This window comes from Pongo pygmaeus, chromosome 7 (genome assembly GCF_028885625.2).
Source record: "Pongo pygmaeus isolate AG05252 chromosome 7, NHGRI_mPonPyg2-v2.0_pri, whole genome shotgun sequence".
Taxonomy (NCBI): Eukaryota; Metazoa; Chordata; class Mammalia; order Primates; family Hominidae; genus Pongo; species Pongo pygmaeus.
Window position 1 is genome coordinate 291,231 of NC_072380.2, and position 72,089 is coordinate 363,319.

At 41.7% G+C, this 72,089-nt stretch overlaps 1 protein-coding gene across 3 annotated transcripts; it reads right to left on the reverse strand.

Moving 5' to 3' along the window:
- Window positions 1-239: 239 nt before the first annotated feature.
- On the reverse strand, window positions 240-54,188 carry TDRP (testis development related protein). Of its 3 annotated transcripts, none has more exons than XM_054498018.2 (4): window positions 54,013-54,188; window positions 53,050-53,248; window positions 4,959-5,062; window positions 240-3,229 (listed from the first exon to the last, which is right to left on the reverse strand). In XM_054498018.2, exons 2-4 carry the CDS (start codon window positions 53,158-53,160, stop codon window positions 2,884-2,886), a joined length of 561 nt encoding a protein of 186 aa, XP_054353993.1. In that variant the 5' UTR covers window positions 53,161-53,248; window positions 54,013-54,188; the 3' UTR covers window positions 240-2,883. The 3 variants fall into 3 exon arrangements, with proteins under 3 accessions (XP_054353993.1, XP_054353995.1, XP_054353994.1); XM_054498020.2 differs by lacking the exons at window positions 53,050-53,248; window positions 54,013-54,188 and adding exons at window positions 38,603-40,772; window positions 52,520-52,710; XM_054498019.2 differs by lacking the exons at window positions 53,050-53,248; window positions 54,013-54,188 and adding exons at window positions 38,603-40,772; window positions 46,482-48,688.
- Between the last annotated feature and the right edge of the window lie 17,901 nt (window positions 54,189-72,089).

Sequence of the window (72,089 nt, forward strand, 5' to 3'; positions counted from 1 at the left end):
AGGACTTGTTTCTAAGAGATGGTCATCTTTTTTAAAGATACATAAAAATGAATTGTTGCTACTATGTTCACGTTTCTCCACTTGAAAATGAAGAAGTAAAAGCTTAAGGACAGAACTCATGAAATAAAGAACCAAAAACAGCAGCCGGGGTGCCCCGCCACACTGTTGCCCTCCAGAGTGGAGGGCCCTGCACCAAGGATTCAGTCACACACAGGCCATTCAAATACGCAAAAGACACATCTTGAAAACCAAGGTTGAAGTTGTTCATTTATTCGTGAAAAGTCTACATGTGTTGACTGCATTCTAAAATGAGGTTAAATAGGAAAGGTGCCATTAGCTCTGAGTGATTAAAAGCCATCATAAGCAGATGCCAATAATCATGCAAACCAATAAGGAAAGAGCTTAGAAACAGTATTTTTATTTTTAAAAAACCTCAACATTAAGGAGGAACCCTTCTCTGAAGCCCATCACTTTCCTATTAAAAAATAAAAAAAGTACAGTAGAAGGAGCACAGGACAACTCTCTTCACACAGGGAAACTGTGTGTTTACACAATTCAAACACCCAGAATCAAAACCACATTCTCCTATTAACTTGTGAAGATAATAAATTTGCTTTGATAAGTTCTTTCAAGAAAAGATAATTTTTCTCCCAAAGCACACCAATAAATATTTATATTAAAAACCACAGTTAATTTAATCAGGCACAGAAGAAAAAATCATTTTTACATTAGTCTTTGTAGATAAGAAAAATTTGATTTACAGTGCATATTCCAATCCCAATCTGGGTTTGTCCTCAAATTTTGAGAAATAGCATAAAGAACTATTTTGCCAACTGTGCGTCACAATTCTATAATTGACGTGAGTTGCAGGCACTTAGCGTTCCAACAGAGGCACGGCAACCGCAGCCATCACAGCCACAGAGCTCCCCACAACATGGGCAGCGTCCCCATCTCCCCACACATGTGACTTCCAGAGTTTCAAACACAAGTGTTTACATTCCTGCGCAGCAAGACCATGTTAGCCAAAAGCAAACCTACACTGACTTCCGCGGGAAAGTATTTGCAGAAGTCATGAAATGGTGTATGTTTTTACTATCCCAGCAAGCACTTCTCTAGGGAAAAGGACAGTTACAATTATTTACCTGAGGAAATTTAGAATTTGTCAACTTAGCTGTTATACTAAAAATTATGAACTTGTCTCTCTATTATGAAACAAAGAAAACCTCTACAACTTCACCATTTCAAGGTTCTAATACAAACTGGAATTTTTGTTTGAACACCACTTGAAGCATGTCCCCCTTTCAAGACTTGATAAGTAAACTTCTTGTTCTATTAAAAAAAAAAAGTAGATGACTGACAGAAGGCTAGATGGATGTAGATTGAGAGAAGACAGACATAGAGGATAGGTGAATAGATACAGATGATTGATAGGTATAAGTGATTGATACAGATTATAGATGTAGCTAGATGGATGGATGTATTAGATTGGTGCAGAAGTAATTGCTGTTTTTTCCATAATAGATGACAGATCAACTAAACCTGTTGTATTAAAAAACATGCAGATGCTGATAACACTGCAGTGTGTTCTGCCATCAGGCACACTCAGTTATTCCACAGGAACAAACAGAAGGAACATCCACACGCATGAAACAGCACAGAAGTGCATGCCGAGCAACTCAGGAAAGGGTTTTTGTCTTGTTTTTATGTGAGGGGAATGCATAGTGTAACTGGAGGTTTTATTTTACTTTTAAACAAAAAAGCAAAATATACCTTTCCTTTCAAACCACTTTTATCTAAGATACATATCTGCAGGACTTGCTGATAAGAGCCAACCTGCCAGGGACACATAACTGGCACCTGATACTGTGCAGGATCACACTGTCAAGGACAGTAAGCAGACAGAAAAAGAATGCGAGAGATGCTCTCAAACTGGTCGTCGGTTATTCTTGGGGCAAAAACACAGCTTCTTACAGATCTAACACCAATCACAATAGGCATCTCGCTTTGCAAGAACAAACATACGAGCCTAATAAAAAAAGAGGCATTTCAGTATTTTACGCATAGTCTTAACTCTCTATAACGAGCAAGACAATGTTTCCTAAACAAAATTATCAAGTGACTAAAATTTATCCATACTTCTTTAATCTGTAAACAAAAAAGAGAGCAAATGTTTTAAGAAAATAAAGGGACCGATTTAGAAGTTCAAAAGAGGTAAAAATAAAATTCCAAAAAAGAACCACTGTTACTATCCAGTGCACACACACGAGGCTATTCCTCCCTCAGCAGAAGATGAACATGCATTTTAAGATACTGACATTTTACTCTCAACTATAACCTTTGCTTTTCCAGTATTTGTTTACATATTTGTTTAATAAGAACAAAGTTTAATTTGTCAAGTTAAACAAAATTTAACTTAACTTTGGAAGATTCATCTTACCTCCTGACTGTAATTTTCTAGCAAAAGAAAAGAACTGCATGACGGCTGCATTTATATGTGCTACACACAAGAAAAAGGTACGGAAGTTCTGAAACAGAACTACAACAGAGAGCAGCATGAAAATCATTTTGTGACAAACTGCAAATCATTACTGCTGCATTATGGGAGAGCATCAAAAATTCACATCTCCAGTTTCTGCAAAACATGGACTGATAGGTGAATATTTCTGCAGTAAGGCGATCAAATATACAATCCCTGCACATGTTCACCAAGGAGTCACAGTGTGTGTGAGAGTGAGTTCATTAAATAATGAAACAGAGGTCCAAATATGAAACATAGGCAAAAAGTAGACTCAGGATTCTTTCTAACACAGAAAACACTCAACAACTACATGGTATACTAATAAAAGGCCACCATGTCAGGGCACATTCGCCGCGCAGCCCCCCTCACTCCGCCTCCTCCGGGCTGTCCGTCAGGTGGCCTTTACTCTGCCGTCGGATGCTCACCAGCCTCCCTGCTGAGCGCAGGCTCCACCTGGAGCTGTTTGCAGAGCTGGCCAGGCTGGTATACTTGGTCGAGCCCTTGGCGCCATCCTCCCAGCCTGACCAGGATGGGTGGCCACCCACGGTGTCCTCAGGGTCAGCCGATATGTCTTCAAGAGCAAGTTTTGGAGGCTCCCAACCTTCAATTTCATCTGGTTTTTTAGACTGTATATTCTGTTTTAAAACCAAATTGTCCCAAAATCCAGATTTCTTCTCTGCCTTCAACTCTTCTTTTAATCGTAAGTTAGTTCTATAGGAGATGAAAGAGTTAGGTGTTGGTGACCCAGGTCTTAGGGCCTCAAGCTGTATCCATTTTACAAACATAAAATTCTTTAAAATTTTAAAAAATTGTTTAGAAAACTAACACAAGTCTATGTGAAAAGTTTCAAATATTAAAATTAAGGAGAAAGTCACTATATGTTGTTAACGAAGTGTGTAAAGGCCACATTTTAGGACACCACTTGGCAATACATAAGCAAAGAACTAGTTCTGACAAGAAAAGTATTATCACACAAGAGATCCTCAAGACAATAGGAAGGTGGTACTCAAGATTTTGAGCAAATCAGATCCATGAGAATCCAGGGTCTAGATTAAGAAACAAGGGAAATCTATTCAATTTATCAAATAGGTTTTCAATTGGATTAATACAGCAAGGTAGTGTCAAGCATTTAGTAGGTAATTTACTCAACAAAAATAAGAATTCAGAACACCATCTACTATAAAAAGGAAATGGGAGCGAGCGACAGCTACTGAAGAAAGATCCTCAACTACTCTTCACCCTGACTGTCTGTGAGCATCATCTGGGAACATTTTTAAGAACACCAGTGCCCAGGCCCTCTCCTTCCAGATGCTGATGTATTAGCAGGTCGCCTGACAACCAGGGAACCAGTTTACCCATCCTCTACAGATGAAGAATGAAGGTGAAGTCACAGCTCCGCCAGAGCACGAAGGGGCACATGTCTGTCCTCAGTGCACAAAAGTGCAGAGAAGCAGACCAGGGGGCCCACAGTCCTCAAACAAAAGCAAACTATACTTGTAGACTCACCAGGACTCATCTTCTAATCAAACAGCTTCCATAACATGGAGCAAATATGCCACTGGTAATATCATTGAGTAGTTACTGAACTTACATTTTCAACTTTTTAAAAATTCTGAAACACTGACAATAAAGTAGCAAGGTCAGTTTAAACTTATTCAATTTTCTAAAATCTTTTACAGTTTACCAGTCAATCCTTTGCATTTTTAACAGTGGTTTTTTTTGGTGGTGGTTGTTTTGGTTTTGGTTTGGTTTTTTTCTGAAACTACTAAAAATCTTAAGTGTGGCTACAGGCTGCTTTAAGGCTAGTTAGTTCAATTTATAATTCTAAGTTATTTTCCACTTTTCCATAACCTTTCAAAATGCCAAGAGAGACCCTCATGACCTTTTATCCAAAGTACAGTTTCTTTTTTTTTTCATCGGACAACACAACTCATTTCTGGTTTGTTTTTTTTTTTTCTTTGAGACAGAGTCTTGCTCTGTCGCCTCCATCTCCCACAGGTTCAAGCAATTCTCCTGCCTCAGCCTCCCGAGTAGCTGGGATTATAGGCACACGCCACCATGCCCAGCTAATTTCTGTATTTGTTTTTTTAGTATAGATGGGGTTTCACCATGTTGGCCAGGCTGGTCTTGAACTCCTGACCTTGTGATCTGCCTGCCTTGGCCTCCCAAAGTGCTGGGATTACAGGCATGAGCCACCGTGCCCAGCCCATTTCTGTTTATTCACAAGGGATTGATGTTAACTCCGAAGCACACATCATGAAGTCAATGACCGTCTGCCACTCAACAGGGACAGACGGAGTGGGGAGGGAAACAGGGACCTGCTGCGCCCCACAATGCGTCCAGTTACACTGTATTTATGCCATCAAATCTTCATTTCCACCTCCTCAGTGACTTCCTCCCTCTCCTGAAATGATGATTTTCTTACACAGTTGTGACTTACCCTTTGGACTTGGGAGATTTACATCTTTCCAGGAGATGCTGCTCATCATCTTTATTAAACAGTGAAGTCACTTCCTTCCAACCTCGGAAACTTGCTCCCTGAACCTAATGAAAGGTTAAGAAAAATGTCAAATCTGATGTCATGAATCAACAGAACTCCGCCTTCTACTCCAATAACCGTGGAATTGAAATTTAGAAAGAAGAACTGGCAGAGCTTACATCTTAAGCTTCCGTACCTGTGCGCACATAGTGTACTCCCATTAGCTACTAGTCACCTCAGCTGTTTTGGTATTATGGTCATAACAGCTTAACAGCTTATCAGTGATGCTGAGTAATCTAAATTTAGTAATAGACTCGTCAATATTTTGCCTAAAATAGCTTATGAAAATGATGCTTAAAATCAGACGAAGCTTCCCTCACAAATAAGAATTAGGTCTCCTTAAAACTTGGGAGATTGGGCTGGGCATGGTGGCTCATACCTGAAATCCTAGCACTTTAGGAGGCCAAGGCAGGAGGATTACTTGAGCCCAGGAGTTCAAGACCAGCCTGGGGAACAAAGTGAGACCCCCGTTGCTACAAAAAATACAAAAACTTAGCCAGGTATGGTGGTGCAAACCTGTAGTTTCAGATAGGAAGCTGAGGTGGGAGGATCACTTAAGCCCCAGGAGGTCAAGGCTGCAGAGAACTGTGATCTCACCACTGCACTCCAGCCTGGGCAACAGAGCAAGACCCCATCTCAAAAAACAAACAACACCAACAACAAAAAAACACACAGGAGACTGACCTTTGAGAAGGTTGTTACGAGAGGTCCCCTAGAAGGGGGCTTCTCCAAGGTCCCCTGGAACAACTCTGCCACTACCTTTAAGCATCAGCATCTCCATGGAGACAGTGACCCTTGCCCTAACATCTACAAGTATAGATTTCTGAGAAGAAATAATTTTGTTGACTGTAAACAAATGATTTTGTACAATTTTTTCATTTCTGAAATCAAGATATAATTAATAGCATTCTTGGATACAATGAAATCCATTACTAAGAAGAATGGAGAAAACCATCTGAAAATCTGGCGTGTGTCGAGGGCCCTTCATATTCACTGATTAAGATTTCCCAGGGTTCGTCATCACATTGCTAGGGCTGGGAAGGGTCTCTCATGGGGTAGAGCCAGCTTTAGAATACTTTGCATTGTTAAAAATATAATACAAAAATAAAGCAATCCTGAAAGCTCAACTGAGGCTGCAGCATGACACTGATCTGAGACAAGGATAATGAATACAATTCAACCAACCCTTTGAGGTAACCCAGTGATTGCCAGGTGCAATGCCTGGGGGTCTCCAGGGTGTAACACAGCCTCATGAAGGGGCAAAGGGCAGAGATGACCCTGAAAACTAACCAGGGACTAAGGGGTCCCACTTTTACTTCCCATAGGCCAGACTCTCAACTCCCTGTCTGGGCAGAGGTCTGCATCTGTAGCTGGGGGACAGGCCCTCCAACAGCTGTGACTGGAGAGGCGTTTATGAATTAGGTACTGGGATAGGAGCATGATGGCAGTACTCACGCCAAAGAAACCATCACAACAAAAACATTGGGCATCAGGTATCAGCTTTCCACATCACACACTGCACAAAAACCTAGCACACAACCCATGTCATGCTGACAGCTTTGACACACTTGTATGCACATCAGGTAAAGGATTACGTCTGATGCTCAGGGCCCATGGCATGACAGAGCATGTGGCAGGATCCTATCAAGAAGTCTCAATTAAGAACATAATTCTAGAGGCTGACCCATCTGGACTCTGGAGAAAGGACCATGTGCAGTCACTATGTGCCCAGCACTGTGCAATGCAATCTCCACCCACCACGTCCCTCACTCTGAGCAATGCCCCATGGGACAGACACAGTGAAGCTTTGTGACCTTGGGGAACTTGGCTCACACAAATGGCCAGGAAGCAAAGCCGGAGCTTGAGCTAATGTCTCACTGCCAAGTTGTTATGTACCCCATTCCCAGGCCTGCCGTGTCTCAACACCACAAGCCTGTGCCTCACCCCTCCATGGACTGCCCACCCCTTCCTTTAATCTGTCATCACCACCTTCAGATGCTATTTGCTCCACACACCACCTGCATGTCCTAAAGGTGTGATATGGTGTGGCTCTGTGTCCCCACACAAGTCCCACGTCAAACCATAATCCCCATGTGTCAGGGGAGGGACCTGGTGGGAGATTACTGGATCACGGGGGCAGATTTTCCTCTTGGTGTTCTCATGAGATCTGATCATTTAAAAGTGTGTGGCACCTGTCCTTTCTCTCTCTATCCTGCCGCCATGTAAGACATGCCCGGCTTTGCTGCCACATAAGATGTGCCTTGCTTCCATTTCTGCCATGACTGTAAGTTTCCTAGGCCTCCCCAGCCACACAGAACTGTAAGTCAACCTCTTTTCTTTATAAATTATGCAGTCTCAGGTAGTTCTTTATAGCAGTGTGAAAACAGACTAACACAGAGAATTGGTACCAGAGGAGTGGGGTACTGCTATAAAGATACCTGAAAATGTGGAAGTGTCTTTGGAACTGGGTAATGGACAGAGGCTGGAATAGTTTGGAGGGTCCAGAAGACGACTGGAAGATGTGGGAATGTTTAGAACTTCCTAGAGACTTGTTGAATGGTTCTGACCAAAATGCTGACAGTGATACGGACAATGAAGTCCAGGATGAGGTAGTCTCAAATGGAGATGAGGTACTTATTGGAAACTGCAGTAAAGGTCCCTCTTACTTTGTCTTAGCAAAGAGACTGGTGGTATTTTGCCCCTGCCCTAGAGATATGTGGAACCTTGAACTTGAGGGAGATGATTTAGGATATCTGGCAGAAGAAATTTCTAAGCAGCAAAGGGTTCAACACGTGGCCTGGGTGCTCCTAACAGCATACAGTCATATGTGTTCACAAAGAGATGGTCTGAAATTGGAACTTATGTTTAAAAGGCAAGCAGAGCATACAAGTTTGGAAAATTTGCAGCCTGACCCTGCAAATGGTAGAAAAGAAAACCCTTTCTGGGAAGAAATTCAAGCTGCCAGCTGCAAAAATTTGCATAAGTAAAGAAGAGCCAATGTTAATTGCCAAGACAATGGGAAAAATGTCTCCAGGGCATTTCAGAAACCTTCATGGCAGCCCCTCCCATCACAGGTCCAGAAGCCTAGGAGGGAAAAATGGTTTCCTGGGCCAGGCCCAGGGTCCTGCTTCACTGTGCACCTCTGGACATGGTGTCCTGTGTCCCAGCCGCTCCACCTCCAGCAGTGGCTAAATGGGGCCAAGGTATAGCTCCAGCCATGACTTCAGAGGGTGCAAAGCCCAAGCCTTGGTGGCTTTTACGTGGTATTGGGCCTGCAGGTACACAGAAGGCAGGAGTTTGGGAGCCTCTGCCTCGATTTCAGAGAAGGTATGGAAATGGCTGGACATCCAGGCAGAAATCTGCTGCAAGGGTAGAGCCCTCAAGAAGAACCTCCACTAGGGCAGCATGAAAGGGAAATGTGGGGTTGCAGCCCCCACACCGAGTCCCCACTGGAGTACTGCCTAGTGGAGCTGTGAGACGAGGGCCACCGTCCTCCAGACCCCAGAATGGTAGATCCACCAACAACTTGAACCATGCACCTGAAAAAGCCACAAGCACTCAATGCCAGGCCATGAAAGAAGTCAAATGGGGCTGTACCCTACAGAGCCACAGGGTCTGTGGAGATGCCCAATGCCTTGGAAGCCCACCCCTTGCATCAGCATGCCCTGGATATGAGACATGGCATGTAAAGGGATTATTTTGGAATTTTAGGATTTAATGACTGCCCTGCTGGGTTTCAGACTGTAGCCCCTTGGTTTTGGCCAATTTTTCCCTTTTGTTGTGGGTGCCTTTACCCAACACCTGCACCTCCATTGTGTCTTTAAAGTAACTAACTTGTTTTTGATTTTACAGGCTCATAGGCAGAAGGGACTTACCTTGTCTCAAATGAGACTACTTACCTTGTCTCATATGAGACTTTGGACTTGACTTTTGAGTTAATGCTGGAATGAGTCAAGATTTTGGGGGATTGTTGGGAAGGCATGTCTGGTTTTGAAATATAAGAAAGACATTACATTTGGGAGGGGCCAGAAGCAGAATGATGTGGTTTGTCTCTGTGTCCCCACCCAAATTTTGTGTCAAACTATAATCCCCACATGTCAGGAAAGGGACCTGGTGGGACATGACTGGATCATGGAAGCAGATTTCCCCCTTGCTGTTCTTGGGATAGTGAGTTCTCACAAGATCTGATCATTTAAAAGTGTATGGCACCTCCCTGTTCTCTCTCTCTCTCCTGCCACCATGTAAGATGTGCCTTGTTTTCCCTTCGCCTCCTTACATAAGTTTCCTGAGGCCTCCCCAGCCACATGGAACTGTGAGTCAATTAAACCTGTTTTCTTTATAAATTACCCAGTCTCAGGTAGTTCTTTACAGCAGTGTGTAAATGGACTAATACAAGGTGATTCCCCTAAGATTCCATTTCTGATATCATAAGGAAAATCAACAGGAAATGAGAATTGTTGAAATATAAATTATTACCTAGTGTTTCCATTGAAATTATTAGGAATAAGATGCCAAAAAAGTAGTCTCTAGTTTATGAACTTCAAACAATTTTTTTTTTTTTGGAGACAGGGTCTCTCTCTCTGTCACCCATGCTGGAGGCCTGGCCTTCTTCCTTACAAGAATGCCTTTATCTCCCATTTCTGTGTAGAATTTTTCAGGAATTCCACCCTTTGAACACCACACTGGGCTGGCAGTAGAACCCACATTTCCAGTTGTGTGGTCTCCACTGACCACACCAGTGTCCCTGTAGCACCTGGGTGGCTGCTGTACATCCCATCAGATGACCCTGGAGCTGGGACTCCATCCCACCACCAGCTTCCTGAGCCCCTGCTCTAACATGCGCCTCCATGGAGAACAAGGGAATCCCTCTCTACTGCCAGGTGAGCAATTAGAAGAGGTTGGAGTCCTAGAAGGTGCACAAATAGACATGATCGAGTGTGAGCGTGAGGAGTGCTGCGAGGCCACCACTCATCCACTATGCAGGCAGAAAGAATCCATCAAAACCAGACACCTTGGTCTCCACCTGAAGTCTCCCACATTTCCCTCTGAGCATCCCCCGGGAAGGACAGGAGGGAAAGTCCTCGCCTGAGCACTCTGCTCCCGTAGCCAGCAAGGCTGGCCCTCGAGGAGGGGTTCCTGAAGGGCCCAGGGAGGACGTGGACATTGTCCTGAGGTGGACAAAATCTTAGGTGGCATCAGCATAAGTGCTGTTCATGGTATGGGGCAGGAAGAAAGTTCTCTTCCGTGGGCAGAGCCCTGTAGAGTCTGTTCTATGGGAAGGCAGAAAAAACCCAAACACCTCTTGGGGACCAGGAAGAATGATGGTAAAACATTCTTTAAAACTAGGATTCAATTCAGAGAGAAAGTGACATCCAAAACAATGAAGACAGATGAGATGTGCCGTAAAACGCTGGTGATGACCAAGAAGTTAGGCCACAGAAATGAGAAAGTAAGTTTCTGCACAAAACAACGAAAAATTATTTTTCCTGTTTTAGCTATACCTTAGTTGTAAAAAAAGTGCTTCATGTTTCATGAAGAAAATCTATGAAATATTATAAAGAAAATTAATATCCATAATTTACCAAAATTATTCCTGTTAGGTTAAATGGCAGTGTCTTATCAAAAATGTGCAGAGAGGCCAGGACCTCTGGCTGGCACTGAATACACAGGAAGCCATAAACCTCGTCCGCAGGCCCCACCAGTGCGCACGTCCCGATCCTGTCCATGAGCACACAGCTTGCGTGTGGCAACCCTGAAGGCTTTGTTTAGAAGAACTGAACCTGCCAATCTTCACCTCCTGTAATCAGAAAACAGACTCTCATCTAACCAAGTGACACTCTCAGAAGTGCCATCCTTCATACTTAATCTCACAATTTGTAATCTTGAAATCTTAAGCAAAATGTCCAAGATCCAGTGTCATTTGCGTTTTCCCCTATTTTTCATCAAATGTAAAATTCAAGCATTAAATTCTGAATTATCCCAATAAAGCAGATGGAAATTTCTCCTTCTGCCACAGGAAGGGCAGGTGTATCGGACCCCGGCCCTGGGAGAAAGCCTCCAGGCTGCTCCCTGTAACTCTGGGTCCTGACAACCAGGGCAGGAAAAAGCACAGCAAGGCTGAACAGTGACACCTAAGACCATCCCAGTAATGTGGGCAAGACCAGGAAGTGTTACACCAAAGTACCTGTGAAGGACAGAATCCAGCGAGAGGGTTAACAAGAACATGAGCAGGCCGGGCACGGTGGCTCACGCCTGTAATCCCAGCACTTTGGGAGGCCAAGGTGGGTGGATCATGAGGTCAGGAGATCGAGACCATCCTGGCTAACATGGTGAAACCCCGTCTCTACTAAAAACACAAAAATTAGTCGGGCGTGGTGGCGGGCACCTGTAGTCCCAGCTACTCGGGAGGCTGAGACAGGAGAATGGCATGAACCCAGAGAGGCAGAGCTTGCAGTGAGCCGAGATAGCACCACTGCACTCCAGCCTGGGCGACAGAGTGAGACTCCGTCTCACAAAAAAAAAAAAAAAAAAAAAAATGAGCATAACGCTCGGGTCAGCTCAGTGCATGCCACATAACCTGCACCTAGCAGTTCAGTCCACAGTCCATGTAAGTTTAGTATTTTATTATAAAACGAATTTCCTGGTATATTTCTTTTGTTTTGTCTTTTTGAGACGGAGTCTTTCTCTGTTGCCCAGGCTGGAGTGCAGTGGCGTGATCTTGGCTCACTGCAACGTCCACCTCCCAGGTCAAGCAATTCTCCTGCTTCAGCCTCCTGAGTAGCTGGAATTACAGGTGATGGTCACCACACCCAGCTAATTTTTGTATTTTTAGTAGAGATGGGGTTTCACTATGTTGGCCCGGCTGGTCTCAAACTCCTGCCCTCAAGTGATCCAACTGCCTCAGCCTCCCAAAGTGCTGGGATTACAGGCGTGAGCCACCGCGCCCAGCCCTTTCCTGGTATACATTTTAAAGGTATTTAAATTCATAGGTCAGGGGAAAAGAAGAAACCTTTGTTAGGCCAGGTATCCCAATTTCTCATCTGGAACACTCTGCATCACAGCGGGGTGACCATGTGCAGTGCCAGCATGGGACTGGGTACAGACGGTTTGCTGTTATCAACCACAGGGCACTAGCATCCCTGCAGTCATGGGCCCACGAATACAGCTCTTTGTGAAGATGAAAAGACCCCCCTTTTCATCTTCCATGTGGAAGGAGCTATGCACGACCCTGACCCACCCTCTCCAAAGCCCACCCCCAGAACAGTTCTGGACAAAGGCTTAGCGCTGGCATTCAGTGTCTTAAAGCTGTTTTGGGGGTGGTGACGTGGTGAGGGAGGACTCTGGGAAGAGTGAAAGCACAGGCCCCAGGCCTCTTCTTGGCATCGCCATTGGCTACCACCTCTCGTCTTCCTGAATACTGTGGAAATGCTGTGATCCTGGGAACACAAAACACAGTGCCCCCAACAGGCTAAGGTTTCAATTACGTACAACAAAAAGGCACAGAACAGCTTAGTCTTCTTTCATCCCTTCTAAATTTTGGAACTCACAGTGAACTTATCTTTAAACACACTGAAGCTATTGAGAAACTGGCCATTCTGGAAAACATTGGCTGCTGAACGCAGTCCTGAAATCCAGGTCAAACTGTGAGACCAAATCCCACAGTCATCAGACGAGACCCATCAGGCCACAGGAAGGCCCGCAGCCATGTTCACCAAATTGCAGGGTGCCAGGCCAAGGACCCTTCAGGGTGTGGTGGGGCTAAGCGGCCATAGCGAGACCAGGCTCCCACTGGAGGAGCTGCTGATCTGACCCCCCAGCCTGCCTGAACACAGTCTGACTCAAAAAAACTAGCTCGGGTGACGTAGGCACACCTCGGCACACACAAACATGGAACCCACAGCCATGTACTGGGACCTACGCCCACCTCAGCACACGCCAACATGGAATCCAGAGCCACACAAGGGTAACCCACGCCCACCTCAGCATGCACCAACACGGAATCCAGAGCCACGTGTCGGAACCCAGTCCACCTGAGCCTGCCCTGGGTTCTGATGGTAGCCCTGTCACTGGTTGCTCAGTCCCCTCATCTGTCAGATGCCAGCTGTGTGACTGCCAGGAGTTGTTTCTCCTCCTGTTAATTTCTGCAAACATATCTTTTAAAAACAAAAGGAGGACTGGCTTCAAAAAAGGCCCCACTGTAGCAATGGGTCTTGTGTTTCCTTTGATATGCTCCAGACAGCATGTTTTGGGTAGTGTTTTCTTTTTCCCTGAGTTTTAACCTGGGGGTGCAGCAATAAAGCATTTAATTCAAGATCCTGAAGTCAGTGGGAGGAGGCAGGGGGAGGGCCTAGAGCAGTCCAGGAGCCCCTAAGAAACCCACTCACCAAGTGAAGTGAGAACTGAGCCCCCTTCCCTGCAGGGGGGATACAGTTTGCAGAATGTTCAAAGAGGCAGACTCCGGGCTCTGCCACAAACCCTGATTCGCAGACAGACAGTCCAAACCTTAAAACCACTCATGTTCAATATCTGCAGTTTCGGGAATAAGAAGTCACCACTCCAGCCCTGTTTGGTGAACTGGCAATTCTTGTAAGAATCAGCAGGTTATAATTTGGGTCAACAGACTTTGCCATTTATTTCACAACAGTCAATCTGAAGATCTTGATGCCAGTTAAGTTTAAACACACCAGAAACTGGCACTCAAAACAGTCATTGAGACAAATGAACATGTGCTCTCTGCTCATTTGCATTTTGGAACCCAGAGTTATAAATTCATTCTAAGCTCATAAGGGGCATTATTAATCATTTCTCATTCTGAAAAACTTCTACCTATGTCCTTTTTAAGATACATATTTGGAAGGATTTGGGGAATAGGGAAAGGGGAACTTTTACTTCCCACACCATTTTTAACAAAGTATTTTGATGAAATAAAAATATTTCATACATGATGACTTCATATTCAATTTACAAAAACAATACACATAACCTTCAGGTAATTTTGTATGCCTGCTAAAAACAAACATTAATTACCACATTTGGAATTACTTATGTAATCTAAAACCGAAAACTCTCAACACTGCCTACCTGCAAACGGACCCACAGACCTAAAACAGCTATAGCCACCCTTGGTACAAATATTCTTTTGTTCAGCAGGTTTGTAAAGAACTGAAAAGGATTAATTCCGTAAGTGCATTAACTGTACAAGTCCACAAATACCTCTTCCACCAAGTGCTAAAGCAGTTTTAATAACAGGTTCAATATGAGTCTTGTGAAACAGGGGTGGGAAGGATCTTTTAAAAGGATAAATATTGTTTTTCACAATATTGAAGATGTGTAAAATTTCTCTTCTGTTTTTATAAAACTAGAACAAGCAATCCCAATGAAGAAACGTAATCCATGACTACTGCGAACCGAAATCCAGACTGCAGGTGCAGGAGGGTTGCTAGAAATACCTCAGATGGGAACTTAACCCATGGCCAGAAGCCAGTGTCAGCTTCCACCAACTTCCAGCCATTTCCCATGAAGGCCCTGAAGATCTCCAGCCACAGCAGCGGGAACGCACGGCCAACAGAAACCAATGCCATCTGTCAGTGCTTCACTGAGGCTTTAGGTTGAGAACTGTAAGAAAAATGATTACTCTCACAGCCCAGGCGTGCGTGTACAAGAAGGGAAATCATGAGCTGCTATGTAAACACCCTCCGATGAACATGAAAAACTCTCAAACTGCAGGGTCCAGAGGCAGCCACACAAACCCTCAAATCACACCCAAAGTCAGCACAAAGGCAGCCACACAAACCCTCAAATCACACCCAAAGTCAGCACGTAGATATCAACTTCCTAGCTTCACCCAGTGCCAGCCAGGATGGGGTCCCTAAGCAGCAGGGTGGCGGGAGCTGTCTGGAAATGTGGGCATGGACACCACTGTGGCCTAACGGCTGGGGGTCTGGGTGTCCTTTTTCTCCTTGCCCATTCAGCCATGGCCGCTCTGCACTGCCACATAGACAGGGGGGCAGAGCCACATGAACACCATTTTTTCAAGAAATGAATACGCCAGATTTCCCTGTTTTTGCTGTAAGAAAACTGAAATTATTTAAACAACAACAACAAACACAGGTAGGATCTCTGGAAATGCTCCCAAGGGCAAACAGTAAGTGAAGAAATATCTATTCAAGAAAATTCTTAAACATTTGGTACAAAAGATGGGCAACCAAGACCATTTACCCTCCCAGCTCAGCGGTGGGGGGGGAGAATCCACTCAGGACAGCCACAGCCAACAGCACAGGCTCCCTCTCACTCCAGCTCCAAGTGGGACGACTTTCATCTCAGGAGGAACTGGACTTCAGCATCTCACATGCTGTCCCCAGCTGCCTGTGGCTGACGCTAAGCCCCAGCTGAATGCTACAGAGAGGTGAGGACTCCCTTCTTCCAGCCCCACTCACGGGAAGGAGGCATTGCTGTGCATGTGCTGCACTGCAAACAGTGGAGCCCTGATCACCCTTCCTGGGCTCGAGAGGTGATGGTTCCACCCCAGGAGAAGCAAGCTGATATGACTCCCCACTATGGCAAATGCTCAGTTCCCAGAGCAGGACTGTCACTCGGAGAGCAGCTTGCCTTTGTCCCCATCCCCAGCTCCAGAGTCTTGGCTGAGAGATGTCCCTGGTGGAGAAGCAGGACATAAAGCAGACAACTATGGACCAGCACTAACCTTCAGAGCTGTGGAAGACATAATCTCTTTCCAAAGGAGCCCACTTCATTTGCACAGAGTGTGGAGAAGTTTAAATATAAGGGAGCTCTCAGGAACACTGGAGTTTGTGGTGAAGTGCAATGGGGAGGTATTAGTCCATTCTCACACTGCTATAAAGAATAATACCTGGGACTGGGTAATTATAAAGGACAGAGGTTTAATTGACTCACAGTTCTGCAAGCTTAACAGGAAGCATGGCTGGGAAGCTTTGGGAAACTTACCATCACGGCGGAAGGCAAAGGGGAGGCAGGCACCTTCTTCACAAGGCAGCAGGAGGGACTATGAGCGTGCACAGGAAGAACTGCCACTTTAAAACCATCAGATCTCATGAGACTCACTCACTATCATGAGAACAGTGTGGGGGAGACTGCCCCCATAATCCAATCACTTCCCGCCCTCAACACGTGGGGATTGCAATTCTAGATGAGATTTGCGTGGGGACACAGAGCCAAGCCATATCAGAAGGAGATTTGAGACAAGGCTAACCTGTAGGCTGCTGGCTTTCAGGGAAGAACTAGGGCATAAGACAGCTGGAAGGATCCTTCTTGGGGTCAGAGCAAATATCAAGCAGGGACCTCAAACTATTCCTTCACAGAAGCCACAATTTGATTGGATTCATTTGTAGAGCAATGTATGCCCCAGGACATTTTTTAAACCATAGAGCAATCAGCAGCAATTACTGGAATTTAGCAGCTGCATGTGGTCACGGATGGAGGAAGAAAGCCTGCCACACCTCCATCATCCCAGGTAAGAGGGGCCACACCCAACAGTGCCCTGCCCCACCAGAAGCCACATCAGGAGCTAAACACCACTGGAGGCAGGGTGGAGAATTGACTTCTCTAAAATAATCCAGCCAATCACTAAGCAAATAAAGAGGCAAATAACAACAGCAAGAATGGGAAAGGGGGAACAGTCAGTACCCAGAGTTGCTACAATGTATCATCCAAAATGTCCAGTTTCTAACCAGTGGGCACTAGCCTTAATACCTGGGTGACAAAATAATCTGTACAACAAACTCCCATGACACGAGTTTACCTATATAACAAACTTTCACCTGTACTATTTAACTTAAAGTTAAAAAATAAAAATAAAATATATAAAGCATCCTGTTTCAACAAAAAGTTTTGAAGCAGCCAAAGAAAAAGGAAGGCATAACCCATACATCAGAAAACAGCAGGCAACACAAACTGCCAGATCTGTGGATTTAACAGAAGAAGACTTCAAAGAACCATTATAAATATGTTAACAAAGCTAAAGGAAAGTATGATAAAGATGTAAAGGAAGGTATCATGGCAATGTTGCATCATAGAGAGAATGCCAGTAAAGAGACAGAAATTATCAAAAAGAACCAACTGGAATTTCTAGAGATGAAAAGCATAATACATGAAATAAAAAATTCACTAGAGGGGCTTTACAGTAGATTTTAATTTAGAGAAGAAAAAATTAAGTGAACTTGAAGACAGATTGCTACAGATAACATGTGTATTAGTTCATTTTCACATTGCTATAAAGAACTGCCCAAGACTGGGTAATTTATAAAGAAAAGCAGTTTAATTGACTCAGTTCCACACGGCCGGGAAGGCCTCGGGAAACCTACAAAAACGGTGGAAGGCAAAAGGTAAAGGCACATCTAATATGGCAGCACACAAGACAGAGAGCAAATGAGTGAAGAGGGAAGACCCCCTTATAAAACCATCAGATCTCATGAGAACTCACTCACTATCACAAGAACAGCATGTGGGAAACCACCCCCATGATCCAATCACCTCTCACCAGGTCCTGCCCTTGATACAATGGGATTATGAGAATTACAATTCAAGATGAGATTTGGGCGGGGACACAGAGCCAAACCATATCATTCCGCCCCAGCCCCTCCCAAATCTTTTTTTTTTTCACTTTTCAAGACACAATTATGCCTTCTCAACAGTTCCCCAAAGTCTTAATTCATTTCAGCATTAACTCAAAAGTCCAAATCCAAAGTCTCATCTGAGACAAGGCAAGTCCCTTTTGCCTATGAGCCTGTAAAATCAAAAGCAAGCTAGTTACTTCCTAGATACAATGGAGATACAGACATTGGGTAAATGTTCCTGCTTCAAATGGGAGAAACTGGCCAAAACAAAGGGGCTACAGGCCCCATGCAGGTCCAAAATCCACTGAGGCACTCATTACATCTTAAAGCTCCAAAATAATCTCCTTTGACTCCATGTCTCACACATCCAGCTCATGCTGATGCAAGAGATGGGCTGCTACCACCTTGGACAGCTCCACCCCTGTGGCTTTGCAGGGTATGGCGACCCAGCCCCAGCTGCTTTCATGGCTGGTATTGAGTGTCTGCAGCTTTTCCAGGCATATGGTGCAAACTGTCAGTGGATCTACCATTCTGGGATCTGAGGATGGTGACCCTTTTTTCACAGTTACACTAGACAATGCCCCAGAGGGGACTCTATGTGGGGGCTCCAACCCCACATTTCCCTTCCATACTGGCCCAGCAGAGGTTCTCCATGAGGGCTCTGCCCCTGCAGCAAACTTCTTTCTGGACATCCAGGTGTTTCCATATATCTCTGAAATCTAGCCAGAGGTTCTCAAACCTCAATTCTTGACTTTGGTGCCATCACAGGACCAACACCAAGTGGAAGTAGCCAAGAATTGAGGCTTGCACACTCTGAAGCAATGGCCTGAGCTGTACCTTGGTCCCTTTTCCCCATGGCTGGAGCGGCTGGGAGGCAGGGCACCAAGTACCAGGCTACACCCAGCAGGGGAGCCCTGGATCTGGCTCATCTGGCCAATTTTTTCCACCTGGCCTCCAGGCCTGTGATGGGAGGGGCTGCCACAAAGGTCTCTGACATGCCCTGGAGACATTTTCCCTATTGTCTTCGTGATTAACATTTGGCTCGTTACTTACGCAAATTTCTGCAGCTGGCTTGAATATCTCCCCCCAAAATAGCTTTTTCTTTTCTATTACATTGTCAGGCTGCAAATTTTCCAAACTTTGATGCCTGTTTCTCTTTTAACGTAAGTTCTGTGAAAGGAAAATAAATCTTGGGACTCCAAAATCACTAAGCTAAATGGAAAAGTCAAGCTGGGAACTGCTTAGGGCAAACCTGGGAAGTGGAGGTTGCAGTGAGCCAAGACTGTGCCACTGCACTCCAGCCTGGGTGACAGAGCAACCGAATTTAGACACATGTGATGTGACCTCCAGGAGGAAGCACAGAGCTGTGCCCACTCCCCAGGGAATCAGGGTGTGTCACTCACCCAGCACGCCAGTGCATTCACCAACCAGGAAGCTCCACTAAGCTTCAGCATCCAGAGTTGTTACTGGGGTTTAAATAGGTATGCATAATTGGTTAAATAATTGGCCACATGACTGCATTCAGTCTCCAGTTCCTCTCTTATCCCCAGAAGTCTGGCAGCTGGAAAATCCCAACCCTCTAACTGCGTGTTTGTCTTTCTGGTAACCAGCCCCCATCCTGAGGCTATCTAGGGGCCCACTTCAAATCACTTCATTAGCATAAGACGACACTCTTCTCACTCAGGAAATCCCAAGAGTTTTTGAACCTCTGTGCCAGGAACCACAGACAAAAGATCAGATGTAATCTTTATTATACCACCCAAAGACAGGGAGATAATCTTGAAAGCTACAAGAGAAAAATGACCAATAGCTTATAAAGGAAGCCCCAATAAGATTAACAGCTGACTCTCAGTAAAAACAATGAATGCCGGAAGGCAGTGGAATAACACAATCGGAGCACTCAATGAAGAAAAAAAAATTCTCAACCAAGAATCCTATACCCAGCAAAGACCATCTTTCAAAAATGAAGGTAAAATACAGACTTTCCTAGATGAATAAATCTGAACTTCTTGCTAGCAAACCCACCTTATGAGAAACACTAAAGGAACTTCTTCAGCTGAAAATGAGGAACTCCATACAGCAACTCATATCCACATGAGAAAACAAAGCACACCGGTAATGGTAATTATATAATTATAAAATACAGTACAGATACATTTTTATTTCTCCCCAGAACTAGTTTGAAAAGCAATTGCATAGAAGAATAGGCATATACTACAGAGAAATGTAATGTGTATGTAATATATTTGCCAATAACACCATAAAAGATGAGGGTAGAAGCAAAGCTACATCAGGCTAAGAAATTGGCTACAGACGGTAAGATAATAAATGAAAATATTGAATTTAAAAATACACACAATGCAAAAGAAAGCAGTAAAGGAACAAAATGAAGGCATGAGACATATGGAAAACAAAAACGGAAATGGCAGATGTAAACCCAACCCTACTAATTCAGTATTAAATGTGAATGGATTAAAACTCCAATCAAAGGCAAATACTGTCACACTGGATTTTTAAAATACAATCCAACTAAATGCTGCCTATAGGAGACACACTTTAGAATCAAAGATAAAAACTGATTGAAAGTGAAAGGAAGGAAATAGAGATATGCAAACAGCAACCACAACAAAGCTAAAGCTAAAGTGTAAACAAAAGAGAGTTTAAAAAAAATTTTTTTAATGTTGCCAAAGAGAATTTCATCAAAATAAATGCAACAGCCCATCAGGAAGATATAACAATTAAAGACTTACATGTACATAGTAACAGGGCAACAAAATACAAGAAACAAAAATGGACAGACATAAAAGGAGAACTAGAAAAATCCAATATTCACAGAGATTTCACCATGCCACTTTCAATAATGGATAGAAGAGTAAAAACAGAAGATGTAGAAAAACACTACAAACTAATAAGACCTAACAGATAGTTACAGAACACTCCAACAATAGAATGTACATTCTTCTCAAGTGCAAACAGATCAGTCTTCAGGACAGATCATATGCTAGGTGATAAAACAAACCTGCATATATTTAACAGGATACAACTATTCAAAGTCCATTCTTTGACCATAATGGAATGAAATTAGAAACGAAGCAGGAAAAACTCTCAAATATGTGGAAATGTTAAAACTCACTCTTAAATTACCAATGGGTCTGAGAAGGAAATCAGAAAATACTTGTAAACAAAGTGAAGACACAACATACCAAAAAACATGGGATACAGTTAAAGCAAAGCTTAGGAGGAAATTTATACCTGTAAATGTCTATAGAGAAAAAGAAAAAAAGATATCAAATCAATAACTTAAACTTCTATCTTAAGGCAGTGGAAAAAGAGCAAACTAAACCTAAAGGAAGCAAAAGGTAGGAAATCACAAAGATTAAAGCAGAAATTAATCAATGGAGAATAACAGAAGCAAAATAAACAAAACCAAAATTTGGTTCTTTAAAAAAACAAAATTGGGGCTGGATGCAGTGGCTCACACCTGTAATCCCAGCAATTTGGAAGGCCGATGCAGGTGGATCACGAGGTCGAGATTGAGACCATCCTGGCCAACACAGTGAAACCCCATCTCTACTACAAAAAAAAAAAAAAAAAAAAAAAAATTAGCTGGGCATGGTGGCACACACCTGTAGTGCCAGCTACTTGGGAGGCTGAGGCAGGAGAATCACTTGAACCCAGGAGGCGGAGGCTGCAGTGAGCCAAGATCGTGCTACTGCACTCCAGCCTGGCAGCAGAGCGAGACTCCATCTCAACAAAAACAACAACAAAAAAAACCCAGCAAAATTGATAAATCTTGAAACCGACCAGAAAAAAGAAGACTTAAATTACTGGAATCAGAAATGAAAGAGGAGACATTACTATTGACCTTATATAAATCAAGAATATAAAGAAACATTGTCCATCAAAAAAAAAAAAAGGTAACTTAGAAGAAATGGACAGATTCCTACAAAGACACAAACTACCAAAACTGACTCAAGAAGAAACAGAAAATCTGAATAGATCTATAACAAGTGGAGAGACCAGGCGCAGTGGCTCATGCCTGTAATCTCAGCATTTTTGTAGGCCAAGGTGGGCAGATCACCTGAGGCCATGAATTTGAGAACAGCCTGGCCATGGCAAAACCCCATCTCTAATAAAAATACACAAATTAACCAGGCATGGTGGCACATGCCTGTAATCCCAGCTACTCAGGAGGCTGAGGTGGGAGAATCACTTAAACCTGGAAGTGGAGGTTGCAGTGAGCCAAGATTGTGACACTGCACTCCAGCTTGGGTGACAGAGTGAGATTTCATCTCAAAAAAAAAAAGGGGGGGGGGAATTGAATTAGTAATCAAAAGGCTACCCAAAAAGAAAAGCTCAGGCCCAGATAGGTTTGCTACTAAATCCTACCAACTATTTAAAGAATTAATACCAATTCTTCACACTCTTTCAAAAACAAAATAGAAGAGCAAGGAACATTTGCTAACTCATTTTGTGAGGGCACTATTATGCTGATACCAAAACTAGACAAAGACACCATGAGAAAAGGAAATTATAGACTAGTATCTCTTATGAATATGGACCAAAAAAACTTCCTCACCAAAATGCCACCAAACTGAATCCAAAAACATTAAAAAATGAGAAGAATTATGTACCATAATCAAGTGGGATATATCTCATGAAAGAAAGGTTGGCTCAACATCTGAAAATCCATTAACATAGCAAATGAATTAAAAAAATTATATAAGCATCTCAATATATGCAGAAAAAACATTTGGCAAAATCCAATACCCTTTCATGATAAAAACATTCAACAAAGTAGAAAAAGAAGGGAATTTCCTCAATCTAATAATGGGTGTCTATGAAAATATCACAGCTAACACAACATACTAAATGGTTAAAGACTGAAAGCTTGCCTCCCAAGATCAGGAACAAGACAAGGATGCCTATTCTTGCCTCTTCTATTCAACACCATGCTGATTTCAGCCACAGCAATTAGACAAGAAAAGTAAAATGCATACAGAAAGTGAAACTATCTCTATTTGCTGATAACATGATCTTTTGCATAAAAAATATGAAGAAGTCCACTAAAAACCTATGTTAGAACTAATAAAAGAGTTCAACAAAGTTACAGGACACATCATGAATACATGAAAATCAATTGTGTTCTTACACACCAGCAAGGAACAATCCAAAAGTGAAATTAAGAAAGCAATTCCACTTACAATTATATCAAAATAATAAAATACTTAGGAATATGCTTAAAATGTTTAAATGATCTGAATAAGTGGAAAATTACTCCACCTTCATGAATCAGAAGACATAACATTATTAAGATGGCAATACTCCCCAAACTGATCTACACATTCAATGAAACCCCTATCAGAATACCAGCTGATTCTTTGTAAAAATTGATGAGCTCACTCAAAGATGCATACAAAATAACAGGGGTTTCAAGCCAAAATAATCTTGAAAAAGAAGATCAAAGTAAGAGAACTCACACTTGCCGTTTCAAACTTACCACAGAACAACAGTAATCAAAACAGTGTGGTACTAGCACATCAATGGAATCAGTGGCATTAGTCAATGACAGATGAGTGGAAAAGAATTAAGTGTCCAGAAATAAACCCATACATACAAGGTCAATTGATTTTCAAGAAGAGTGCCAAGACAATTCAATGGGGAAAGAATAATCTTTTCAACAAATGACTGTGTGACAACTGGAAAGCCACATGTAAGAAAATGAAGTTGGATCTTCACACCTGCCTCCCACCAGGGGAACTGCCACCCACACAACCACAAAACTGGGGACAGGACGCTGAATGCAGACTCTAGATCCACATTTGCCTCAATGCAGGGACCAGGATGCCACTACCAAGTCTGTTGACCTCAGAAACACATGACCTTAGCTCTGTGTATGGAAACACGAGGAACCGTGTGGCCACAAAACCACCCTGTGACTGCCGGACCCACATAAGCCAAGGAGCCTGAAGCTCTCTTTCCACTCCCAGTCACCTCAGTGCCTCAGTGGGGATGTAGCCTTTCCCCGGGACACTGGAAAATGTCTATTTTTGCATTCCAGTTCTATAGGGGAAGGCACACCCGAGAAGCAGTGGGAACATGTGTTGAGTGTGCCAGTTTACCACCCCTCAGGCTCCTCCCACCCTGGTCCTCCAAGGAATGGCACCAACAGGCAGGAGAGTTTTCTTTCAGGGGGAGGGTTACTTTAAAATTAAGATTCTCACTTCGTCAAATGAAGGAATTGGTCACGATGGTATTTATCCTGCAAAAGATAATCAGGAAACGTCATACAATTCAGACTTTATTCCAATTCAGCTAATATGTATGATTAAATATTCCATCAATACTGGAGACACAGGTCAGGTTTCAGGGCTCCACTCACCAGCTCTGTAACCTTGTGGGAATCACACAGAGCCTCCTTGGCCTGAAGTTCACTAAACAGAAGACAGCACTGATATATGTTCTGTGCACAGCCAGAGATCCAAGTACACACACACTGATAGGTTCTCTTCTCCTCATTCTCAGTGTCTTTTCTGCTCTATATTTTCTATGACTTGTAACTGCTCACTTACCAATCATTCAGACAGAAAAAAAAATGTAAAATTAGGAAATCTCTCTGATTAAAACTATGAGTATATACATTATGCATGTAAAGTATTGTCTATATTAGCATGCTGTAAGTACAGTTTGAGTGCCCCTTATCTGAAATGCTTGGAACCAGAAGTATTTCAGATTTCAGATATTTTGGGATTTTGAAATATTTGCATTATACCAGTTGAGCATCTCTAATCTGAAAATCCAAAATCCAAAATGCTCCAATGAGCATTTTTGTTGATCATCATGTCAGCATTCAAAAAGTTTTGAATTTTGGAGCATTTCAGATTTTTAGATTAGAGATGCTTAACCTGTACTATCAAAATAAATGACATTCTAGTTGGTACAACCCACTGATGTCAGGAAGAGGACTGGGTAGCCTCTGACATTACTACTTACTGGCAATTAATTGTTAAGTTATAATCAAGACAAGGCATAGGAGAGAAATAAAAGTTACAGTTACTGGAAAGGAAAATATAATTTTTATCACTATATAATTAAATAAGTATGTGCTAAATATATATACTGAATTATAGATTATATAATTACTTTTAGACAATGACTACATAAGTAGAAAATGGGACAGCATGAAAGAACGTCTAGACCTAACAAAAAATGGCTGAATATAAAAGATATAAAAAATAAATAGCTTTATTACAGTTAGACAATAGAAAAAGAAATGCCATTCACAAGAACAATAGCTAAAATGTCCAAAAGAACAAGTTACAAGTTTCCTCACTAAATTACATTAAAAAGAAGATTTTAATAAATAAAGAGAAAAGTCATACCTGAATGCCTGAATGGATAGCTGAACATTAAAAAATATATAATTTATCCTCAAATTACTGCACTGGTCTGGTAGAGTGGTTCCTAAATGTGGTGGTGTGAATGGAGAAGAAAACATACAGGTCTCAGGAGGTTCACATCTAACCTATTCCCTTTTCATAAAATCTCCCCAGAGTGAGCTACTATCACTATTGGACTATGGCGTGTCCCTCAGGAATGTGGAATACAAATAAAACATTCAAGAGAATGAGAGGAAAAGCCATAGACTTGGAGAAAATATTTGGAAAAGGCACATCTGCTAAAGGATTGTTGTCCAAAATATACAAGGAACTCTTAAAATCCAACAATAAGAAAACAGCCCTATAAAAAATGAGCAAAAGACTTTAACAGACACTTCCCCAAGACGACATGGAGATGGCAAATAAGCATCTGAAAAGATGCTCCACAACATCTGTCATCAGGGAAATGCAAATTAAGACAGCAACAAGACACTGCCACACACCTATCAGAATGGACAAAACCCAGACCACCACCACCAGATGCTGGCAAGGACATGGAGCAGCAGGAACTCTCATTCACTGCTGGTGGGAAAATGGTGCAGCCATTTCGGAAGACAGTTTGGCAGTTTCTTATAAAACTAAACACTCTCACCATGCAAGCCAGCAATCACGCTTCTATTTATTCAAATGACTTGAAACCAAATGACTTGAAAGCTTATGTCCACATAAAAACTTACACATGAATGTTTATGGCAGCTTTATTCGGAACTGCTAGAACTTGGAAGCAACCAAGATGCCCTTCAGCAGGTGAATGGATAAGCTGGTACATCCAGATGATAGAATACTATTCAGTGCTAAAAAGAAATGCACTATCAAGCCATAAAAAGACATGAAGGAATCTTTAATGTGTAAACCAACTAAAATTCTAAGCCTCCTGACGCACTGAATGGACTCCGCTCTTGGAGGAACCAGAAAAACTAGTTCAGGCCATGATGGGAAGGAGGGAGTCAGACATGCCTCATTATACTTTCCTCCCTTTGGCGGTCAGGCAAAACTGAAGAGTATTAACATTAAAACAGAGACCTTAAGACTGACAGAACAGACTCTTTGTATCAGTGAAATACCAAATTCCAACCTAACCCTGGTACGGCATCACATGACAGCAGGCCCTAAAGGAAATAAAAATATTTTACCCCAAAATATATTTGACATATTTTGGAATGGCCCTGCCCAGCTGTCTCTTGTGGGGAGAATTTACATTCTATGGGGCATCCCCATCCCTTCCCAGGTCTTTTCCTGAACAAGGAGAGATTAAACAAAGCATCTGACACCGTTTAAGGCCTGCTAAGAGACATTTACCATCTATTCTCTCTAAAGCCTCTACCTGGAGACTTCAAGAACCTGGGCTTCCGCAACCTCCTTTATTTTAACCTCAAGCATTCCATTCCTTTCCGACTTCAGGCAGAGCTTAACACCCTTCCAACCAACTGCTAATCAGGAAATCTTTAAATCCACCTACAACCTCGAAGCCCCCACTTCAAGATGACCAGCCTTTCCAGGCCAAACCAATATATACCTTACATGTATTGATTTATAACTGTAATTTGTGTCCCCTGTAGAAAATCAAGCTGTAGCCCAACAACCTTGGGTACATGTTCTCAAGATCACCTGAGGCTATACAGCAAAATTGTCATTTTGTCTCAGAATAAATCTATTCAAATATTTTACAGAGTTTGGATTTTTCTGCCAACAAATACATCTTACTAAGTGAAAGAAGCCAATCTGAAAAGGCTACATACTGTGTAATTACAACCAAATGACATTCTGGAAAACACAAAACTATGGAGACAGTAAAAAGATCCGTGGTTGCAAAGGGTTCAGGGGAGGGAGGGATGAAAAGGTGGAGCACAGTGGAATTTTTAATCTTAGGGCAGTGGAACCACCAGGCCTGATGCTACACTGGTGGACACGTGCCACCGTATACTCATCCAGACCCACAAAACAGACAACACCCAGCGTAAACACTAATGTCAACTATGGGCTTTGGGTAACGATGATGCATCAATGTATGTTCGTCAATTTTAACAAAGGCATGGCTCTGGAGAGGGATGTTGGTAGTAGGGAAGGTAGGGGGCAGGAGGCACGTAAGAACTCTGTGCCTTCCCTTCAATTTTGCTGTGAACTTGAAACTGCTATAAAAAAGAGTCTATTGAGAAAGAGAAGATGACAACAATAACTGGCTCAATAACACACACAACAAAGCAAACAGGCATGGGTACACATATTTCTAAGTCTAATAAAAGGTAACCTGTGCTACCAGTTATTAAATGTATTAGAAAACTTCACTAAGACAACTGTAGAAATGGAATAAAAGTGCTCAAAAGAACAAAGAAAACAGATGGAAACCCCAACAAACCCCGGTATATAGAGATTTTAGTATGCAATAAGAGGTGCATGACAAAAAAGGAAAAAGAACAAAAGTCTAGGAAAGCTGACTTAACTATTTTGAGAGAAAAGGATCTCGTTTTCACAGCAAAGTAACTTCGACACAGTTGAAGGGCTATTCCTTTTAAATGAGGCCATAAAGGAACTAAAAGAATCTGATCTCAGGGAAAGAAATTCCTTTCTAAGCCTTAAGGCAAGTGGAAAAAAAACTGAAAAAGTAAATAGATTCCACCATTTTTTTTTTTTTAGCTTAAAAGGTCATTTACATTAATACCTTAATAGAAAGTCTAATTTGAAATTCATACAAATTTATTAACAAATCAAATACTGGAGTATGGTATAAAAAATTCAATGTTTAGTCTTTATCCTTGGTTCCTGACACAGAGTTCCTGAAAGTATTGGAATTTACTGTCTTTTGTACACTAATGAGATGATTGAGAGAAGGCTGGTAGAGCTTCAGGATGGAGTCGGTCACCAGAAATGCCAACACCTTGATTTCAGGACTAGAACTTTCAGCCCCACACACACCTCCTCCGCTGACCTCCAGAGAGAGGAGGAGGGCTAGAGATTGAATCCAATCACCAATGGCCAAAGATTTAATCAGTCATGCCTAGGGAATGAAACCTCCATTTAAAAAGCTAAATGACAGAGTTCTGGAGCTTCCAGGTTAGTGAACCCATCCATGTGCTGAGAGGGATGGAAGCTGTGTGCCCTCCCCATGCCTTGCCCTTTGCTATGTCTCTTCTGTTGAGCTGTTCCTCCGCTGTATCCTTTCAAGTAACCAGCAATCCTGAAAAATGAGCTTTCTGGAGTTCTGTAAACTATTGGACATGAGAGAGTCATGGGAAACCCCCAATTTAGAGTCCGCTGAGTAGAAGCAAGGGTAGCCTGGATACCTGTGACATCAACTCTACCATCTTAACTACCTTCAAGTATAGAGTTCAAACGCGTTAACTACATGCAAACTGTTGTACAACAGATCTCTAAAACTTTTTCATCTTGTAAAACTCTATACAGACTGAACCACCCCCCTTTCCCCCACCCTCAGCCCCTAGTGACCACCATTCTGCTTTCTCTAAGAGCTTGCTGTAACCCTCAAAGGGTTGGGCTGCTCACTCCTTGTAGAAAGAACCCAAAATAATAATGAGGTGTGACTAAAACAGAGTGAAAAAATCTACTCTTCAATTTGTGGAGGGAACGTACTTTTTAAAGACAGGGTTTGGAATGCAGAAGAGGCAGTGGGGCAAGGCGTTGTCACGTGGTATGTGACCCACTCTGATGGCTCATCTTGAATTATTGTTCCATCTAGTGAAGGGGCTGGCGCCATTGTGGCCAGAGGTGTCTGATCTGAATCAGCATCTGGCCCCTGAAGCTTCTAAGGAAATATATGACCAGATAAGTGGGCAATTTATGTGCTTTACCGGCATCCAGCTAAATAAATGTGTGTAAGGCACAGAATGGGAAAGAAAGGGAATGGAGGTCACAGCACATTCAGAAGCTGTATTTCAAAATGAAAGGAAACACACAGGCAGTTTGTTTCAAAGTTACATCCTGTGGTTGGGGAGAAAAGTGGAAAGAAAACATTTTAAAACACGGTTTGAAGCCAAGCTGCTCAGTTACATGACTACTTTCAATACCTCATGTAAGTAGAACCATGCATTAGTTTTTTTGTGCCTGGCTTATTTCATGAAGCATAATATTCTCAAGTTCATCCATATACCAGCATATTATCAGATTTCCTTCTTTTCTAAGGCTGAATAATATTCCATTGAACATATGTATTTTCCTTATCTATTAATCCATCCACAGACATGGAGGCTGCTTCTACTCTTATTATAAGTGGTGCTGTAATGAACATGGGTGTGCAAATCTCTTTGAGATCCTCTTTTCCTTTCTTTGGGATACATACACAGAAGTGGGATGGCTGAAACATATAATTCTATTTTTAACTTTTTGATAAATCTCTATAGATTTCCACAGCAGCTACATCATTGTTACAAGCTTGCCAACAGTGCACAGGTGTTCCAATCTCTCCACATCCTTGGTTACACTGTTTATTTTGCTTTTTTGATTGTAGCCATACTAATGGTTGTAAGGTGACATCTCATTATGGTTTTGATTTGTATTTCCCTGATGATTAGCAATGTTGAACCTCTTTTCATACGCTTATAGGTCATTTGTGTATCTTCTGTGCACCAATGTCTACTCAAGTCCATTGCCCATTTTTTAATCAGGTTTTTTGTTGTTGTTTGGTCATAGGAGTTCTTTAAATATTTTGGATATTCACCCCTTATTAGAGATATGGCTGAGAAATATTTATCCCATTCCAAACGTTGCGTTTTTACTTTTTTGTTTCCTTTGTTACATATAAGTCTTAAATTTTGATATGCTCCAATTTGTCTATTTTTGCTTTTTCCTGTGTTTTGGTGTCATATCCAAGAAATCACTGCCAAATCCAATGCCCTGAACCTTTTCTCCCGTTTTCTTCTAGGAGTTTTATAATTTCTGATTTAGGTCTTTAATCTATTTTGAATTAATTTTTGTACAGGTGTTAAAGATCCAACTTTGGCCGGGCGCAGCAGCTCACACCTGTAATCCCGGCACTTTGGGAGGCTGAGGCGGGTGGATCACGAGGTCAGGAGATCGAGACCATCCTGGCTAACACGGTCAAACCCCATCTCTACTAAAAATACAAAAAAAAAAAAAAATAGCCAGGCATGGTGGTGGGCGCCTGTAGTCCCAGCTACTTGGGAGGCTGAGGCAGGAGAATGGCATCAACCCGGGAGGTGGGGCTTACAGTGAGCCGAGATCATGCCACTGCACTCCAGCCTGGGCAACAGAGAGAGATGCCATCGCAAAAAACAAAAAAAGATACAACTTCATTTTTTGCATGTGAATATCCAGTTTTCCCAACATCATTTGTTGAAGAGACTATCTTTTCTCCATTGTGTAATCCAAGCAGCCCTGTTTAAGATCATGTGACCATATACCTAAGGGCTTATTTCTAACTCTCTGTTCTGTTCCATTGTTCTGTATGTCCATGTTTATGCCAATATCATACTGCTTTCATTACTGTAGTTGTATAATTTGTTTTCAAGTCGGAAAGTGTCAGGCTTCCAGGTTTTTTTTTTTTTCTTTCTCAAGATTGTTTTAGCTATTCAGGTCATTTGAGATTCTATATGAACTTTAGAATTTCTTTTCTACTTCAGCAAAAAAAATGCCAACGAGATTTGCATTGAACCAGTGGATTGCTGTGGGTAATGTGGACAATTCTTCCAAACCATGAACACGGGGTGTCTATTTATGTCTTATTTAATAACTTTCAGCAATGTTTTATATTTTCAGTCTTTCACCTCCTTCGTTATTTCTAAGTACCTTTTTTCTTGATGCTATTATAAGTGTTTTATTAATTGTTTTCTTACTTTCCTTTTGGGATTTTTCATTATTAGTGTAAAAATCTGCCTGACTTTTCATGCTGATATTGTATCCTGCAACTTTGCTGAATTTGTTCACAAGCTGTAACATTTTTTGTGTGTTTGGGATCTTTAGGGTTCTCTACATACAAGGTCAGACGGTCCCCTATTTACATTGTGATACTGTCTATGTCTCCCTTCAATCCTCTAAATGTTTGTGTCACACATTTGAGCACTCTGCTGTCAGATGCAGATATAACTGTTATATCTTCCTGGTGAACTGGCCCCTTTGTCATTATGGAATGGAAATTAAAATAAATTAAAGACTGTGTAAGCAAAAACTTAGTTGTATGTAAGAAAACCCAGTTCCCCTTGAGGAAGAGAAAGGGCTGCAGTCCTTTAAAATTAACTGCCTGTTTTTCTCTCTGTAGCTAGCAAGCCTCATCTCTCCCTTTGCCAAGCATTGTGAAGACTGTTTCTCTAGCTGTGCAGCTGTAAGGTCACTAGACAGATAATCTCAAGTCGTAAAACATGTTGTTCCTTGAAAAGTAAGAAATAATGTAATGCGTGTCTTAATTAAATAACTGTCTTTGTTTCTCGCTTCTGTAATACGCTTTGCCCCGCATAGATCTCCCCCCGCCCCATGAAATGCTTAAAAGGTAGCTTGACTCTCTGTTTGGGGCTCAGTCCTTTGGATGTTAATCCGACTGAGTCGGTGCACCTAAATAATTAAATAATTCCTCCTCAACCCCTGGGTCTGATTCCTCAATTATCCCACAGCAATTATATAGTCCTTCTTTGTGTCTTATGACAGTTTTTGACTTTTATCCGATATAAATAGGCCACTTCTACTCTCTTTTTAGTAGAGAATATGGAATATCTCTTGCATGGAATCTTTTTCCATATTTTCAGCTTATGTGCATCCTTATATCTAAAGTGAGTATCTTGTAGATGGCATGTGATTGGATCTTTTTTTAATCGATTCAACCACACGTAGTTTTGGTTGGGGAGTTTAATCCATTTACATGGAAAGTATTTACTGATAGGGTAGGACTTACTATTGCCACTTTGTTAATTATGTTCTGTGAATCTTGTAGTAATTTTGACCCTCTTTTCCTCTCTTGCTGCCTTCCTTTGTGTTTAATATGTAGTGAAATGTTTTTATTCCTTTTTCTTTTGTGTATCCCCCAGGCATTGTCTTTCTGGTTACCATAGGGATCACATAAAACATCTTATAGTTATAATAATCTATTTTAAACTGATAATTTAATTTAACCCCACACATAACTGTATTACTTTATGTCTCCCCTTTATGCTATTCCTATCACAAATTAATTTTTTGGGGGGGATTGGAGGTGGAGTAAGACGGCTGAATGGAAGCCTCCACCAATCAACCTCCCTGAAATTTAACAACTATCTACACAAAAATCACCTTTATAAGAACTAAAAATCAGCTTGGGTACCAGCTCAGCCACAGTAGGATATAGCAGCAGTCGAGCTCCTGGGGTCCCTGATTCCAGGCCTTGCTACTTGGATGGCATTTCTGGACTTGCCCTGGGCCAAAGGGGAACCCACTGCCCTGAAGGATATGTCCTAGGCCTTGCAGCATTCATGAGCTGACCGAAGAGCCCTTGGGCCTTGAGTTAACATCAGCAATAGCCTGGCAGTACTCTCTGAGGGCCTGGGGCAGTGGTAGCCAAGGGGAGAGGCTCCTCTGCTTGTGGAAAGGGGAGGGAAGAGTGGGAAGGACTTTGTCTAGTGGCTGGAGTGCCAGCTCAGCTGCAGTAGAATAGAGCACCAGGTTGATTCCTGAGGTTTCCGACTCTAGGCCCTGGCTCCTGGACAGCATCCCTAGATACACTCAGGGACCAGGGGGAACTCATTGTCCTGAAAGGAAGAATATAAGCCCGGCTGACTTCACCACCTGCTGATTGTAGAGCCCTAGGGCCTTGAGCGAACAAAAGTGGTAGCCAGGCAGTGGTTACAGCAGGGCCTTGAGCGAGATCCAGTGCTGTCCTAGCTTCAGGCCTGAACCAGCACAGTCCCAGGGGCAGTGGCCACAAGAGTGCTTGTGTCACCCCTCTCCCAGTTCCAAGCAGTTCAGCACAGACAGACTCCATTTGTTTGGGAGAAAGTAAGAGAAAAGAACAAGAGTTTCTGCCTGGTAATCCTGGGAATTATCCTGGATCTTAACCAAAACCAAGTTGGTACGTCTACAAGTCTGCAAGAGTCACAACATTACTGGGCTTGGGGTGCCCCTAATACAGTGACGAAAAACTTAGATCACAACACCCAAGTCCCTTTGAATACTTGGAAAGCTTTCCCAAGAAGGATGGGTACAAACAAGCCCAAACTGCAAATACTACAATAAATTACTAACTCTTCAATGCCCAGACCCAGACAAACATCCACAAGAATCAAGATCATCCAGGAAAACATAACCTCACCAAACAAACTAAAGGCCTCAGAAACAGAGATATGTGACCTTTCAGACAGAGAATTCAAAATAACTATTTTGAGGAAACTCAACAAAATTCAAGATGACACAGAGAAGGAATTCAGAATCCTATCAGATAAATTTGACAAGGAGATTGAAATAAGTGTTTTTTACATCAAGCTTTTACATCAAGCAGAAATTCTGAAAAATTTACAAGCTGAAAAATTAAACTGACATATGAAGAATGCATCAGTCTCAAAAGTAGAATTGATCAGGCAGAAGAAAGAATTACTGATCTTGAAGACACGCTATTGAAAATACACAGACAGAGGAGACATGAGACAAAAGAATAAAAAACAATGAGGCCTGCCTACAGGATCTACAAAATAGCCTCAAAAGGGCAAAGCTAGGAGTTATTGGCCTTAAACAAGAAGTAGAGAAAGAGAGAGCGGGGTGGAAAGTTTATTCAAAGGGAGAGTAACAGAGAACTTCTCAAACCTAGAGAAAGACATCTATATTCAAGTACAAGAAAGTTATAGAACACCAAGCAGATTTAACCCAAACAAGACTACTTCAAGGCATTTACTAATCAAACTCCTAAAGATCAAAGATAAAGAAAGGATTCTAAAGTCAGCAAGAGAAAAGAAACAAATAACATACAATGGAGTTCCAATAGGTCTGGCAGCAGGCTTTTCAGTGGAAACCTTACAGGTCAAGAGAGACAGCAGCATGACATAATTAAAGTGCTGAAGGAAAAACATTTTTACCCTAGATTATATGGCAAAAATATCCTTCAAGCATGAAGGAGAAAGATCTTCCCAGACAAACAAAAGCTGAGGGTTTTCATCAACACCAGACCTGTCCCTACAAGAAATGTTAAAGGGAATTCTTCAATTTGAAAGAAAAGGATGTTAATTAGCAAGAAGAAATTATCTGAAGGTACAAAACTTACTGGTAATACTAAGTACATAGAAAAACAGAATATTATAACACTGTATTATAGTGTTAAAGTACTCATATCTTACGTAGTTTATTCTTTAAATGATGAACCAATTAAAAATAACTTCTTAAGATGTAATACAATAAGATATACATGGAAACAACAAAGAGAAATCAGGGGGATGAAGTGGAAGTGTAGAGTTTTTACTAGTTTTTGCTCATTTTTTAATGCAGTAAGTGTTAAACTGTCATCAGTTTACAATAATGGGTTATATTATTTGCAGGCCTCATGGTAACCTCAAATCAAAAAACATACAATGGATACACAAAAAATAAAAAGAAATTAAAACATACCACAAGGGAAAATCACTGACAGGAAGGAAGGAAAGAAGAAAAGACCACAGAACAACCAGAAAACAAATAAGAAAATGGCAGGAGTAAGTCATTATTTATCAATAACACTGAATGTAAATGGATGAAACTCTCTAATCAGTTTGAGTACAATTGCTATTAGTATTTCTTTAAATGTTAGGTGGAATTCAGCAGTGAAGCCATTGGGTCCTGGGCTTTTCTTTGCTGGAAGTCTTTTTATTCTGGCTTTGATCTTATTGTTACTGGTCTGTTCAGGTTTTGGATTTCTTCATGGTTCAAACTTCATAGGTTGTATGTATTTCTTCTAGATTTTCCAATTTATTGGCATATAGCTGCACAGAGTAGCCTTTAGTGAGCCTTTGAATTTCTGCAGTATTTGTTGTAGCCATGCCCAGCTAATTTTTGTATTTTTAGTAGAGACAGGGTTTCACCATGTTGGCCAGGCTGGTCTTGAACTACTGGCCTCAAGTGATCTGCCCATCTCAGCCTATCAAAGTGCTGGAATTACAGATGTGAGCCACCATGCCCAGGCTCTAGTTCTTTAAAATGCACCATTGGGTTGTCAGTATGATACTAGCTATCAATCTGTTGCATATGGCTATTATTATGTGGAGTTATGTTCCTTCTATACAGTTTTTTGAGCGTTCTTATTATGAAGAGATGTTGAATTTTATCAAGTGCTTTTTCAGCATCAATCGAAATTATCATATGGGTTTTGTCCTTCATTGTGTTGATATGATGTATCACACTGGTTGATTTGCATATATTGAACCATCCTTACATCCCTGGGATAAAAAGATCATAATTTTCTTTTTAGTATGTTGTAGAATTTGGTTTGCCAGTATTTAGTTGAGAATTTTTACATCTATGTTCATCATATTGGCCTGTGGTTTTCTCTTTTTGATATGTCTTAGTCTGGTTTTGTATCAGGGCAGTACTAGCGTTGTAGAATAGCTTTAGACTTATTCCCTCCTCCTCTATTTTTCATACTGAAGGGAAAAATGAAATCCTTTCCTCTCAGATCTGGAACATGACAAGGATGCCCACTTTTACCACTGTTATTCAACATAGTACTGGAAGTCCTAGCTAGAGCAATCAGACACCAAAAAAAATAAAAGACATTCAAACTAGAAAGGAAGAAATCAAATAATCCTTGTTTGCAGACATGATCTTATACTTGGAAAAACCTAAAGACTCAACCAAATAAGGCAGGCACAGTGACTCATGTCTGTAATCCCAGCACTTTGGGAGGCTGAGATGGGAGGATGGCTTGAGGCCAGGAGTTAGAGAGACTCCACCAAAAAGCTATTAAAAGTAATAAACAAATTCAAAATCAACAGACCAAAAACACTTGCCATTTCTATACACCAAAAGCAGACAATCTGAAAAAAAACAAATTAAAAAAGTACAAATAAAATTAAATACCTAGGAAGTAACTGAACCAAAGAAGTTAAAGATCTCTACAATGAAAAATAAAACACTGATGCAAGAAATTGAAAAGGACACAAAAATGGAAAGATATTTCATGTTCATGGACTGGAAGAGTCACTATTGTTAAAATGTCCATATTACCCAAAGAAATCTACAGATTCAATGTAATCCCAATCATACCAATGACATTCTTCACAGAAATGGAAAAAAAATCCTAAAATGTATATGGAATCACAAAAGACCCGGAATAGCCAAAGCTATCCTGAGCAAAAAGAACAAAACTGGAGGAATCATATTACCTGACTTCAAATTATACTGTAGAGCTAGAGTAACCAAATGGAACTGGCATAAAAAGACACATAGGCCAATGAAAGAGAACAGAGAACCCAGAAACAAGTCCATACATCTACAGTGAACTCATTTTTTTTACAAAGATGCCAAGAACATACATTGGGAAAAGGACAATCTCGTCAATAAATGGTTCTGGGAAAACTGGATATCCACATGCAGAAGAATGAAACTAGACTCCTATTTCTCACCATATACAAAAAAAAAAATTAAATCAAAATGGATTAAAGACTTAAATCTAAGACCTCACACTATGAAACTACTAAAAGAAAACATCAGGGAAACTCCAGGACACTGGACTGAGCAAAGATTTCTTAATACCCCACAAGCACAGGTAACCAGAGCAAAACTGGACAAATGGGATCACATCAAATTAGAAAGCCTCTGCAGAGCAAAGGGACCAATCAACAAATGGAAAGGAAACACACAGAATGGGAAAAAATATCTGCAAACAACCCACCTGACAAGGGATTAAGAATCACAATATAAAAGGTGCTCGAACAAGTCTATAGGAAAAAACCTAACAATTCAATTAAAAAATGGACCATTTTTTCAATTAAAAAATGTCTACAAGACCTGAGTAGACATTTTCCAAAAGAAGACATATAATTGGTAAATGGGTATATGAAAAGGTACTCAACATCAGTGATCATCAGAGGAATGCAAGTCAAAACTACAATGAGATATTACTCACATCAGTTAAAATGGCTTTTATCCAAAAGACAGGCAATGACAAATGCTGGTGAGGATGTGGAGAAAACGAAACCCTTGTACACTGTTGGTGGGAATGTAAAATAGTACAGCCACTATGGAGAACAGTTTGGAGGTTACTCAAAACACTAAAAATAGAACTACCATAGGATCCAGCAATCCCACTGCTAGGTATATACCCAAAAGAAAGGAAATCAGTATATCAAAGAGATATCTGCGCTTCCAATGTATATTGCAGCACTGTTCACAATAGCCAAGATTTGGAAGCAACCTAAGTATCCATCCATCAACAGATAAATGGATAAAGAAAATGTGGTACAAGTACACAAAGGAATACTATTCAGTCATAAAAAGAATAAGATCCTGTAATGTGCAACAACATGAATGGAACTGGAGGTCATTATGTTAAGTGAAATAACATAAGCCAGGCAAAGAAAGACAAACTTTGCATTTTCTCACTTATTTGTGGGAGCTAAAAATTAAAACAACTGAATTCATGCAGATAAGAGTGTAGAAGGATGGTTACCAGAGGCTGGGAAAGGTAGTGCCAGGGACAGAGTTGGTGGAGAAGGGAGCATGGTTAACAGGTACAAAAATATAGTTAGCATAAGATCTAGTACTTGATAGCACAACAGGATGACTATAGCCAATAATATTAAATAATTGTACTTTAAAAAAATAAGAGTATAATTGGATTGCTTGTAACACAAAGGATAAATGCATAAAGTGATGGATACCTCATTTACTCCAATGTGATTATTATGTATTATATGCCTGTATCAAAATCTCATGTACCCCTGTACCTGTCAGGGTTCTCTAGAGGAATAGAATAGGATATATATATGTATTTATTTATATATATATATCTGTGTGTGTGTGTGGTGTGTGTATATGTGTGTATATATAATGTGTGTGTGTGTGTGTATAAAGGGGAGTTTATTAAGTAGTATTAACTCACACAATCACAAGGTCCCACAACAGAATGTCTGCAAGCTGAGGAGCAAGGAAGCCAGTCCGAGTCCCAAAGCTGAAGAACTTGGGAGTCTGATGTTTGAGGGCAGGAAGCATCCAGCACAGGAGAAAGATGTAGGCTGGGAGGCTAGGCCAGTCTAGCCTTTTCATGTTTTTCTGTCTGCTTTATATCCTAGCTGTGCTGGCAGCTGATTAGATGGTGCCCACCCAGATTGACGGTGGGTCTGCCTTTCCCAGTCCACGGATTCAAATGTTAACCTCCTTTGGCAACACCCTCATAGACATACCCCAGGATCAATACTTTGCATCCTTCAATCCAATCAAGTTGACACTCAGTATTAACCATCACATCCCCTAAATATATATACCTACTATGATCCCATGAAAATTAAAAATTAAAATTTAAAAAACCAAATCAAATATTTTATATTTTTATCTATTAACATAGTTTTAGTTATTTTTATGCTTTTATCTAATTCTATACCAGAATTTAAAGTTGTTTACTCACCACCATTACAATATTATAGGATTCTGTTTTTGTCCACATATTTCCCTTTACCAGAGAGTTTTTTCATATGCTTTTATATTGCTATTTAGCATCCTCTCACTTCAGCTTCAAAGAATCTCTTTAGCATTTCTTACAAGGTAGATCTAGTGGTGATGAACTTCTTTGGCTTTTGCTTGTCTGGGAAGGTCTTTATTTCTTCTTCATTTTTGAAAGATGGTTTTGTCAGCTACAGTATTCTTGGCTGGCTGGGTGTATTTTTATTTTTAACAGCACTTGAACTGTATCACCCCACTCCCTTTTGTACGGTAATGTTTCTGCTGACAAATCTGCTGATAATCTTATGGGAGCTCCCTTGTTATATGACAAGTCGCTTTTCTCTTTCTTCTTTCAAAATTCTCTACCACTGACTTTCGGCAATTTGATTAAAATCTTTCTCAGTGGGGGCTTCTTTACCCTTTCTTTGGTTTCATCCTACATGGAGTCTTTTGAGATTCTTGAATCTGGATGTCCATTTTCTTCCTCATATTTGGGATGTTTTGCACCACTCTTTATTCAAATAAGCTCTCTACTTCCTTTTCTCCTTTTGGGACTTCTATAATGCGTATATTGGTCCACTCAATGGTGTGCCATAAATCCCTTAGGCTTTACTTTTCATTTTTCTGATTTGATCAATTTAAATGAGCTGTTGAGTTTGCCGATTCTTTCTTCTGCATGATTGGGTCTGCTTTTTAATCCCTCTAGTTAATTTTTCAATTCCGTTATTTCTCAGATGCAGAATTTGTTTGGTTCTTTTTTTATAGTTCTGTCTTGTTGATATTCTTGTTATGGCATTTTTTCTGATTTCATTTGGTTGACTATCTCTGTTCTCTCACAGCATACTAAGCTTCTTTAAGATGATCATTTTGAATTCTTTGTCAGATAATTCATTTATCTCTATTTCTCTAGGGTCAAATTCTGCAGATTTATTTTGTTCCATTAATTGGGCCATATTTCTTTGTTTCTTCATATGTCTCATTATTTTTTTGCTGGGATTTGGGGCATCTGAAAAAACAGCCACCTCTCCCAGTCTTTATGGACTGGCTTGGTACAGGAGAAGACCTTCAACAATCAGCTCAGCTAGAGATTCTGGGGCCTCTCAAACCTTTTCTGGGGATTAATCTTCCCTGGGCTTGTACATGTAATGTCCCAATTAGAGAGGTCTGCCAGTTTCTTTTCAGTTGCTTGTAATCTCTCCATCCCTCTGGTGCTTGTCTGTGGCACTGCAAGTTGTCTGGCAGGGCAACAGGCTGTGGAGCTCTCGCTTGTTCTCAGCAGCCCCTAGACATCCAACATATGCTTGGTTCTATCAGCACTCTGAGTCAGGCAAAACAGGAACCAGTCTCTTGGGCAGCCCCCTGAAAAGCCAGAATGTTAAATGCACTTTCCACTCTTCCCATTCCTGCCCAAGGGATAAGCCAAGAACCACATGCTCTCTCCTGACTGTGCTGAGCTGTCCCGACCTCCATGTGCAGCACTGCTGAGTCTCTAATGCTGCAAAAAGCCAGTTAACTCTTTTTTCTCTGAAGCCCCCAGGCATCCAAAGTATGCCAGTTCCCGGTCAGCACTGAGTCAGAAGAGACAGAAACCAGTCCATCAGGTGACCCTCCCAAAATTCAGAATGGTGGACTTCCATTCTTCACTTTCCACCCAGTGAAGAGTTGGGTGTTTACTACCAATCATGCCAAGCTGTGCCACCTTCAGGGAAAGGCAGGTGAAATTAAATGGCTTTTTTTTTTCCTACTTCAATGCAGCTGTTCTTGGCTTTGAGCTTGCCTGGGGTACTGTGACTTCTAAACTGGTTTCTGTAATTCTCATACATCCTTTTGGACTGTATATTGTTGTCAGTCAGAGCCTGTGGGGGAACAAGGTCCAGGGCTTTCCACTCCACCATTGTGCTGACATCAGACATTTTATGTGGAGTGGCGTAAGAGACTTATGGTGAATTGGGCACCCATTGGTATCCGGCATCTGAAGTGGGTGCAGTCTTGTGGGAATGACTCCTTAATCCATAGGGTCTGTGCTAATTCTGGGAAGGGACTGTCAGAAGGAAACTGAATTGTAGGACACCCAGCTGGTACTGAAGAATTGGTTGGTGTCAGAAGAAACCACACATACGGACACTTTTTTTAATCTATGACAAAAATGAAAAGGCGTAAGGATGCCATCCTTAATCACAGTTACAGACTGTCTTTTCTCTAAAATTTCTTGGCATAACTTCTTTCCACATCAAACAAATGTCTGAGTTATACTGTGGGGACAAAACTTCATTTTTTAAAAATATCACTATAAAACTTTATTTTGAAATATTAATCATCTTCAGTCAACAAGCTTAGTATTAACCATAGCCAAATATCTGGCAAAGAATAGCTAAAAGGAGATGTTAAGTAGTTACAAGAAAACATTAAATCACACCACGTATTATTTCAACCTAATATTTTATGCTTTAAGAAATTGGGACAGGAATGGGGGGATTTCAAGCAGTACTCTTGACAAACAGTGGGCCCTGTGGTGGTTGTGTAATAAAATCTCCTGGCTGTGATACACTTTGCTGCTATAGCAGAACAAAACAAAAGACATGGTTTATATTTCTTTTTCTCCTAAGTTCAGGAGAACAGTTAGGTGTTCAACAGTGTCAGAAATCCAGGTTCTTGCCTCTTATTCCTCTGCCACCTCTGGACACTGCTCTCATCCACATGGTGAAAGAGAGTGCACCACATCCACTAACCTCTGTGAAGGGGAAAGAGAGGCAGCAGGACACATCCAGGAAGGTGCCTGTGTTGCATCTGCTCACATGTGGTGGCCAGCACTCAGTTATGAGCCCTGCAGGGTGAAGGATGCTTTTCTGCCTTCATCTTCACATCCAAAGGCACCAACTCTGATCAGCACTCTTTGGCAAGCTCACCTTTTCCTACCTGTCCTGACAAATCTTCCATCTGAAACTCAGGTTCTCATTTCACAGCTGACCTCCCTGACTAGAACCCCAGCTGTTTCATCGGCATCTTGCCCCCAACCCCTCCTCCTTAGGTAATCTTTACAAAATACAACCAAGGTGTTACTCAGAATTCTTCAACATTCAGCTAAGAAATGAAGCCTCCACTCCTCAATGGGATTTTCCCAGTTCTCCCCTGTACAGCCCTCCTGTGTCAGTTCAACTGCTTCATTTTCTACCCCCCTCCCCCGATCATGAAGTAAAAAGGGAAGTATATGAAGTAGAGGGTAGGTAGATGTACACCGGTTCTCTTTCCTAGCAATGTTCTAGCGCTTCTCACTTGCTAATTTACCGAGAACTGTTTATCTCCCATAGTAAGACTTCTATCAAGAAACTCTTTAATACAAAACTCAAGCATGACAAAAATTAAAAGTATACTGTGATGTTTACTGTATTGGAAATTGAGCCAAAACACAATTTTATCAGTGCTTTCAAAAGGCACTGATTGTTGAAGCCCTAGTTATTTAATATTTTAAAAAATTGGAAAATGAAGAAAAATGGTATCACAAATGTATCATAACCTATAAGGTAAGAGAATTCAACAAAGAATATAAACCCAGAGAAACTTGGATTCAAATTCCTATTGGTGGCTACTAACACAAATTATTTACAAGGTTGTAACTTTACACGAGTTATTTAACTTCTCTAAGATCATCGAATATAAAATACAGTTTAATCTCATTATTCACAGTAGTTATGTTGTATAAAGTTGCCACACTCAATTAGCAAATACTGAATTATTGCTGTTAAGGGAAACACAAGGCTAGGGTTCCCGTGAGCCTCTGATAACAACTTTTCATCAACAATGCGTGACCTCGTTTTACATGCATTTGTTTAAAGATGCCTGATTTAATACCTGCTGTTGATTCATTCACACCGAACTCTCAGCCACCAGCCCTGTAACTCATGCCTGAGCCATCTCTAACACAGGTGCTCCCTCCGTAGGGAGGGCCACAGCCTTCTTGTGCTTGGGAACACTAGCCAGTGCTTTAGCACTACACTTGGGGGCTGTGAAAAACAGTGAAATCATACGCAAGCACAAACGTGAGAAGCTGCAACAGCTGTAAAGCACTCACTCCAATACCCAGCACATGGCAGGCACCAATATCATCATCCAGGATTCTATCCTCCAAACCAAGACACGCTCTGACTAAAAACGACACAACGCATTCTGAGTAAAAAGCATTCCATTCTCTGCACACAACAGCAGCCTTGATAAAAGGACTCGTTATCTTTCAAACACTAGAACTAATATCTGCCATTTAGTTTATAACGTTTTTGTACAGAATATTGTACTTCCATCTGAAAGATTATAAAGCTACATCATGGTTTTAATACACATTTATTAGTATCTTGAAAAAAGCCACAGCCACAGCCCGCAAGGCCTCTCCTTAGATTCAAACTGCTCTGCGGGTTGTCCACACACTTGCCTGGTTCCCAAGTCTTTGGGAGCAGCTGCACCACCCTAGCTCGTGGGCCCAACCATTTCTAGACAAAGCCAAAGTGAGAGCAGGCAGTCTTCCCTCACAACAATCCCCACAGGACTCCCAAGGCAGAAACTGTGGTTCGCCTGGTTACATACAGCACCAAGACAGAACCCCAGCTAACATGCGGGGAAGGATCAGATAAAACAAACATAAAACGACCTCCCTGTCCTGAGCAGACAGGAAAAAAAAGGAAGTGTCCCTGGTCCGTGGACTGCATCTTGGCTCACTCTGAAATAACAGGTAAAATCCTCTTGAGCTTCAGTCTTTGGCTTTTAACTCCTAGGGCAAGGCTGATGAGCCCCACATGTACATCTACTCCCCAAATGCAGACGTCAAGCCAAGTCGCCCATTCCTCCCAACAGGTGATCTTAAAAAAGCAGAAGACAGACTGCAGGGCCTCCCACCGTATGGACAAGTGCCCACCAGAGGCAGGTCTGAGTGTAGGTGTGGGTCCAGCAGAGGCAGGTCTGAGTGTAGGGGTGGGCCCAGCAGAGGCAGATCTGAGTGTAGGGGTGGACCCACCTGAGGCAGGTCTGAGTGTAGGGGTGGGCCCACCTGAGGCAAGTCTGAGTGTAGGGGTGGGCCCAGCAGAGGCAGGTCTGAGTGTAGGGGTGGAGCCCACCAGCTCTGGCTGAGCAAGCTGGGCTCCATTCAGTGACGTTCAGTTTTCAAGACAGTGACTGACTCAGAAAGTGAAACCCACAGCCTAACTCTAATGATAAGAATAGCAGCTTTTAGACATTCTAAGTCATGCCACCTTAAGCCCTCGCAAAAATCAGTAAAAGTACATCTTATCAATTAGGATTTTAAACCCTCAGGAATAAAAATTTCAACCTATTATTAACATTTACAGGTGAAGATTATACAGAGTAAAATGCTAAGGCCTGAAAGGCAGATATTTAAGCCCTCGTCACTCTGCCCTTCAGTGGCTTACTAAAACGACACAGTTGAGACACCTGGAATTCACCTAGCTAATTGCTGGAGGAGTTCCACAGGCCCAAGCAAGTAGAAAAATCCACCACCGTCTTTAGTGAGCTGATCTGAGTCTGGGAGAAGATTCTAGAGCTGTGCTTTCCAAATCAGTTGGCATTCACTAAAAACACTACTGAGGACCTGAAATAGGGCTAGTCAAAATGAGTTTTTAATTATTCAAATTTCAAGTTAAAAACATTCCATTTCAGTGACTGGAAAACTTTTAAGTATGTTTGGAACAACTCAGATAAAGCAACCTATTTTTTCACCTGTACATTTTATAAACTCTAAATACTGATCAAGTATTTCTGAAGAAAACTTGGCATACAAATTGATACATATTTATTAATATCTTGTGCTGGTAAATGTAAAATACACATAGATATGAGAGTATGAAAAAAATGTAAAGGATCTCAGTAACGAATTTTATATTGATTACCTATTGATGTAATATGCTGAATATATCAAATTTTAAATATTGAATTAAAACTTTTTAATGTGGCCACCAGAAAATGTTTTGCTATGTTTCAGTGGAGGAAAGCACCACTCTGTTCCACAGGCAGGAGCTCCCCAAGCATCAGTTAAGAGGAGCCAGCTGAATCCAGAGCGCATAAGCAAAGCCCAGGATCCTCCTTCCCTTCTATATCATCATAACTGACCCTTCCTGCTTCCTCTCAAGTAATCACCCACAGAGACGTGACTCAAGTGCTTCTGCTGACTGAGTATCTGACTCAGCTCATATGAGAATCCAATTAGACTAACCCTACAAATATCTGTTTACCCAAGAATGAATCTGCATCGAGATCAGCTCCCCTAAGGCTGGAGAACTCCTGCTCCCCACTCCAGACTCCAGAGTTCCCACCCTGACTCAATTCTGCAGCTCCCAGCGGGTGCCATAACGTGGAAACCCCACACCAGGTACACTCCTCTCAGGGGCACTGCTGAGCCCCACGTGGGCCTGGCTCCCTTCCTGGGCTGGCTTCCTGCCTGGCCTTGGGGATACAGCAGTGAGCATTCAGCCTAGGATGAGATGGTCCTCCAGAGAGGCTCGTGATGTCCGAATGCCTGTCGCACAAGTGAGAAGAGCTTGAATGCGGCTGTCCCAGGACCCTCCTGCCTGCACTGCACCCCATGTCCACATCAACTCGGGCAATGAGCACATTCCAGAGCGAGGGATACCAGAAAGCCAAATCCTAAGTCAGTAAAAAGCATTAACTATTTCTATTATTTAATAACAAGACTTACTTTTTCTTCTTTTAGTGTGTCTGTTTGCCAGAGAAAAATATTAAGGGCTGGATATAGATGATTTCATTTACTTTTCACTTTTTCATTTCATCCCAGGGGCAGGACAGCCTGGTTTGCACATACTGGCCGTGGGGACTACAAGGTTTTTAGACGTCTTCACTGGGCTTGTAAACAAGTAAGAATTCACTGGGGTTTGAGAATTATGACTCTTTTAAAGTCAATGCTAAATTATCCTCCTATCAGTCTCACAACTACCTGAAACAGAAGAGGACATTTCCCAGAGGAGACCAGCCTAACTTCAGCTGTCACCTGACTCCAAGTTGCAAATCCTGCCTCCCTGTAAAGCTAGGATAAATTTAGCAATTTTATCTTGAAAACATGAATACAATGGGTTGTATCTACTTGGCTATATTAAAGAGTAAGATTTCTTTCATCTTCACAATCTGTGCCTGTGATGTGTCCCATCCTAGCTAAGTGCTTCTTCATAATAAAATTATTTTATTTCTCTTCCTATATTGTTAAGTTTTCTTGGTTGGGAAGAGGTTTTGTTTTTAAAACAAAATGTCTGCAACCTTTCACCACTGATAAAGAAAAAGCTTCTGCGGCATTGTTAACACAGGGAGATTCCAATCAAGGCTCTCAATAGAGGAGAGAGGTTTGGTTCAGCTTCCAACAGGCAAAGACACCTGTGATTTGCAGCCAACCGCAAAGGGGTCTCGGGATGGAAAGTGACCAAGAGAAGACATCAAGGGTGGGGGATTCTTGCTACAGGTGGGCCAAGAACTCAGACATCAAGGCCAGGGGATGAGGAACTCAATCAGACATCAAGGGTGAGGAGGTTCTCACTGCAGGGACTTCTACTGAGGCTGGGCAGGACAAAAGCAAGGTCCTGACTAAAGCTGGGTCAGATAGAGTCTGTTGGCAGCTGTGTGGCCTTCCCGGTCCCTCCTGCTTTGTAAGCATGTGTCAGATGGTGGCACCAACCCATATCAAGAACTTATGAACAGGGGCTAAGCACCGCCTCAATAAACACTAGTGATAGCTCTATTTATCCCAATTTTACAGCTAAAAAACAAAACTGACACTTGGCTAGGTCAAGTAGCTTAATAAAAGGCAGAGATAGGGTGTAGATTCAATCAAGGCTCACCGGAAACCAAGTCCAAATCTAAACTACCCAACTGTATTTTCATGCAAATACAGTTATCTTGACTACAGTTCCATACATTCAATGACATGGTAATGGGACTGGCGGAGAAGTCTTTAGAAGTCTTCATTAGGCTTGTGAACATCTAAGAAGCTATTGAATATAAATAAGAGAAAGGCAAATTAAAATCACATTAAGATGCAACCTTTCCCCCCATCAGATCTAAAATCTTGAAGACATGCGCATCACACCACACTGGTGAGAAACATTCGCATATGCTGCTGGTTGGAATGTAAACCAGGACTGCCTCTTTCAGAGGGCAATTTGGAGACATCCATCAAAACCACAAATGCACACATCCTTGGACAGCTCCACTTCTTCTGCAGGCCTGTAATAGAAAGAGACTAGAAATAACCCCCTAAAGGCATCAACAGGGGACTCGTTTTCTAAATTTGTATTTAAAATCCTGTATATCCATGTAAGGAAATGCAATTGCTGTGGACTGAATGTTTTGTGTCCCCAGAACTCACATCCCCTCATGTGATGGCATGTGCAGGTGGGTATCTATCTAAGAGGTGATCAGGGTGAGATGGCAGTCATGAGGGTGGGACCCCACGATGGGATGAGTGTCCTAATATGAGGGTAAGAAGCTGGAGCTCCCTCTGCCTTGAGAGGATGTAGTGTGAAGGCAGTGCCCTCTGCAAACCAGGAAGCAGCCCCTCACCAAGAACAAAGCACCCTGATTTAAAACTTCCAGCCTCCGGAACTGGAGAAATAAATGTTTGTTGTTGAAGCTGCCCAGTTTATCCTATTCTGTTACAGTGGCCTGAATGAACTAGGATGACTGTGTAATATTTAACACACAAATACAGATGAAAGAATGAAGAAGCTCTTCATGTACTGCTAAGGGCTACAACTTACTGCAAATGGGAAAAGGCAGGTGTGAAGGTGTTTACTGCAGGTTAATGTCTGCATAAGAAAAGAGCTTTATTTTTAAAGAGAAATAATGGAAAACAGTAACAAAATGTTAGCTATACAAGCAGGGAGAGAAAGGCCTCTGCCTCCCCACATACCCGCCCTCCAGCAGAACATCAGGCCTTTTCTGGATTTCACAGCGATCGTCAACACGAGCTATTGAGTTTACTCCACTAGCTATTGAGTTTACTCCACTGGAGTTTCTTCCCAGACACCACTAAAGCAAACATCACAGAGCCTCACAGTGGCATAAAAGTGTGACTTTGTGTCATCTAAACTAAGATTCACTATTCCTTGGCTCTCCCCATCTCCAAGCATGATTTTAAAACACCTGAAACAGTCCTTGATGTCTTTTTTCTTTGCAATGTCTACAGAATATGTCTAAGCCTTTTAAATTTGTAAGTGAAAACATGTCAAAAATTCTGAGTTTTGTTTAGAAAGCCATTAGTTAAGGCTAGCCAAATCCCTATGCAATCCAGTTTAGAGGCAACTGATGAACTCTTCTACACTGTCCGTGTTAGACCCATCTAAACCATCCATGTTGAACAGTTCTCTGCACTTCTTTCTCTACTATTTGCATAAAACTTTGAGGGGCAGAGGTTAGAAGACAGCTCAGCAACCTTTATATCAACAACCATAAGAGGCCCAATGAAATAAATTTTGTCACAGAAATTTAATATCATTTAGTATCACACAGCCTTAAAATGGATTTTTTCCAGCTAGCAGTACTGAAACGGGAAGCACTCCATGAGACACATATTATGAAGGGAACTCAAGGTACAGAAAAATGTGAACAGTGAGACAGCAAATCTTTGTTTCTGAACACACACTTACGTATCTGCATAAATGTTTCATGGACAGATACACAGAAGAGCTTAACAATGTTTCCCATTAGAAACTTTGAAGAAGTTAAGACCTAACAATCTCAAGAAATATTTTACCATATGCATTAGCAGTTTTTCTTCAAGTAACATTAGATTCATTAAAACTTGTGTCTTTCTGTTGAAGGACTGCAATGAATGATTCTCCTTATAAACCTTGCGGTTATATGTTAATACAAAACAGATGTGTATTTATGACTAAAAAAAAGGGCCCATAGCCTAAAAAGATGCTCAGAGAAGTTTATTTTCTAAAATGTTAAAATTATTTTAGTAATAGTTAAGTGTCCCTTAAATCGAAGTAATTTTGAATGCTTCACACTTCAAATTTATTGGAACCTAACATTATCTTACTTTTTCACTAAAAAAAAAAAAAAAAAAAAAAAACAAAAAAAACCAAAAGCTGTGTGTCAGGCCTCTGAGCCCAGGCCAGGCCATCGCATCCCCTGTGACTTGCACGTATACATCCAGATGGCCTAAAGTAACTGAAGGTCCACAAAAGAAGTAAAAACAGCCTTAACTGATGACATTCCACCATTGTGATTTGTTCCTGCCCCACCCTAACTGATCAATGTACTTTGTAGTCTCCGCCACCCTTAAGGTTCTTTGTAATTCTCCCCACCCTTGAGAATGTACTTTGTGAGATCCACCCCTGCCCACCAGAGAACAACCCCCTTTGACTGTAATTTTCCATTACCTTACCAAATCCTATAAAACAGCCCCACCCCTATCTCCCTTCGCTGACTCTCTTTTCGGACTCAGCCCGCCTGCACCCAGGTGAAATAAACAGCCACGTTGCTCACACAAAGCCTGTTTGGTGGTCTCTTCACACAGACGCGCATGAAACTGTAACCTGATGTTCAAGAAAGGCAACAGGACAGATATGATTGCAAACAGAATGCCTTTCTAGAATCAAGCAGAATGTGCTCTCAACCTGCACGTTCAACATCACACTGACTGACAGATTTGGAGGGTAGGACAAAAGACTAAGAATGAAACAGAATTGAGAACTTCTAACGTGACAGTGAATTTAACAGATTCATTAAATCCTATTTGCATATTAATTCCTACGTCTCTCAACTTTAAAATTTTGTAGGCAGAAGTTTTATGACTTTTCATGAATTTCAAAATTTAATTCTAATTTAATTTAATTTAAATTTAATTCTAACTTGTCTTAATTCTAAGTTAGCTTTGCAATAAAGATCAGTCCTCTTGAAGAAATTAACTAAATTTAGAATATGACTAATCTGTCATAATTAACACAGCTTTTCTCTATTTTTATATAGCAATGTTTTTCAACACAAACTTTGGATACCCTTAATAAAGTAACATAAAAACCACAGTCAAAATTCACAACTAGCAGATAACTGGGAAAACCTTGGGTACAGTGATGGCTTTTTCAATATAATACCAAAGGCACAACCATGAAAGAAATAATTCATAGTGAAGCTTCATTAAAATTAAAAACTTCTGCTCTGAAAAAGACACTGTCAAGAGAATGTGAAGCCACAGATTGGGAGAAAATCTTTATAAAACACATACATATAAAGGACTAGTATCCAAAACATACAAAGAACTCTTACAACTCAACGAGAAATCAAACCACCTAATTAAAAAATGTGGCAAAAGATCTAAACAGACACCTCACCAAAAAAGGGACACAGATGACAAGTACGCGTCTGAAAAGATGCTCATGTCATTTATCATCAGGGAATCACAATTCAAGACAAAGAGAAACCACCACACACCTACCTGGATGGACAAAATCTAGATACTGAGAGCACCAAATGCTGGTAAGGAGGTGGAGCAAAAGGAAATCTCATTCATTGCCCATGGGAGTTCAAACTGGTGCAGCCACTTTGGAAGATAGTTTGGCGGTTTCTTATAAAACTAAACACTCTCACCATGCAATCCAGCAATCAGGCTCCTAGGTATTTACCCAAGTAAGTTGGAAACTCACATTCACACAAAAACCTGCACCTGACGTTTACAGCAATAAATAAACTGATGTTTATTCACAATTGCCAAAACGTGAAAGCAACCAACATGCCCTCCAGAGGGTGAAGGGATAAACTGTGGTACACCCAGACAGTGGAATACTATTCAGTGCTAAAAAGAAATGAGCCACAAGCCATGAAAAGAAATGCAGGAACCTTAAATGCATCTTTCTAAGTGAGAGAAGCCTACCTGAAAAGGCTACACACTGTGAATGCAACCAAATGACATTCTGGAAAACTATGGGGACAGTACAAAGATCAATGGTTGCCAGGGGTTCCGGGGAGGGAGGGCGCACAGAGGGTCTCTAGGGCAGCAAAACTCCCGTGTGTGACACTATAATGGTGGGCACACATCAGCACACATTTCTCCAAACCATAGAACGCACGAGTGAGCCCTCCCAGGTTAGGACCATGAGCCCGTGTAGGTCCAAAGATTGTAACAAACGCACCACTCTGTCGGGGGTGATGATAGTGGGGGGCTGGGGATCCATGAGAACTCTCTGTACTTTCTCCTTAAATTTGCTGGGCACCTAAAACTGGATACCGGAGAAATAAAGTCTATTAAAGCTTTTTTCCCCCAAAACCAACACACACTTTAGATGTATAGATAATAGATAACAGGCCAGGAACGGTGGCTCACGCCAGTAATCCCAGCACTTTAGGAGGCCGAGGAGGGCAGATCACCTGAGGTCGGGAGTTCGAGACCAGCCTGACCAACATGGACAACCCCGTCTCTACTAAAAATACAAAATTAGCCAGGCGTGGTGACACATGCTTGTAATCCCAGCTACTCAGGAGGTTAAGGCAGGAGAATCACTTGAACCCGGGAGGTTGCGGTGAGCTGAGATCACGCCATTGCACCCCACCCTGGGCAACAAGAGTGAAACTCCATCTCAAAAAAAAAAAAAAAAAAAGTATAGATGACAATTCTGTAAAGAGAAAATCAGAAAAGGAGCTTTAACGAAGGCACTGCCAGCGATTGAATCCAGGTGGAGGATACGAGGAAGAATCTCTTATTCTTCTACTTTTCTGCACGTTAGAAATTTTTCAAAATAAGAACTTAAGGCCAGGTGACTCACGCCTGTGATCCTAGTACTTTGGGAGGCTGAGGCAGGGCGGATCACTTGAGTCCAGGAGTTCCAGATCTGCCTGGACAACATAGCAAGACCCCATTTCCACAAAAACGGTTTTTTAAAATTAGCCAGGTGAGGTGGTGCGCACTTGTAGTCCCAGCTACTACAGAGGCTGAGGGAGGAGAATCGCTTGAGCCCCGGCAGGTTGAGGCCGTAGTGAGCCGAGATTGTGCCACTGCACTCCAGCCTAGTAAACAGGGCAAGACCCTGTCTCAAAATAAAAAATAAAAACTTAAGAAAAAAAAGTGGGTTTCAGGATTCATTAGGAAAAATGGGAAAACATAGGAAGCCTCAGTTTAAAATTCTCAAGGCTCTATCCAGAAACAATAATATGGCTCATCTTTGACCAACATTAGTTATTTATAGCTTCTGCAGTTAACTCTGTAGCCACATATAAATTCTCATCATTACATTCAAGAAGAGAGCTGTTTCTAGTAACTCTAACATTCTGAAATTAAAAAAAAAAAAAGGGTAGGTAAGCACTAACGCTACCTAAAAGAAATTTCTCAGACAAGTTCAGATAGTAACCATATTTAAGCGCTTAACATAATCGGCTCCATTTTCCATGAGTTAAGAATGGAATTTAACTTTCATAGGAAATGTCTATCAAGAAGAAACAACTCCAGACCCTAAGAGAAACTCTTCTGCTCAGAAACTATTTCCAAGTCCTCGGAAGAAAGGTACAAATCCTTAGCCTCCACTCGGCCTTAACAGCATTCCTCCTTAACAGGAGGAAGTTGCCACACGTTTAACAGAAAGATATTTTATGATCCAGAAAGCTGGATTTCTGACCTAAATTTCATTGTACACGAAAAAGAGCACTGCAATGAAAAAAGGGAGGCGGGAGAGGGGGGTGGGGGAGGGCACATCTAAGGCACACAGGGCCCACCTGGGAGCCCTTTCAATTAAAAAATTCTAGACATACCAAACATATCTCTACACTCTTCAGGCAAAGGCCTTTCAGTTTTCAGTATAAAGGACTTCTGCCGGCTTCCTTCAGAAAAATCAAGGATTTAAGAAAATACTTGTTATGCAAACAAACATTTAGCCCACTTAACACTGAGCTATGGTGGTCCAAAGCTGCTTAGTGTCCGCCAGGAGGCCGTCCGGGTGCGCGATGATTCAGGCCTTCTCCGCCAGCTCCACCCGGGACGCGAGCACCCGGCGTGGACCTCTGCGTCCCGGGCCCACGACGCCCGCGCCGCTGGGTGCGCGCCCTGCGTCCCCGCTCTCCTGGGACTGAGCCCCGAGTAACACATGTAGGGGCACTGGGCCCCCTGCAAGCGGCGAGAACGCCGGCAGCCCTGGCCAGTAAAGCGGGGAGTGGATCCACGCGGACCACAGCGGCAACTCAGCCCAGGACCAGCCTCGGGTCAAGTTCTCCGACTCCGCACTCGGGCACCTAGCGAGCCGCGCCCCGGAGCTACGCGGCCCCAACCTCACCTGCCCGCCCAAACTGTGCCCCCAACTACCCGCACCTCCACCTGCGCGCCGCCCACCCTAGCCCTCTACCTGCGCGCCGCCCACCCCCGCCCTCCACCTGCGCGCCCCCGGCCGACTAGCACTCCCCACCTGCGCACCCCCTCACCTGCGCCTGGGCGGCGGCGGCGGCGGCTGCCGGCGACGGCCCCCCACGCAGGCCGTCCTCCTCCTCGGGGGGCTCGTCCAGCAGCACCCGGCCCCGGCCCAGCTTCCACATGGTCGGGCGGGCTCCGGCGTCCCTCAGTCCGTGCGTCGAGCTGTGGGTCCGCGTCCCTCCCGGCCGCCGGACGCTCTGCCTGCGGCTCCTGCGGGACGCGGGCCCAGTGGGCCGGGCGGGGCTAGGCGGGGGCGGGGCACCCCCAGAACTAGGCCCGCCCCCTCCCCACCAGGCCCGCCCCAAACCCTCCCCAGGACCCGGCCCGCCCCCAAACCATCCCCAGAACCAGGCCGGCCCCAAGCCCTCCTCAGGACCAGGCCCGCCCCAAACCGTCCCCAAGACCAGACCCGCCCCCAAACCTTCCCCAGGACCAGACCCACCCCCAAATTGGACGGGACTCCGAATCCCATCCCCCACAGAAAGGTCAGGTCCCCTCCTCCCAGTGTGGTCCCCGCCACCGCCCCGGCGAGACCCTCGCCCCTCACTGTTCTACTGAACGACGTCCTCACCCCAGGCTACCCCGTCACCTGGTCCCCCCACCTTGACCCCTACCCACCCGCCCCTAGCTGCTTCCTCACGCGGGAACGCCCCCATCCTGAGCCCCCACCAAGCCCCTAGCCCTGCCCTATCGCCGGTTCCCTGGGTCCTCCTCTACCCCCAAGCCCCCACCCGGCCCCCACAAATTCCCCTCTCCCGGTTCTCTCCTTCTCCCCCACGGACCCCCACTTACTCCCGGGCTGCCCCCTCCCCCCACCCGCTCCCCGACCCTGGCCGGAGGGCGTGGCCACGTCCGCCCGGGTCACCAAGGCAACGGCCGAGAGGCGCAGTGCGCATGCGCGCCGCTGACGCTCAGGCCGCGGCAAGGCTGAGGGGAAGGTGGAGGGCGCACGGTCCGCGGAGCGGCTACTGTACCCCAGCGCTGCAGGGCATCTCTGGGAGCCTGGGCGCCGGGCCTCCGGGGCATCCGGAACTCGTCCCCTCCGGCGCCCGAGGTCGCGGGATAGTGGGGGCGCCGAGAGGAAGCCTCGCCCAGCCCTGGTGGGCGGTGGGGCCGCTGGGGCCTGGGGCGCTGCTGGCTCGGCCTGGACGGACGGCGGTGGGGGGCGGGGATGGGGCCGTGGTGCCGGGCCGCGCAGAACCCCTGGGAAGCCCCGCGGCGCCCAGGTTGGGGCTCAGGGCCCGGAGAACGTTTTCCCGCGTGGCTATGGCTTTGTAAGAGTCAGAAGCGGGAGATGCGCCCACAGATTCCTGAGGGCAGAACCGCCTGGTTCCCAGGCCGAAAGGAGCCGGCGAGGCGACCCCGGAGCCCGGGACGGAGCCGCGGGAACGGGGGATTCTGGGCGTCCGCTCCCGCCCAGCAAGTTAATTTTTCCCGCGACGCGCTTCGTATCGCTTCTTTCTCACACCAAATATGTATTCATGTGTTCAGTCATGTAAAAGCGCGTTTTAAAGGAGGATCCAGAACTGTGAGCTCCCTTGAAAACTGCAAGCTTCGTAACTTTACGACTCTTAAAAAAATGAAATGTATATTTTGAGTTTCCCAGAAGTGATGAGCAGCAAGGCTTTTAAGATGAAAGGAACTCTGAATTGTCTTTGAGAGATGCCGGCCAGGATCCCGGAGAACCGAGGGGGTGGCTCCCGTGCCCAAGGCCTGGGGGGACCTCGGGGCCCTGGCGCGGGACGCACGGGGAGGGCGGGGGCTGGGCCTGGCAGGAGCCCCCAGCCGAGTCGGAAGAGCCAGATAATAACCTAACGATACTAACCTAACTATACCGTCACCCAGAGAGGAGGGCAGCACCGCTCCCACATCCCTGGCTCCCCCGGTGACCGCTAAACCTACCGGCCACAAACATCACCAAATAGAATAAAACACTGGCGCCTACCAAGGACCACTTCACCCAGTACAAACTTAAATTTGAGAGTTCCTCTTCACGCAAATAATAAGAATGTAAAAAATGTATATATGCTCCTTTTCAAACAAGGCCTAATAGGCCTGACCTCCTGGGCTAGGAGGCTTAGAAAATTGCAAATGCAAGATGGCATGGTGTGGCTCCGGGGTGCTGTCAAAATAAGCACACCGCAAGCACAAACTGATGAAAGTCAAAAACTATAAAACAGAGGTTGCAAAACAAAGCCAGGATCCAAACACAGCCCATATAAAGACGCTACAAATAAAACACAGAAAACCAACTCAGAACACTTGGACAAATTACATAAATCCCCCTGGCTAATGCGAAGGAACACAGGGCTTATACCCACACAGCTGGCTTCCTCTCAGTCTAGCAACATCCACTCCATGAATTGTCATTAAACTGTAATCCCTTGCAAATCCACGACGATCTGGAAGAAGGCGAGGCTTGCTAAATAAAAAAGCTAACTTACTGAATATTTTAGACATTTAGCTTTCTTCTGCAGAAGAGCACAGCTGGTCAGGCACAACCTAAAGGCCTGGCACAAATGAGAGGGAAGGGGGTTGGGTGGGAGAAGCCGGTGAAATGGCTGTTACAGAGCAGCAGGCATTTCTGGAATTTTGAGAAGAACTTTCCCGAGTTCTATGAATTTGACTCAGTTCATTCATTCGCTCCTCTATGAGTTTTATATAATTAAATCATGCTATTGTTAAGGTCCATAAGAGGCATACTTTACACAATCCAGTGTCATAAAAATACAATTGTTACCACTAAAAATCCATTTTGGGATCGAGAAAGTCATGGTTAAAGAATCTTCATCTACTGAGGCCTCAGGTGGAGGCAGCTATTCATTTTAAACTGAATTGCCCTTATTGGCTAATTTGGCCACTGAAAACTCACTGGTACAGGAACTCTAATTTTTTACTAAGTAAAGATCAAGTGTGTCATCTCTGTCTGAATTCAAAATGCATAAGGCTCAACTTAGTGAGATTTTGCTCTGGCAAACTTAATTTTAAATAGGAATGGGGTTTGGGGTGCCATATAGAACTTTCTAGCAACCAAAGCTGTTTAAAAACTACAAGTTTCTTATCCATGGAGGTGATTCAGCAGAGGTTGGATTTGAAGACAGTTGTTCCCTCAGTCCTCTGACTTTTTTAAAAAATGGATCCATAATATTTTACATATATGGGGGTACATTTGATATTTTGTTACAAGCATGGAATGTGTAATGATCAAGTTAGAATATTTGGGGTATATATGAACTTGGGTATTTTTCAATTCTATGTGTTGGTAATATTTCAAGTTTTCCTTTCTAGCTATTTTGAACTATACAATGCATTGTTGCTAACTATAGCTACCCTACTCTGCTATCAAACATTGCCTTCTAACTGCGTGTTTGTACTCATTAACCAACCTGACTTTACTTCTCCCCCAACATACACACCTTCCCAGCATCTGGTAACTACCATTCTATTCTCTACCTCCAGGATATCAGGATTTTTTTTTAGCTCTCACATATGAGTGAGAACATGTGATATTTGTCTATGTCTGGCTTATTTCACTTAACATAATGATCTCCAGTTCCATCCATGTTGCTGCAAATGACAGGATATGATTCCTTTTTATGATCAAATACTATTCCATTCTGTATATGCACCACATTTTCTTCATCCATTCATCTGTTGATGGACACTTAGGTTGACTCCATATCTTTACTATTGTGATTAATGCTTCAATAAACATGGGTATGCAAATATCCCTTTGATATAATAATTTCGTTTCCTTTGGATAAATATCCAATAGTGGGATTGCTGGATCATATGGTAGTTTATTTTTAGTGTTTTTTTTTTTTTTTGAGAAATCTGTATGGCTGTACTAATTTATATTCTTACCAACAGTGTATAAGCTCCCTTTTCTCCACATCCATGCCAGCATCTGTTATTTCTTGTCTCTTTATTTTTTTTCTTTTCTTTCTGTTTTTTTTTTTAGACGGAGTCTCGCTCTGTCACCCAGGCTGGAGTGCAGTGGCATGATCTCGGCTCACCGCAACCTCCACCTCCCAGGTTCAAGCGATTCTCCTGCCTCAGCCTCCCGAGTAGCTGGGACTACTGGCGCTTGCCACCATGCCTGGCTAATTTTCTGTATTTTTAGTAGAGATGGGGTTTCAGCGTGTTAGCCAGGATGGTCTCGATCTCCTGACCTCGTGATCTGGCCACCTCGGCCTCCCAAAGTGCTAGGATTACAGGTGTGAGCCACCACACCCAGCCTATTTCTTGTCTTTTTAATAATAGCCATTATAACTGGAGTAAGATGATATTTCACTGTGGTTTTGATTTGCCTTTCCCAGATAATTAGTGATGTTGAGCATTTTTTCGTATACTTGTTGGCCATTTGTATATATTCTTTTGAGAAATGTCTATTCATGTCCTTTGCCTACTTTCTAATGGGATGGTTATTATTTTTTTACTGTTTAGTTGTTTTAGTTCCTTGTGTATTCTGGATATTAGTTCCTTGTCAGACGAATTGTTTGTAATATTTTCTACCATTCAACAGGTTGTCTCTTCACTCTGTTAATCATTCCCTTTGCTGTGCAGGAGCATTTTTGGTTTGGTACCACTTGCCTATTTGTGATTTTATTGCCTGTGCCATTGAGGTCTTAGCCATAAAATCTTTGCCTAGACCAATGTCCTGAAGTGTTTTTTCTGCATTTTCTTCTAGGAGTTTTACCGTTTCAGGTCTTACATTTAAGTCTTTATCCATCTTGAGTTGATCTTTGTATTTTGGGAGAAATAGGGGTCCAGTTTCAATTTTCTGCATATGAATATCCAGTTTTCTTAGCACCATTTATTGAAGAGCATGTCCATTCCCCAATGTCTGTTATTGGTGCCTTTATCAAAAATAATTTGGCTGTAAATACATAGATTTATTTCTGGGCTTTTTATTTTGTTCCATTGGTGTTTGTGTCTGTTTTTATACCAATTCCATGCTATTTTGATTACTATAGCCTCATAATATATTTTGAAGGCAGGTAGTGTGATGACTCCTGATTTATTCTTTTTTACTCAGGATTGCTTTGGCTATTGGGGCTCTCTTTTGGTTCCATATGAATTTTAGGATTTTTTCCTGTGAAAATTATATTGATATTTTGATATGGTTTTCATTGAATTTGTAGATTTCTTTGGACAGTATGGTCATTTTAACAATATTAATTCTTCCAATTCATGAGCATGGGATGTCTTTCCATTTGTTTGTGTCCTCTTCAATTTCTTTTATCGGTGTATTGTAGTTTTCCTTGTAGAGGTATTTCACCTCCTTGGTTAAACTTATTCCTAGCATTGTTTTATTTATTTGTTTGTTTGTTGTAGCTATTGCAAATGGGATTGCCTTTTTTATTTCTTTCTCAGCTAGTTCATTATTGGTATATAGAAATACTACTGATTTTTGTATGTTGATTTTTGCATTTATCAGATCTAAGAGTATTTTGGTTTTTCTTTAGTTTTTCTAATGTAAGATCAAGTTATGATCTTTAGGTTTTTCTAATATAAGATCATGTTATCTGCGAAGAGTGACAATTTGACTTCCTCTTTTCCAATTTGGATGCATTTTATTTCTTTCTCTTGCCTGATTGCTCTGGTTAGGACTTTCAGTACTATGTTAAACAGGAATGGTAGATGTGGTTATTCTTGTCTTGTTCCAATTCTTAAGGGAAAGGCTTTCTGTTTTCCTCATTCACTATGATGTTAGCTGTGGGTTTGTCACATGGCCTTTATTATATTGAGCTATATTATTTCAATGCCTAATTTGTTGAGAGTTTTTATCACAAAGGGATGTTAAATTTTATCAAATGTTTTTTCTACATCTATTATCATATGGTTTCTGTCCTTCATTCTGTTGATGTAATGTATCACCTTTACTGGTTTATGTATGTTAAGCCATTCTTGCATCTCTGAGATCAATTCCACTTGATCATGGTGTGTCATCTTTTTGATGTGCTGTTGGATACATTTTGGTAGTATTTTGTTGAGAAGTTTTGCATCTATGTTTATCAAGGATATTGACCTGTAGTTTTCTTTTCCTGTTGCATACCTGTCTGGTTTTGGTATCAGAATAATGCTGGCTTCATAGGATGAGTCAGGGAGAATTCCTTCCTCTTTAATTTTTTGGAATAATTTGAGGAGAATTTGTGTTAATTCTTCTTCATAAGTTTGGTAGAATTTGGCAGTAAAGCCATCCAGTTCTAGACTATTCTTTGTGGGGAGACATTTTATTACTGATCCAATCTCATTATTGGTCTGTTCAGATTTCCTATTTCTTCCTGATTCAATGTTGGTAGCTTGTATGTGTCCAGAAATTTATCCATTTCATCTAGGTTTTCCAGATTGTTAGTATATAGTGGTTCATAAGGGCCTCTAATTATCTTATGTATTTCTGTGGTATCAATTGTAATGCCTACTTTTTCATTTCTGATTATATTTGGATCTTCTCTCTTTTTTTCTTGTTTAATATAGCTAGCAGTTTATCAATTTTGCTCATCTTTTCAAAAAAACACCTTTTCCTTTTGTTGTTCCTTTGCATCTTTTTTAAGTCTCCATTTCATTTTGTTCTGCTCTGATCTTTATTATTTATTTCCTTCTTCCAATTTTGGGTTTCGTTTTTTTGTTGGTTTTCTAGTACCTTGAGTTGCATCATTATACTGTTTATTTGAAATACTTCTACTTTTTTTTCTTTTTTTTTTTTTTTTTGATACAGGGTCCCACTCTGTCACCCAGGCTGGAGTGCAGTGGCATGATCACAGCTCACTGCAGCCTCAAACTCCTATGCTCAAGTGGTCCTCCCATCTCAGTCTCCCAAGTAGCTGGGACTACAGGTATGCACCACCACACTCAGCTAATTTTTTTTTTTTTTTTTTGGAGATGGAGTCTTGCTCTATTGTCCGGGCTGCAGTGCAGTGGTTTGATATCAGCTTACTGCCACCTCTGCTTCCTGAGTTCAAGAGATTCTCCTGCCTTAGCCTCCCAAGTAGCTGGGATTACAGGCACCTGCCACCAGGCCTGGCTTTTTTATTTATTTATTTATTTTTATTTTTAGTAGAGACGGGGTTTCACCATGTTGGCCAGGCTGGTCTCAAACTCCTGACCTCAAATGATCCTCTTGCCTCAGTTTTCCAAAGTGCTGGGATTACAGGCATGAGCCACTATGCCCAGACCACTCAGCTAATTTTTTAAAATTTTTTTGTAGAGATGAGGTCTCACTATGCTACCCAGGTGGTCTCATTCCTGTCCTCAGCAATCCTCCCACCTCAGCCTCCCAAAGTGCTGGGATTACAGGAATAAGCCACCATGCCTAGCCTTTCTATTTTTTTGATGTAAGCATTTATTGCTGTAAACTTCCTTCTTAGCACTGCTTTTTTGTTATCCCATAGGCTTTGATATGTTGTGTTTTGATTTTCATTTATTTCAAAACATTTTTTGATTTTCTTCTTAATTTCGTCTTTGACTCAATGGTCATTCAGATGCATGTGGCTTAATTTCCATGTATTTGTACAGTTTTCAAAGTTCTTCTTGTTATTGATTTATAGTTTTATTTCACTGTGGTCTGAGAAGATATTTGGTATGATTTTGATTTTTAAAAATTTGTCAAGACTTGTTTTGTATCCTGACATATGGTCTATTCTGGAGAATGTTCCATGTGCTGATGAGAAGAATGTATATTCTGTAGTTATTGGGAGAAATGTTCTCTAAATGTCAGTTTGGTCTATTTGTTCTAAAGTACAGTTTAAACCCCCATGCTTCTTTGCTAATTTTCTGTGTAGATGATTTGCCTAATGCTGAGAGTGGGGTTTTGCAGTTTTCAACTATTATCTATTGGAGTCTTGCTCTCCCTGGAGATCTAATATTTGCTTTATTTATCTAGGTGCTATGGTGTTTGGTGCATATATGTTTAGAATTGTTATATCCTCTTGCTGAATTAATCCCTTTATCATTATATAATGACCTTCTTTGTCTTTTTTTTTTTACTATGTTTCACTTAGTCTGTTTTATCTGATATAAGTATAACTACTCCTGCTTACCTTTGGTTTCCATTTGCATGGAATATCTTTTTCCATCCCTTTGCTTTCAGACTATATATGTCTCACTTTTCAAGTGAGGTGAGTTTCTTGTACACAGCACATAATTAGGTCATATTTTTGTTCGTTTGTTTCAACAGTTGTCTATTGTGCACTTAAAGGTCATTTTTTAAATCCACACAACTTATGTGTATATTTTATGTGAAAAGTTTAATCCATTACATTGAAGGTAATTATTGATATATGAAGCTTTATCTTTGTCATTTTATTAATTGATTTCTGGTTGTTTTGTATATCCTTTGTTCTTTTCTTTTTCTCTTATTGTTTATCACTGTGGTTTGGTGGTTTCCTGTAGTGGTAACATTTGATTCCTTTCTCTTCCTTATTTGAATGTTGGTTCTACCAGTGGGTTTTATACTTCCATGTGTTTTCATGATGGCAGGTATTGTCCTTTTACTTTGAGATGTAGGCCTCTGATACGGTTTGGCTCTGTGTCTCCACCCAAATCTCATCTTGTAGCTCCCATAATTCCAACATGTTGTGGGAGGGAGTTGGTGGGAGGTAATTGAATCATGGGGATGAATCTTTCTCGTGCTGTTCTCGTGATAGTGATAAGTCTCATGAGATCTGATGGGTTTAAAAACAGGAGTTTTCCTACACAAGCTCTCTTTCTTTGCCTGCTGCCATCCATGTAAGACATGACTTTCTCCTCCTTGCCTTCCACTATGATTCTGAGGCTTCCCCAGCCACGTGGAACTGTAAGTCCATTGAGCCTCTTTCTTTTGTAAATTGCCCAGTCTTGGGTATGCTTTTATCAGCAGCATGAAAACAGACTAATACAGCCTCCCTTAAGTATTTCTTTTAGGGCCAGTCTAGTGGTGATTACTTCTTTCTGCTTTTGTTTATCTGGGAAAGACTTTATTTCTCCTTCATCTATGAACTATAACTCTGCTGAGTACAGTATCCTTGGCTAACATTTTTTCTTTCAGCACAGTGACTATATTGTCCAATTATCTCCTGACCTATAAGGTTTCTTCTGAGAAATATGCTGTCCGATGGAGTTTCCCTTATAAGTGACAAGATGCTTTTCTCTTGCTGTTTTTAGAATTCTATTTTTGCCTTTGACCTTTGACAGTCTGACTATAAGGTGCTATGGAGACCTTTCTGAATTGTATCCATTTGGGGATCTCTGAGCTTCCTGTGTCTGAATATCTAAACCTCTTGTTAGAGTTGGGAAATTTTTAGCTGTTATTTTGTTTAAAAGGTTTTCTATCCCTTTTGTTTGCTTTTTACCCTCATGGACACTGAAAATTTGAATATTTGGTCACTTTGTGGAGTGCCATTTGTCATGTAGTCTTTATTCATTCCTTTTTATTCTTTTGTTTTAATATTTGACTGGGTTATTTCAAAGGATCTGTCTTCACGTTCTGAAATTTTTTTCATCTGCTTGATCTATTGGGGAAGCTTTCAAATACATATTTTTTTCATTCAATAAGTTCTTCCATTTTAGAATTTCTATTAGGTTGGTACAAAAGTAATTGTGGTTTTTGCATTGTTGAAATTTGCCATTTGATATTGGAATATAGTCTTAAATAAATGTGGTTATGTTATACATCATTTTAACGTACATTGCTTTATGTTTTTTGCTAATGACATTACTTGCTGTTTATATTTATTTAGACTATGGAAATGATGTTAGACAAAAAGCAAATTTGAGTGATTTTCTTGTTTGATTTCAAAATGGGCCATAAAGCAGTGGAGACCACTCACAACATCAACAACACATTTGGCCAAGGAACTGCTGATGAATGTACAGTGCAATGGTGGTTCAAGAAGTTTTGCAAAGGAGACCAGAGCCTTGAAGATGAGGAGCACAGTGGCTGGCCATCAGAAGTTGACAACCACCAGTTGGGAGCAATCATTGAAGCTTATCCTCTTACAAGTACACGAGAAGTTGCCAAAGAACTCAACATCGACCATTCTGTGGTCGTTCAGCATTTGAAGCAAATTGGAAGGGTGAAAAAGCTCAGTAAGTGAGTGCTCATGAGCTGAGTGAAAATTTTAAAAAATCGTCATCTTTAAGTGTCATCTTCTCTTATTCTATGCAACAACAATGAACCATTTCTCATTTGGAGTGTGACATGCAATGAAAAGTGGATTTTATATGACAACCAGTGATGATTAGCTCAGTGGTTGGGCTGAGAAGAAGCTTCAAAGCACTTCCCAAAGCTAAACTTGCACCAAAAATAAAGGTCATGGTCACTGTTTGGTGGTCTGCTGCTGGTCTAATCCACTACAGCTATCTGAATCCTAGCAAAACTGTTACACCTGAGAAATATGCTCAGAAAAATCAATGAGATGCACTGAAAATTGCAATGCCTTCAACCTAGCATTGGTCAGCAGAAGGGCTCAATTCTTCTCCATAACAACGCCTGAGTGCACATTGCACAACTGCTTCAAAAGTTGAACGAATTGGGCTACGAAGTTTTTCCTCATCTGCCATATTCACCTGACTTCTTGCCAATCGACTACCACTTCTTCAAGCATCTTGACAACTTTTTCTGGGAAAATGCCTCCACAACCCGCGGGATGCAGAAAATGCTTTCCAAGAGTTCATCAAATCCCAAAGCACAGATTTTTACACTACCAGAATAAACAACCTTATTTCTCATTGGCTAAAATGTGTTGATTGTAATGGTTCCTGTTTTGATTAATAAAGATGTGTTTGAGCCTAGTTATAATGATTTAAAATTCAGGGTCCAAAACTGCAATTACTTTTCCACCAAACTAATACTTGGTTCTTTTTTATGATATCTATCTCTGGTAAATTTATCATTTATATTCTAAACTGTTTTTCTGATTTATTTGTTTATCTGTATTCTCTTGTATCTTGCTGAACTTCTTTAATATCATTATTTTGAATTTTTTCCAGGATTTTACAGCTTTTTTTCATTGCTGGAAAATTATTATATTCCTTCAGAGGTGTCATATTTCCTTGATTTTTTATGTTTCTTGCATCCTCATGTTGTATCTGTGTATCTGGTATAACAGTTGCTTTTTCCAATTTTTTAAATTTACTTTTGTAGGAGAGGATTTTTTCTGAAGATGTATCTATGCTTTTGGTTGGGTAGGGCACTTTGGCTTTGATTCTGGATGCATGCAGTGGTCTAGTCTCCATATGATTTCTTTGGCTATAAATCGTGTCAGTGGTATCTGTGATTTCCTCAGTGGCTTAGGGTGCAATTGTTAGTGGAGGCTGTGGTAGAGTTTTGCTGGAGATACGGACACCAGGTCAGCCAGTCCTCAGGCCCCAGTGGTGGCAGCAGCACGTCAGGCATGCCTGTACTTGCCAGGGCAGCTTCTGCTGGCACTGACGTTAGCCGGTCTAGGTGAGCCAATTATTGGTCCTCCAGGTGGGTTGCTTAGGTGCCAGTGGTGACAGTTGTGGGCCAGGGGATTGGGTAGGTCCTTGGGCCCCTGGGTAGCAAGCATGACATGGGCAATGGCAGTAGTAGTGGAGGGGCAACCCTCTGGTTCCCATGTGGTGGTAGCCCCAGTGGGCTAGGTGGGCCAGTCCCCTCCTCTCAGACTTTGAAATCAATGAGGTGGGTTATGTTTTGCCATGGTACCCATTCCTCAAACACCTATGGACCACGGAGGGCATGAGTGTCCAACAGAGTCTGCGCTCCCTACTCCTAATGGTTATATTCACCAAGTTAAAGTGAGACTCACATAGAAACTTCCACTGCCCTGAAAGTGGTTTTTATTAATATCAAGGAAACAATCAATAATATCTGGACAGTTTAGGTAATCTGTAAACTTTAAGATCAATATGGCCTTAAAAATCAACCTTCATATCCTGATACATTAAAATTTATATTTGTATCCACCCAAATTTCCCTCTGCACTACCTGAAACTGTAAGAGTATGTTAATATAACATTCTATACCCTTGCCTAACTTCTGTAAACCTTCTCATATACATTCTTCTACGACTATACCGTGCCTGCTATAGTGTTAAGAACAAAGTATTTGCCAAATAAATATTCACTAATTGATCAATTCTCTTCATCGAACAGTATTAATAAAATAAAAATAAAAGTTACATCTAATATTGACTGCTTTCTCTATGCCAGGCATTTGTTAGTATTTTATATACATTATCATATTTAATGGAAAGACCAGAGCAAATTGACCTGGACTGCAATTTTAGCTCTGCTAAGAAAACACACAATCTGAAAGGATTTCCACCAAACTGTAATGCTGGTTACCTGTGGGAGGTAAGCTTGGGGGAACAGAGTGAGAAAATTCCACTTTGGCTTATATAGTCATAGATGCATGAATTATAACACACACACACACATTTTGTATAAGCCTTATATATCTAGTATATGTTATGTAGGCAAAGTGTTTAAAACTTATCTGCTGTTTTGAATTTTTAAGAAATTTAGTACTCTATAAAATGTAAAACATTTAAACATTGCAACAGATAGGGAATTTACAACAAATTTAAATTAAATATGATTGATATTTTCTAATTCATTTCTCTTATTTTTCATGTTCAGAGCCCTACCATAACCTTTGTGACCATACCCAAATATATACATAATAATGTGCATATATAAAAGGTCATACTTTTGCCATTAAATATAATGTACACCATAATAATACTAACAATAACATATACATACAAAATTTGTTTTTTGTCTTGGTACTTTTCTATATTTTTCAAATTAAAAAGTTATTTGACAAATGTAAATAATTTTGCTCTATAGCTTCCTAACTCTTGTGACCTTGAGCAAGGCATTTTAGCATTGTAGCTATGATCATCCTATAAGATAGGGATGATATTGCTTCATGGGGTCACAGAGATGAACAGATGAGACATGGATGGGGCACAATATTGCCACTGAGATGTCATGCAAGTCACTGTGAGGCTGGGGAGGTTGAGTGTCTGCCCAACCCTGAGCCTCAGCTCTTCACTCACACCCTGAGAATGACACCCCCACCACCTGCAGAGCTACACTAGCACAGAATGGACGCATGCAATGTGTGAAGCACTAAAACCATTAACCCACTTGTTCATTGGCAGACAAGCTCTGTGTGGGGTGTTGAGGCAGCTCAGGGGACCTGGACACAGCCCTAATACCTCATCAGGACAGCCTTCCCCACTCACATTCCTAAATGAAGTATGAAGGCAAGGAAAAGCAGAAGTGCCCTACCCCAGCCCCTAGGGCCCCCTCCCAGGAGAATGCCCCCATCCAAGGTGCCTCATCTTGCTGAGGCGAGTGGTGACCACCATGCTCCCATTACCATACCAGAGGCCATTGCCTTTTCATTAACTCCCACTTCACTGCAAGGAAATTATACAATTATAAGAACAATAAATACACTTGCACTTGCTCAGCAGGCTTTATTTTCAAAGCACTTTTGTATCTAGTGTCTTGTATGAGTCATTCCCAATATCTTAATTCACAAGGGTAATATTTCCTTTTTAAAAATTATAATTGTTGTTAAAGGTGTTAAAAAGTCATCCATGGCATGTGTTAAGACAGAGAGGAAGACTTTATTCAGGGGTCATTGTGACAGTTGCAGGGACCACTGCAACGGGGGTTTGGCAGTGGCAAAGAAAGGATGGACTCAGTTCCAAATACAGCAAGGAAAAGTGGGAGTTTATAGCAAAGGAGCAGTGTGGGGGTCTGTGGATGAAAAATGCTGAGAGGAAACATAAGAGTTAAGGGGGATTCTGGCTAAGCTGAGTGACTAGGAATATTCTGAAGACAGGCCAGGGTGATCCCTGGGGGAGGGTGGGGATGAGGAATTTGACTGATATTAAGGGTGATCAGATATTGAGAGTGGGGGGATCTGGATAAACCAACCTAGCAGAGTTATTGCTAAAGGTGGGCCCCGCAGGTGGAGACGGAAGCCCCAGGTCAGGCCTGGTGGAGGTGAGGGCTCAGGAGGCTGACTAAAGTTTGGTCCAGGAGAGAGTTGCCATCAGTCAAATGTCCTTCTTTCCTCTGAACAATGTAAATCTAGTACTTGTTGTGTTCCCTCTTGTTTATTAAGGACCCCTGATTCATTTGGTGGGACTTTGTGGTAGAGGACATTTGCAGGATGGTGTGAGCAGTCAGGCATTTAATGAAGGATGTTTCTGTGAAAATAAAAGAAAGGCCAGCAGGGCACATTGGCTCACGCCTGTAATTCCAGCACTTTGGGAGGCCAAGGCAGGTGGATCACCTAAGGTGAGGAGTTCAAGACCAACCTGACCAAGATGGTGAAACCCTGTCTCTACTAAAAATACAAAAATTAGCTGGGCGTGGCGGCGGGCACCTGTAATACCAGCTACTCGGGAGGCTGAGGCAGGAGAATCACTTGAACCTGGGAGGTGGAGGTTGCAATGAGCTGAGACCGCACCATTGCATTCTAGCCTCGGCAACAACATGAAACTCTGTCCCAAAAAAAAAAAAAAAAAAAAAAGAAAAGAAAAGCCATAACTAATGGTTGGAAACTCAGCTTCTGAATCCACAGGGCATCTAGTCAAGATTTCTAGAATTAAGCTCAAAGCATCATTCAGTGGAGGTGTGAGGACCGCAGTGCTGATCTGACAGTTTCCTGGTGTGCAGTTTGATGTTTTTGGTGGTGGCAGTGGGTGTTCCAGTGAACTTTCTGAGTGGCCTATTCAGCAGTGAGCACATGGGTTACTCATATGTGATCTGTTGTGGGGGATTCCTTGAAGCTTCTTCAAGGAAACATCTTCAAGGAAGATTCTTCAATTCAGGAGCTCACCCAGACTTTGCCTGCAATATCTATAGATTTGGGTGAATTCTTCTCTACCAGAGGCCCCTAAGATATCTTAAGTTTCCTGGATCTGCCAGGAAGTGACTTTCCTTAGTCACCTGCAAGGCTGGGAGTCCTGTAATTGAGGTACCAAGATGGTTTTTCCAAGTGGACTCTGTAAGCATTGGCTCTTCGGAGTCAACCTTACTTCCCTAAAGCTGTCTGGTCACCGCAGATTCTCACATGTGACATTCCCGTAAAAGCCTTGGTAATCTAGCCAATGTATCCTGTTACAAGTAAAACATAGTCTTATTGAATACATGCAAATAACTGTGTTGCCATGAAAATAAAAATACTCAATAAGAGTTTTCCAATCCTGGAGCAATCAGGAGGGGAGAAACAATAAATGTTTCATTTCTGTTTATAAAAGTACAATAACTTAAGAGAAAAGAGAAAGGGGTTTCTTATGTCCAGAAAAGAGAACATTAAAGGATCATCAGTGTTCCAGACAATAAACACAATCGTCTTTTATCCGTTCATTCGGTCCCATGTGATTAAATCTTGTTCTGTGTGACCTTGAGATAGCAGTTTCATGAACTATCAGCTTCTCCACAAGAGCTCTGAAAATTGTGATTCAGCCCAGCATGGTCTTGCAATGGGCAATTTTAGGTGTCAACTTGACTGAATTAAGGGATATCCAGATAGCTGGTCAAGTGTTATTTCTGGGTATGTCAGTGAGGTTTTTCTGGAAGGGACTGGCATTTGAATCAGTGGACTGAGTAAGAGAGACCTCTTCTCACCAATGTGGATGTTATCATCCAAGCCATTGAGGACCCAGATAGAGCAAAAAGGCAGAGGGAAGGCAAATTCTTTCTCTCTCTCTCTTCTGGAACTGGGACATCTTTCTTCTCCTGTCCTGAGACATCAAAACTTCAGGTTCTCTGGCCTTTGGCCTCAGACTGAAAGTTACACCATCAGCATCTCCAGTTCTGGGACCTTCGGACTTGAGCTGAGCCATATCACTGGCTTCCCTTGGTCTCCAGCTTGCAGACAGCCTGTTGTGGGACTTCTCAACTTCCATAATTATATGAGCAATTTCCGTTAAAAAATCCCCTCTTATCTATCTCTCTCCTATTGGTTCTGTCTCTCTACAGAATCCTGACTAATACAGGTCTCAAAGTTTTTCAAACGATGCCATCACAAATCATTCTGGCCTATACCTGATTGCAAATGCTTTCAGGGAAGAATCAGAGTAACACAAAACCATCTGTGAATAACAAAAAATTTTAAATGGGTATGGTTAGATATCTGATGAGAATTCATTTGACAAAAGACCTTTTTTATATCATACAACATTTAATAAAAACAATTGAAATTGTGACTGATAATATGGAACTGGATAAAGCATGGCCAGTGCAGGCACTGACAGTTGTCCACAGCTCTGCACAACTTCTGAAAGAGTTACATTAAGACAGTTTACCCATATAAATACAACGTAAAGAAGGTTACACACCCTTTTTATTTAGCAATGACTCTTCATGCAATTCAACATATCAAATAAACCAAATTAGGTTTTGACATTCTCCTACAAGGTTGTCTTAGTCAGTGCTGTGCTGCTATAACAGAGTACCTGGGAGGCTTAGTTCTTACAGTTCTGGAGGTTGGGAAGTCCAAGGTTGAGGGCCTGCATCTGGCAATGGTCCCTTGGCTGCATCATTCCATGGTGGAAGGTAGTGGGTCGGGGGAGGAAAATGGGTTGAATTCATCCTTTTATAAGAGTCCACTCCCACAATAACTAGCCCATTCCATTAACCCATTCATGCAGAGCACTCATGACCTAATCACCTACCAAAGGCCCCACCTTTCAACACTGCTGCATTGAGGATTAAGTTTCCAACACATGAACTTTGGGAGACACATTCAAACCATAGCAAAAGTGAAGGAAGTCCTTTGGAATTATCTGGGACCTTCTGGGAAGTTTCACGTCAGTTCAAAAACAAGATTTCATTTAGGATTTGATCTGGGAAGGCAAAATTGTCAAAAATATTTTTTAAAAACCTTAGCTATTTTAAAGGCAAGAAATATCCATTTTCTTAAGTAATCCAAGACATAACAAAGGTTAACAGAAAGCTCGGCTAAAGCAGTGTTAAGAGGGAAATTTATAGCACTAAATGCCTGCATCAGAAAGCTAGAAAGATGTCAAATTGACACCCTAACATCACACCTAAAGAACTAGAGAAGCAAGAGCAAACCAATCCAAAAGCTAGCAGAAGACAAAAAATAACTAACATCAGAGTGTAACTGAAGGAGATAAAAACATGAAAAACCCTTCAAAAACTCAAGGAATCCAGAAGCTGGTTTTTTGAAAAAATTAATAAAACAGACTGCTAGGTAGACTAATAAAAAAGAAAAGAGAGAAGACTCAAATAGACGCAATAAAAAATGATAAAGGGGATATCACTACTGACCCCACAGAAATACAAACTACCATCAGAGAATACTTTAAACACCTCTACAGAAATAAACTAGAAAATCTAGAAGAAATTGGATAAATTCCTGGACACATACACCCTCCTAAGCCTAAACAAGGAAGAAGTCAACTCTTTCAATAGACCAATAACAAGTTCTGAAATTGAGGCAGTAATAAATAGCCTACCAACCAAAAAAAGCCCAGGACCAGACAGATTCACAGCCAAATTCTACCAGAGGTACAAAGAAGAGCTGGTACCATTCCTTCTGAAACTATTCCAAAGAATTGGAAAGGAGGGACTCCTCCCTAACACAGTTTATGAGGCCAGCATCATCCTAACACCAAAACCTGTCAGAGACACAACGAAAAAAGAAAACTTCAGGCCAATATCCCTGATAACATTGATGTGAAAATCCTCAATAAAATATTGGCAAACCGAATCCAGCAGCACATCAAAAAGCTTATCCACCAAGATCAAGTTAGCTTCATCCCTGGGATGCAAGACTGGTTCAACATAGGCAAATCAATAAATGTAATCCATCACATAAACAGGACCAATGGCAAAAACCACATGATGATCTCAACAGATACAAAAAAAGGCCCTTGATAAAATTCAACATCCTTTCATGTTAAAAACTCTCAATGAACTAGGTATTGATGGAACATATCTCAAAATAATAAGAGCTATTTATGACAAACCCACATCTAATATCATACTGAATGGGCAAAAGCTGGAACTATTCCCTTTGAAAACTGGCACAAGACAAGAATGCCTTCTCTTACCACTCCTATTCAACATAGTATTGGAAGTTCTGGCCAGGGAAATCAGATGAGAGAGAGAAATAAAGGGTATTCAAATAGGAAGAGAGGAAGTCACATTGTCTGTTTGCAGATGACATGAGCCTATATTTAAAAAACCTCATTATCTCAGCCCAAAAGCTCCTTAAGGTGATAAGCAACTTCAGCAAAGTCTCAGCATACAAAATCAGTGTGCAAAAGTCACAAGCATTCCTTTACACCAACAATAGAGAGCTAAATCATGAATGAACTCACATTCACAGTTGCTACAGAGAATAAAATACCTAGGAATATAGCTAACAAGGGATCTGAAGGACCTCTTCAATGAGAACTACAAACCACTGCTCAAAGAAATAAGAGAGGACACAAAAAAATGAAAAATCATTCCAACCTCATGGAGAGGAAGAATCAATATCATGAAAGTGACCATACTGCCCACAGTAATTTATAGATTCAATGCTATTCCCATCAAACTAACATTGACATTCTTCACAGAATTAGAAAAAAACTACTTTAAAATTCATATGGAACCAAAAAAGGGCCCATATATACAAGTCAATCGTAAGCAAAAAGAACAAAGCCGGATGATGGTTTCCAGCTTCATCCATGTCCCTGCAAAGGACATTAACTCATTCTTTTTTATGGCTGCATAGTATTCCATGGTGTATATGTGCCACATTTTCTTTATCCAGTCTATCACTGGTGGGCAACACAGGAACAGAAAACCAAACACCGCATGTTCTCACTCATAAGTGGGAGGTGAACAATGAGAACACATGGACACAGGGAGGGGAACATCATATACTGGGGCCTGTTGGGGTGTGGGGGGAAAGGGGAGGGAGAGCATTAGGACAAATACCTGATGCATGCAAAGCTTAAAACCTAGATGACGGGTTGATAGGTGCAACAAACCACCATGGCATATGTATACCTATGTAACAAACATGCACATTCAGCACATATAT

Bases quoted from the DNA above. Each gene is read 5' to 3' on its own strand.
- TDRP (XM_054498018.2), bottom strand. From the start codon at position 53,160: ATGTGGAAGCTGGGCCGGGGCCGGGTGCTGCTGGACGAGCCCCCCGAG. The intron at 5,063-53,049 runs GTGAGGGGGTGC...ACCTTTCATTAG, and splicing joins CCGCCGCCGCCCAGGCGCAG to GTTCAGGGAGCAAGTTTCCG. The intron at 3,230-4,958 runs GTAAGTCACAAC...CATCTCCTATAG, and splicing joins AAATCTCCCAAGTCCAAAGG to AACTAACTTACGATTAAAAG.